General features: G+C 52.9%; 4 protein-coding genes across 5 annotated transcripts in view; all 4 read right to left on the bottom strand.

The window, feature by feature from the left end:
* Positions 1-2,218, bottom strand: part of CSF3 (colony stimulating factor 3) — a 6,550-nt gene extending 4,332 nt beyond the window's left edge. The window contains 4 exon segments of the mRNA XM_074978947.1: positions 1,180-1,349; positions 2,070-2,099; positions 2,102-2,188; positions 2,191-2,218. Coding sequence (XP_074835048.1) covers positions 1,180-1,349; positions 2,070-2,099; positions 2,102-2,188; positions 2,191-2,218 — 315 coding nt within the window.
* An 8,991-nt stretch (positions 2,219-11,209) lies between these two features.
* Positions 11,210-20,855, bottom strand: PSMD3 (proteasome 26S subunit, non-ATPase 3). Its single transcript, XM_074979136.1, has 12 exons — positions 20,636-20,855; positions 19,082-19,272; positions 18,485-18,622; positions 17,784-17,920; positions 17,392-17,582; positions 15,968-16,071; positions 15,666-15,780; positions 13,976-14,095; positions 13,679-13,782; positions 13,006-13,161; positions 12,166-12,216; positions 11,210-11,788 (listed from the first exon to the last, which is right to left on the bottom strand). The coding sequence occupies exons 1-12, from the start codon at positions 20,808-20,810 to the stop codon at positions 11,711-11,713; spliced, it is 1,560 nt and encodes a 519-aa protein (XP_074835237.1). The 5' UTR covers positions 20,811-20,855; the 3' UTR covers positions 11,210-11,710.
* An 868-nt stretch (positions 20,856-21,723) lies between these two features.
* Positions 21,724-33,238, bottom strand: LOC142002691 (gasdermin-A-like). Its single transcript, XM_074979000.1, has 11 exons — positions 33,068-33,238; positions 29,875-30,109; positions 28,668-28,857; positions 27,756-27,921; positions 27,559-27,652; positions 27,300-27,341; positions 26,841-26,870; positions 25,526-25,671; positions 24,885-25,035; positions 24,075-24,148; positions 21,724-22,697 (listed from the first exon to the last, which is right to left on the bottom strand). Exons 2-11 carry the CDS (start codon positions 30,086-30,088, stop codon positions 22,455-22,457), a joined length of 1,350 nt encoding a protein of 449 aa, XP_074835101.1. The 5' UTR covers positions 30,089-30,109; positions 33,068-33,238; the 3' UTR covers positions 21,724-22,454.
* A 2,911-nt stretch (positions 33,239-36,149) lies between these two features.
* ORMDL3 (ORMDL sphingolipid biosynthesis regulator 3) lies at positions 36,150-56,525 on the bottom strand. 2 transcript variants are annotated; one of them, XM_074979118.1, is made up of 5 exons: positions 50,350-50,497; positions 49,535-49,746; positions 47,584-47,789; positions 43,306-43,457; positions 36,150-41,331 (listed from the first exon to the last, which is right to left on the bottom strand). In XM_074979118.1, the coding sequence occupies exons 3-5, from the start codon at positions 47,755-47,757 to the stop codon at positions 41,196-41,198; spliced, it is 462 nt and encodes a 153-aa protein (XP_074835219.1). In that variant the 5' UTR covers positions 47,758-47,789; positions 49,535-49,746; positions 50,350-50,497; the 3' UTR covers positions 36,150-41,195. The 2 variants fall into 2 exon arrangements, with proteins under 2 accessions (XP_074835219.1, XP_074835218.1); XM_074979117.1 differs by lacking the exons at positions 49,535-49,746; positions 50,350-50,497 and adding an exon at positions 56,448-56,525.
* Between the last annotated feature and the right edge of the window lie 12,128 nt (positions 56,526-68,653).

Genomic DNA, 68,653 nt, shown 5'->3' with positions numbered 1-68,653 from the left:
CATGGACGCTCAGGGTCCTGCCCGGAGACCCTTCCAGCCTGACCTGCCTACGGTTCTATTATTCTCCCCTGCCTGTTCCCAAGCAATGCTGTACTATTTCCAGTTTGGCATTGCCCTTTCCTTTGGCCCGGCCTGGAGAATAGCAGGAAAGGACAGGGCCTTGGCTCTGCGCGTTGGCCGGCGTGGTCATGCAAGACCTTGGAAACTGGATGAAAGCAAACAAATCCACTGGCTGCGTGAATAAGACTCTGCCCCACAGGGTTAAAATACTGGAAGGCACCAGTTGTAATCTCCAGGAAACACACCCACCCCAGTCGCATCCCCTGGCCAGTGTCCACTTCCAAATTTAACAGGAGCCGTGTGAAAACCCTTTTGGGGCCAACTCCGAAGGGCCCGATTCTGCAAGTGCCTTGGTGCACTGAACTAATCAAGGCGGCTGGCCTGAGCAGAGAGCTGCAGCAGGGTGAGGTTCAGGCTGGAGGAGCTGCCACCAGGCAGGACAGCTGCTGGTTGCACCAACTGAGTGGACGGACCCTCTGCCTAGTGGGTGCATTGTTAGGCCTGGTTCCTGAGAAGACGCTTGTCCAGCAGGAGCAGCCAGCAACTCCTCGGGGAGGGGAGGGGTCCATGTCTGTGGTTCTTGCTTTGGGAGAGGTGAATATGCACAGTCCCGCTTGCTCCAAGGCACAGCCAAGGGCCCTTAAGCAAGCTCTGGAGCAGGGTGCTGGTGAGGCACCTGTCCCCGGGGGGAGGTTGCCACAACCTCACGCTGCTCTAGGGCAAAGGGCCGACCCCACCAAGTGGTCTCCCACTGTCTCCTCCCCCTGCTGCGTCCTACACCCCAGAAGCTGCTGGAGAAGCCTGACTGGCTCTCCGGCTGGCTGGGAGCCTGGGGCTGAGATCCCAGCAGAGATGAAGCCTCTGGGGGTCAGAATGTCAGGGCCCCACCCAGGATCACTCAGCCTGGGCTGCAGGCACCAGCCCTTGTTACAGTTTAAACTCACTGCACTGCTCCCCACTCCCCGAGTCCCCTCCAGGCTGCAGCCCCCCCAACCCCCAGCATCACCCTAAGTAGCCAGGGAAAGCTGCAGCCTTCCCTTTCGTGCAGCTCCAAAGATGAGCCCCGGGGGGGTGTTGCACCCCTCACCCCCTAGTCAGCCGCTGTGTCGAGCTACTCACCATGAGCTCCTGCAACTTGGCAACGTCCCCTTTGATTTTGCGGATGTACTCCAGGTCCTTCTGCAGGAATTGCTGGAAATCCTGATCCCCAGAGAACTCTGGCAGAGGGGCTGCCTGCAGCATGGTGCACCCCAAGCACAGCACAGCGCTGACTAGCAGTGGCACTGCAGCTGGGGGGTAAAGGAAGGAGCGAGGGGAGCAGAGTCAGATGGAGGAACTCAGTGGTGGCTGGTGCTGCAGAAGGTAGTGGGGGAGCCACACTCTCCCTGGGTTCACAGGTGCAAGTAGGACTAGCACCCAGAGGCCTCAGGTGAGGTTGGGAGCCCTGTCTGTGGGGCCCTGAACATGCACAGGGCGAGAGACCGTTCTCCAAACCTCCCGCTGAAACTCTCCTGTAAGCATCACCCCAAAGTGGGCCACGTTCCCAAGCTCTGCCCCAGGAGCGAGATCACCCAAACCCGACCTGCGTTTAGGCTTTTATCGTTCAAGCTGGAACGAGGCTTTGATGTAAAGGCCCTCTGCTTTGAGATGCGCAGAGCTCACTGCGGTTTGGTGGCAAGGCAAACCCACAAAAAGTGCTAAATAAACCCCACCTGTGTCAAACCTAACCCAGCCTGTAGAAAACACATGCTTTTGGAATGGTATGTGTTCTCACCGCTGTTCTTTTCCCCATTATAAACAGACAGACATAGCAACAAGAAGGGGGAAAAATGTTTTAAACTCAGTTACAAAAACCCACCAAACCTCCCCAAAAGTAAGCACAGAAGGTGCTATTGTCACCCCAAATCACACTTACCAGCCCCTCTCACCTAGAATAAATCCAAGCACCTTGCTACTAGGCAATCAGTGGCTACCGTTTCTGTTGCTGTCAAGCGAAGGCTCATACTTACTTTGAAGTGATCTCATTCTAAAGTTCTGGGTCTTCTCGGTATCTCCTCCCCTTTTGAGTTTCTGACGGTTACCAGGAATGCAAATAAGGCAGATGCAAAAGCTGCACTAGTCCCTTTCGAATGTTGAGCCACTGATCGATACAGGGCATTTATAGTCTTGTGAGGGAAAATTCACTGTGATGAAATGGTGAAACACGGTGACAAATCGTTTGTCAACAGCTCTACATTCCTAGAATTTTTATTTTGATCATTTTGGTTTGGTAAAGGGCTTTCTTAGGTTGCAATGCCTTCAGCGGGCTCTACTTAGGACCGACTCTTAGACCTGTTCGCCAGCCCACTGGGGAAAGAGCAATAGAAACTCCGAAATCTCCTGGGGTTTTAAACCCCAGAATGCCCCCAAATTCAGCCCCTCCCTAAAATTTCAGCTGTTGGTTATTTCTCCTCAGCTGTTGAATGGCGAACCGACGGGACTTTTCAGTCCTGGTCAAACTTGGTTAGCCTTAAACTATGTGGCTGCTTTTGTTCTCTGGCAACTTGAGTGCTGGCGTTTGTTAGTTGGCCCAAGTAATCAGCTCGTGATGAAGAAAGGGGAATCACCCTTGCCGTTCTCTTTCCGAGTGGCTTTGTTTGCTTGTGGTCAAGCAGCACCATTAATGTGCGAACTTGCTGCTAGATCTGCTGCATTAGGGCTGGTGGGGCCCCTCACCATGGTGGAATCATAACATCCCAAGGCTGGAAGAGGCCTCAGGAGGTCATTGAGTCCAGGTATCGGAGCCCCGGACGGTCGTGAAGGACTGGGAACCTCCCAGCACCCCCTCAGGAGAGAGGGAAGGGTCATTAGTCGCACACAGGGAAACCGAGGCACAGCAAAGCTTTAAGCTGGCTTTCAAAAGTGGCTCGTGATGGTAGGCGCCCGATCCAATCCAGGAATTGTCCTTGAAGATGATGGTGTAAGGGATGTGCCTGGGGTCAGGCGGCAAAGACGCAGCTGTCTCCAGTTCCCGCCTGCTCTTGGGCTGCCTTGCCTCGGTAGAGGGGGAGCTGATCGGAGCAGGGCCGAGCTGTGGGTGAAAATCAAGCCGAGGGGGTTTTGTCATTGAGCTCATGGGCCCAGGATTTCCCAGGGCTCATTGCCCTGCTCCCAGCGCTGCTCGGGAACATCCATGCACCGGTCTCCGGGAGAGGGGGGTCATCTCCGCCTCGAGGGCTCTGATGTGGGTGCTGCTTCCTAGCTCTTCGGTGTTTGCTTTTTGGCCGCCTGGTGGGGAGAACGCCGTGCTCGGCTCCGACCAGGCTGCCTGGCACAGTCTGAACCAGCTGCTGGGGGTAGGGATGGTGGCTCGGCCTGTGGGAGCTGGAGCCAGGTGATATAAGCTGAGCTGGCACGGGAGCGCAGGGCGCAGGTTGGAGCCCAGCCCCTGGGCAGAGCGGCTGCATGGGCTGGCCTGGAATGTTTTCGCCTGGCTCCTGTTAACCACAAGCTCCACATTCCACCTGCCTGGGAATGAGGAAATGGGGTTCTGCGCAGGTCCCAAAGAGATGAAAAATCCAATCTGCATGGCCTCCTGGCATGGCGATTTCACGCATTTGTCCAGCATGACCCCCAGAGCAGCAAAGAGGGGGATGGATGTTCCCACTACTTTTTACTGTCCGTGAGTGGAATAAATTTTCTTATGTGCACTGAGGCATGTGTGATGTGCACCACCCACAGACTGCCGACTGTGGGTGCTGGGCTCATCAGCTGGCTGGCACCTAAGCCTCTGCACCCATGCGCTTGGCATGTTCACAGAGCCACAGACGCTGTCTTCACAGCCCCCACCTGGGCTCTGCATGGGCTGCAGATCGCAGCAAGGGGGTCGGGCAACCCAAGGCAACAGCCGGAGCCGATTTACACCCGCTAACCAGCACGGAGAAAGCAGGACATGTGAGCGAAGTGTAAGCTTCTCCAGCTGGCGGCTCTGAGAGGCGCTAATCAGCCCGGCCACGGCGACGGGGTGCTGGTCCTCCACGCTGAGGACAACGGTGACACTTTCAGGGGGGTTCAGGACTTTGCTGGGTAATTTTGGTCCCACCATCTCCCTCTGCGTGTGGTGCGCTCGCTGGAGTTGGGGCACGTGTCAGAACAGTGAGCAGGACACAGTGGCTCAGGGGAAGAACTGGTAATTCTAGGTCTGACCATTAGAGCTGCCCTACTCCAGTGACCCCACTGGCTCCGCAGATGGCGAGCGGACAGAACCAGTCACTGCCTCGGGGAGAACATAAGGCGGTAGCAGCAGTAGGAAGGGCGCTTGTGGGGGTCCCCTCCCCCTGCATCCCCCCCTGGGTCCAGCAGCACAGGCCTAGGGAGGAGCCAGGCCACCTGAGCTGGTGGCACGTTTGGGTTTGTGTTTGAACAATCACCAGCCCCCTGCTGAAAGGGCACACACATGGCCCCTCTTGTGCGGAGGCACGGATGCCTTGGCCAGTGGCTTACTTGAGCGTGGGGAAACTGAGGCACAGGCAGGTCGGCTACTAGGGTTGAGGTCGCTCGGTCACAGGACATGACTGATAATGCCCTACGCTGCCCACTAGGTCCTTTGAGAGGCCGGAGGTTAGAGTCCAAGGGGCTGGGAGTCAGGATTCCTGGGGGCTCTCACTTGTCGGGAGACGCACAGTTCCCCTTCTTTGCCGTTCTGTGGGCCGGAGAAATATGTTCTGAATCCTGGTTGCTGCGAGATGCTGCACACGGGGTGGGTGTGGGTGTGAGAGCGAGAGATCTGCCCCGTTTCCCTCCGCAGCCTGCAGGGCAGACGTCCTGTTGCTCCACACACATTCCTGGCCAACGGTGCCGGCCATGCAAGCAGCCAAAACCGGCTGGTGACAGAGTGGAGGGCTATCGTCTTGGCAGAGCCCGGGCCCCAAGGCCTTTTGCTTCGGGGAGGGCAGAGCCAGCCTCTGATGGGCAGGCATGGTGAAATCCCTGCTGGGCTGTGAGAAAGGAGCACGGGAGTGAAATTTCCCAGTGGGTGTTGTTCCCGAAGGCCTGGGGCAGGGGATCGGCCTGGAGGAGTGGTGTCCCCACCTTGGAAGTGCTGCAGTTAGAAAGTGCTGGCTCAGAGCTGAACCACTGGGCGTGGCCAGCTGCCTCCTTAGGTTTTCAAGAATCAGGGCCATTAAAAAGAAGGTGAGTCAGCAAAATAGGCCCCTGGAGGGGAAGTTACAGCAGCTTCCTATTGCGAGGGCTGGGGGGGGGGGGGGGGGTAGGTAAGCCCCGAGGCTGCAGGGATGGGCGCGCGAGCACTCCAGAGGGAGTTTTGTCATGGTTACCAAGAATGGTGGAGTTTCCACTGGGCTTGGTCAACACCCACAGGACACCCGACCTTCCCTCGCGGAGCTGCAGCTGTCCAGCTCCATTGTAGCTGCCCTGGCCTCACCCAGGCAGGAGGCTCTCCTGGGTGTGTGGGGGCGCCTGAGGCTGAGGCCAGGTGAGGCTCAGTGAGAGCAGAGCCATGGAGCAAGAGCTGCTCTCTGCCCTTTCACTGCCGTGCCCAGCGTGCATGGGGCTCGCTGCGTTTGCAAGTGGGTGCCCAGCCGGCCCCCTATTGCTGACACACCCACGCCACTGTGAGCCCTGCTGTGCACAGACAGGTTGGACCCCGTCTGCCCAAGAATTCTTTCTATCCAAATGCAGAATAAATTTTATCATGTGCACCGAGGCCCATGTGGATGTGCACCACCCATAGAAACGCACAGTGCTGGCTGTGAGTGCTCCGCTAATCAGCTAGGCGGCTCCCCAAGTGCCCAGCTTACAGGGAACACAGGGTGTACCCACAGAGCAGCCCCTCTTGAGCCCTGCCACCTGCGGGGCCCTGGGTATGTCACTGGGGTGGGATGGGACGGTTCTGTCCTCTGCAGCATTCTCTCCAAGGACCCACTTTGGCCAGAGAACTCACTGTGTGGAGTGAGTCCCCCGAGATCTGGCCTGGCCTTGTCTGTGTCTGCTGTGAGGCCTGAGCGCTCCCCACCCCATGCCCCACCCCCCACTTAGCTGCGCTCCAGGTGCTGAGCGGGAATCCCAAGGGAGTGCGCGTTTGCACACCTTCTGGGGGTGAAATGATGTCACCATCCGCAGGCCAAGCTCTTCCGGGTTCCCCTGCTGGCGCCTTGTGCCTGATGTGCCCTGGGGGAACGAGGGCAGGATGTGACCCACCCGGGTTTGGAAATCCTGGATGCTCTTCAATTTCCCAAACGGGAAGCGCAGGGCTGAGCACGAGCGTTGGCTAGTGAAGCTGGCTGTGAAGAAACCACAGATGTGTCCATGGTGCTTGGGCGGGTTAGTGGGCGGGGGGGGAGGGGGGGTGGTCTCCTGCTTCGTCACTGTAAATAGCTCCAGGTGGGCTCACCCTGAGCTCTACCCCAGTCCCTGGGAAGGGAGGCTGGCCAGCGTAGTGGTTAGGGGCCTGGGATGCCAGCTACCCAGTTTGTGCTGGGCCTCGGTGCCCGTGGCTGTCTGACAGTGGCCATGAGAAACCAGGTGCACTACCCAGTACTGACCCTCCCCTCCAGGTTACAGTAGCTCCCTGTTCCCTCAGAAATTGCTGGCATCACTGTGCTGGTCAGCCACCGTGCTCCACCCCAGAGCTGGTTGCCTTCTAGTGGGTGGGGGGTGAGGTGACTCCACTGGGCATGTGAGATTTGTTACATGTCCCACGTCCCTTCGGGTGCTTGTCAGTTTCTGGCCCGCAGGAATCGACTGGTGCCCACCACCAGGGTCCCCAGGCTTCTCGAGGGGGGAGACGCTTGTACCTGCAGCCTGGGAGGGTGGTCCACTCCTGGCTGCATCAGCCTGCTGTAAAGTTGGCCAGTAAAGTCAGCCAGCTAAGGGGAGGGGATGGGAGCCGTCCCACCGGTTCATCAACAGCCTGACTGGGCAGAGCAAATCCACCCACCTGGCGCTCCAGCTAGGCCCTGGGGCAGCTCTGGCCGGGCCATGGCTGAGGCGGGGCTGTAGGCGCTAGGCCCTGGACCTCACTGGTCGGACTCCTGGGAGGTTGGGGTGGGGGTGGGGGGCGTTCAGCCACGTGGAAACCAGCAGCCACCAACTCAGCAGAGCCCAGCTGGCCAGGCCAGGGTGCAGCGGGTCCCTGTCCATGGGATGGACAGTGGGTGGCTCATGGGTGTCCCTGCACCCGGCCAGAGGGTCCCCGGCGGCTCTCCCTTGCCGCAGAGACACCGTGCGTGTGCCCCCTCCGGGCGGGTGCGGCTCTGGTAGCTCACCAGGGCAGGGGCCTGGGAGCCGCATGGGTGCCTGAGAGAGGTGGGGGTGGGTGACCTCCCCCCTCACCCCCTGGCCATGGCTTCCCCGCTCGGCCACGTGTGGCGCAATAAGGAGCAGTTGCCCGTGCGGTGCCGTTGGCAGATGGCTGAGGCTAGTTCGGAGCCCTCAGGCAAAGCCAGGGCTCAGTGCTGGGCGGGGGGTGGGGGGGGCGTGCTGGCTTCTCACTGCCCGGCTGTGGGGCGCTGGGCTTCAGCTCCCCAGCCTAGAAGGGGGTAGCGAGCCAGCCGCAGGGCGCTCCAGGGCTGTGGAGAGGGCATGCTGCTGGCCTCCCTGGCGCCTCTGGGCCTGGCATGGGGCAGCGCAAGCCCCAGCAGCTGCGGCATTGGCCCCACTCGGGGGCTGGTCTGAGAGCAGTAAAGGAAGGGGGTGTGTAATAGCAGAGAGGAAGCCGGGCTAGTCTATACACTAGCAAAACAAAAAGCAGTCAAGTAGCACTTTAAAGACTAGCAAAATAGTTTATTAGGTGATGAGCTTTCGTGGGACAGACCCACTTCTTCAGACCATAGCCAGACCAGAACAGAGACAATATTTAAGGCACAGAGAACCAAAAACAGTGAGCAAGGAGGCCAAATCAGAGAAAGATAATCAAGGTGAGCAAATCAGAGAGTGGAGGGGTGGGGGGGGGGAAGATCAAGAATTAGATTGAGCCAAGTATGCAGACGAGCCCCTATAGTGACTCAGAACGTTCCCACCACGATTTAAACCATGTGTTAATGTGCCGAATTTGAATATAAAAGCCAGTTCATCCACTTCTCTCTCTAAAACGGTGCGATAACGTCTCTTCAGTAACACACGTACCTTGAGGTCATTGACAGAATGCCCCATTCCATTCTGTGTGTGTGTGTGTGTGTGTGTGTGTGTGTGTGTGAGAGAGCGAGAGAGAGAGAGAGAGAGCGAGCGAGCGAGCACATTCAGTGGCCAATGTACCAGCTGCCCTGGCTCACACCCAGGATGAATGGGTGGGGGGACGGGGTGGGAGGGGGCAGGTTTTGGCTGAGATAGTCTCAGTGTTGCCTGAGCCAGAGCTGCAGGACTGAGGGGGGGGCGAGGGGGGGGCCTGGCAGAGCTGTGATGGGGTGAAGGGGAGCCCAGGGCTTGGCTGGCAGGGGCTGGGATGAGGATCACTGGCAGAGCTGGGGGACAGTCAGGGGCTACAGTGGGAGTGAGGGGCACAGGCAGGGCTGTGTGGGGCACCCAGGCCTGGGCTGGCAGGGCTGCAGGCCAGGAGCAGGAGCACTGGCAGAGATGCCCGGGGCCTTTGGGAGATGCACCTGCCCTGTGCCCGGCTCCAGCCAGTGCCGTCCCCCCCTGCCATCCCGGGCTGCAAGGGCTGGGGCCGTGGGTCTGGCCCTTTTCTGCTGGGGAGGTGGGTCGTGCCCTCTGCCTCTAGCAGCACATGTATTGCCTTCCCCCAGCGAACAACGGTCCCACCCAGGCCCATGCCCAGAGGGCTGCTGCTCAGGGCTAAGGGGGATGATGCAGCGCCATGGTCTGCCCACCTGGGCCCCAAGCCCAGCTCAGTGGAGGCTCACTGGGTACCCTTGCGGGAGGTGGGGCCTCGTGGTGCAGTGAGGGCAGGGTATGTGCCTCGCCCCAGCCCAGCGCTGGGCAGTGTGGTGCTCACTAATGGGGCACCACATGCATGGGGGGGTGGGGAACCAGGGCATTGGAGGAGAGCTGGCGGGGCAGCGTGTGAGACACAGGACTGGAATAGTGGCACTTGGGGGGGGGGGTCCCCAGCCTTGTGTCTGAAAGGGGCTCACAGCCAGACTGCCAGTGGCTCTGAAACGAAACAGAAATCATCCCTGGCGCCACAACCAAAGCCCTCCAGCCGGCCCAAGCCATCGCTGGCTTCCTCTGTGGGGAGCAGGGCCCCCTGTTCTCCCATCTGTGGGTGGAATAAATTCTGTTCTGTGCCCCAAGGCCTGTGTGGTGATGTGCACCACTCAGACACTCACCCTGCCAGCCGTGGGCGCTTTGCTAATCGGCTGGGCAGCAGCTGACAGGCTGTGGGCAGCCGTCTTACCGGAAAGCCTGGTGGGGAACGGGGTTTAACTCTCTGACCTGGGCTTTGCTGACCAGTGGGGTCAGCTCATTTTCCCATCCTAGCAGGCCTGTCTCTGCCTCTCCCAGCTCCCCGGGGTGAACCAGGCTCCTGGAGTCAGGGGGCCCATGCTTGGCGCAAACTGAACCCCTGCTTCTGCCAATCCCAAGGCTCTGCCCCCACTGACGTTGAACAAAACAGGGGCTTGTTCTGCCAGGAAAGCTCCCCCCATGCAGGTGCTGGGCCTGACTCGCTCATCCCTGCTGGTGCTCAGTCTGTGCTGCTGGGACCCCATTCCTGTGGCTCCCTGCACCAGAGGGTGAAGTCCCACAGTGTGGTCCCAGGCGTGGTACACAGGGGGGGGAAGTTTGCAGCAGGATCCTCTCCGGGCCTGGTTTAGATTGGTGCAAAACATGCTGCGGCTTCAAGCTAGGCCTGGGCAGCTCGGTGTGTTTTGTTTAGGCAAAGCGTTAAGGAACTCCAGCCTCCTCTCCAAGGCACTTGTTTCCCCAAGGACAGTGCAGAGCTCTGGGTCTCGGTTTGCAGCACCACCTGCTGGCAACAGGCACGATTACCAAGTGCGAGCGCAGAAGGTTCCTGTTAGCGGTAGTGAAGTAACGGACCCCGACACACGCTGCATCGACTGTTCCTGCCCCCAGATTCACAGGCTGGGGAAGCGGGTGGGCGCTGCCCACTGTGTCTGACTAGGATTAATGCTAAGACAACGCACACTACAAGGAAGCGAGTTTGGCACTTGGATGTTAAGCCAGTCGCTCTTTCAGGTCAGGAGGCGAGTTGAGCCTTTGCTCCTGTGCACAAGTTCCCAGGTTATGCCAGATAGCCAGGGCCTAAAGAGCCCTCATCAACAGCTTCATGCCTCTGGCCCCTGGAACTGCACAGCACGGCTAAGACCCAGCTGTGCTGCCAGCAGAACTTTCATGGGGCTGGCTTGTGCGTGGAAGTCTCTGCCTCAAGCCCAGGACCACCACAAACCACCTCACTGTCTGCTCTGAGTGCCGGGTGTATTTGTTTTCCCTGGCAAGCCCTGGAAAAACTCACCAAACCCAGCCAATCTCTAGCGCTTGCTGCTTCTGCCATCGCAGAACAGCTGTGGCCGATGCTAAGCAGCACGCACAGCTGGAAAGCTCTCACCACAGCTCACGGTTCAAGAACCTCTGTGGAATAAACAACCCTGGGCATCGCAGTTGCTAGCTTTGAGGGCTGTCTGCTGCTGAGCCTGAAACACTCATCTAGCCGAGACAAGGCACAGGGGCCAGAAATCCAAGAGGACCAGATCTTGGCCCAGTGTGTGGAAAACAGGAGCTCAGAAAACCACTTGCTGCTCTTGTGGTCACATGCAACACGGAGGTCAGTGGGGCAGGAGCAATTTCCGAGAGAGTTTCCAGGTTCATCGAGTTAGAAGCTCTGAGATTAACCCTGAGCCAGGGTAGTTTTTCAGGCAGCTTCACCAATTCTGCCTCTCTGCTATTATCTATCTGCACAGCTGTGTCTGCCCAAGGCTTAGTAACCACGGTGCTTGTCCTGCAGCACAAAGCTGTTTCACACACCCAAAGAAAGGAGCAGTCGCTACAGTGGGGTAAATGCAGAAGATTCAGTGCTGCTGGCCGCCGCATGGGATCTCTTTATGTCTGATGTCTAATTAGTGGTTGAGGTTCTTAGCCATATGCCGTGCAAGTCAGATTAGATAATCATTGCGGGCCACTGCGGCCTCCAACTCTCTGAAGAAGCCTTTTTTTTTTTTTTCCAACTTTTATTTTAAAAGTCATAATTGAAGCTTAACAAAGTCTTAGCCCGTTATTATTGAAAGCGCTGCGGCCCAGACACGTTCTGCGCAGCAGTAACCACCACCCTCCCAGCAGCAGGCCACACACCCAGAAGCACCCAGAAGTGGTTAAAAGGTTTGGTGACAGAGCTTAGCAGGTTGAATTCACTAACCCCTGGGTGCGCTTCCCATGCTGGGTGCAGCAATGACATCCATCACAAGCAACCTTAAAAGAAGTTGGTTTTATTGGGAATTGGGAGGGTGGATTTCCCTCAATATGCTTCTCTCTCGGGCGCTGGTTCTAGGGGAGCAATCCCTTTGCGAGAGGCAGAGGGTGATATTGAACCTGGGTGTGTTTTCCCTCTTCCCCCTAGTACGTACATGCAGATAGTTTCTAAAAGAAAGGCAGACTCTGGGTTGTGGCCACCAGAACATGGTTTCTGTCACACAGGATATTCCCTGTGGGGAAATAAAAATAGACTGCAGTCCCCAGAGGATCATGGGAAACCATCATCATCATCTTCTGCCATTTCCTTTGCGAATTCCAGGTCCTGCTGCTCCCGCTCCCGGCGCTCCTGAAAGGCAAAGGCGGAGCATTTTCCTCCCAGGTTGACTGCAGCAGTGGGGCTGGGATGACTCAGGGTGCCAGGAGGGGAGCTGCTTCGAGAGGCTCCCAGGAGAGTGGCCGGCAATGGGCCATTTGGGGTCGGTGTGAAATGAGCAATGGGAAGGCCTCGCCCAAACCAGGATCGATTGGGCCCTACACAGAACTCCCAGCTCGCCACACAAAGGGTCCCCCCCAAGCAGGGGTGGGGCTCTCTGCAAAGGCTAGACAACGATACACAGCACTGGTTGAGAGGCAAGTGTCATGCGCAGGGAGGGTTAATAATGGGGTGTTCAACTCTCCTCCCCTCAGTCAGGCAGGAAGCCCAGAACCCAGGTGTGATCTCACCTCTGCAGACTCCAAGTCCTTGTTGTAAGACTTAGGTGGGAACCTCATGGCCTGGAAAAAACAAACCAGAGGGGATCAGTAAGGGACCATCAAACCACGGCCACGTTACAGCTGAGCTAGGGACCTCCTGGTGGCAGCAAAAATCCCCAAGCGCACACTGCAGCTGGGGTCTTGCTCCTTGTTCCAAAGCAATGGGGCAAGTTCCAGTACAACCCACAGATGGCTGCTGGGGCCTGTTATCCCACTGCCAGGACAGCACCCTCTCAGCACCCCTCCCAGGACAGCAGTACTCAGGGCGCGCGCACAAGGGAACGTTCCGAGGCCGTGGGAGCCCACACGGCGAATCAGCTCTTGGGCCCAGCAGCTGCAGCTGGAGTGCCGAGAGATTCGCCAGAGCTCAGGGCCTCCCAGCAGAGGTTTTCACAGGACTTTGGCGAGAAGACGACCTCCCAGCAGCTGCGCGGGGGTAGGGAGGGGCAGAGCTCGCCGCTAGCCCATTTTACAGAGGCAATTCAGTAGCATGACCAAAAGAACCAGGAGTCCTGTCTCCTAACCCCGACTGCAGCGTGCTGCATTAGCAGAGTACAGAACGGGGTGTGTTCAGGTAACAGAGAACATGGTGAGCACCTGGGCAGCAGAGGGACCATGGTTTGGACTGGGGATTGGCCAGTGCATGGGAGAGGAGGAACCGCCAACCCATCACCCCAGAGGGGCCTGGCAGTGCAGCAGGCGCTTCTGAAGGCCTGAGGCTCTTGAGTCAACTCTGCTGCGCTGCCACAGTTCGGGACACCTGACCCAGCACCCGGACTATGGGCAGCGCCTGTGCCGCAGCAAAGCTACCTTGACAGACATGTTGTGGATGTCGAGGCAGAAGGAGATCCTCTGGTGGAAAGCCAGCTGGGGCTCCCGCGTGGAGTAGATGTCAATCATCTCTTTGGACTGGACGTAGCCCTTCTCGTGGTTAATGCTGGCTTCAATCACGCCGTCCCGGATGGCCTGCAGCCCAAAGGCATGTCACGGCCAGGGGCCAGCCTCCAGGGTGGGGGTTTGTGTGTGCAAGCTGCCAGCACTCAGGAAGCCAGGGCTAGCTCCCACAGGGCAGCAAATTGCTCCGTCTGTTCCCTCAGGCCCTGAGCCCGTTTCTTACTCAGCGGAAGCCCCCTGTTTTTTCTTGATGCAACACCCCTTGCTAACGCTTGCTCCAGGAAGTGACGGCTGGGCGAGTTGGTAGGGATAAAGCTATGCTTTGGGTCAGAGCATCCGGCCACCAACGGGTTTGGTGCAGGAACTTGGAGGGGGCTGACGGCCATGACCCCAGTAGAAAGAGGCAGTTAACACACCCTTCTGCAGGAGCAGGGAGCTGGCTTGTGGGGGACCGAAAGATGCAGGATCAACCAAGCCCTGAAGAATCAGAGAGGGTCAGACTGGTGGTCCCTGAGCACTGCAGGGAGGGGGGCAGGTCAAGGGCTAGATTTCCTACGCTGATCCCTGATGCTTCTTCCCAGCGACTCACCTTGGCAACAATGAACTCGGCGTCCTCTGGGCTGTCCAGCTGCAGCTTCTGAGCAATGTCAGCCAGGGCGATGCGAGAATAGGACAAGCTGATCATGCGAACGCCTGGAGGTGAGACGGGTGGGAGAGGAGGAAGAGGCCTTTAAGCCAAGCAGAAAAAGGAGACAAATCCACACTGCTCCTCTTTGCTGCACCAAAGGTTCGGAGCTGGCCACAGGGGCAGCCATGACACCACTGCACTGCGCTGCGTTGGGACAGGACACCCAGGCCCAACAACATGGCAAAAGCAGCTTCTTACCTGTTTTAATCACGTTGTGTCTCAGCCGGATGATCAGGGTATAGGTCCCATCTGCTTGAAATTTGTCCCCAAACTGATCCAGGACCTGGTTGAACTTGGCTAAGTTACCCGTCCGAACAGCTGCAGGAACACATAGATCATTGAGACAAAACAGAGGGGAAAAAATCAGCCGAGGTCGCAAAGAGTGGAAACAAAGCAGGAGCGCTGACTCGCAGATCTGGGCTCTTGTCCTCTCCAAGAGCTGACAGCAGAACCCAGAGTCCTGTGCACCGACCACTCCAGGGCCTTCCCAACAAGCAAAGGTTACAGTAAGTGGAATTTTGAGGTGAGATCTGCCCATGCTGGAAACAACACAGGAAACAGAGCTCTTTACTGTCACAAACATTCTCCTCCTTCAAAGAGCAGCCTATCACCCCAATTTCCAATGATGTGTTGGCTTCAGGAGACAAACGATTTGACGGTTCCAAGGCCAGAGAGGAACACTAGATGATCCCCTGTAGAACAGGGGCCAGAGAACTGCCCCAAAATAATTCCTTTTAAACCTGAGCACGTCTTTAAAAAAATCCCAACTTGATTTAACAGTTGCTGGTGATGCGGAAGCCACCGTAACCCTTGGTAAATTGTTCCAATGGTTAATCCTGCTGTACAAAGTAAATTTCACTGCCCCAGCCCAGGCTCCCTTGAAATTAGAACCCAGGACCACTGGTGCTGGAAGGAAGAGCAATATCGCTTGGACATCAGACCAGTTAACAGAGCACAAAAGTTACTGAAAATTACCTTCCATTTGGAAACAGCTGCCTGCATGGCACTGGCATCAGAAGTAGGCCACAGCAACACTAGCACACTTCTTAAGTGCACTTTCACCTTTTTCACAACTATTTTGCCAGCCTAAAAAAAAACTAACCATGGAAACGACCCGCTCACTAGTGAAGATGCAGTTACGTAAGAACAGTTGCATCCTATGTAATTAAACTAACCACATTCTCTTCTCCATACAATTGACTCATCTTTTTCAAAACTCAACCTTTGCTTTTGGACTCAGTGACACCTTGTGGCCACAAGTGCCAGAGGTTATGACCAGCATTTCCTTGTCACTCCATCTTCCAGTCTGTGCGATTTCTCTTTGTTCTCGCAGTAGGAGACAGCACAAATCAGGTGCGTAATTTACCTGCCGCTGTCGCTATCTTAATTTCTCAGGAAAATTTAAGATGCTGTTGCTTGGCCAGATGATAGGGCTGAGGGGTTCCTGGGTCAGCGAACAACAGACCGTGCAGCTGTGAAGGTTAAAGTAAGTGGAATTTTGAGGTGAGATCCACCCATGCTGGTAACAACACAGGAAACAGAGCCCTCTGCTCTTACAAACATTTTGCTCCTTCAAAGAGCAGCCTATTACCCCAATTTCCAATGATGTGTTGGCTTCAGGAGACAAACGATTTGACAGTTCCAAGGCCAGAGAGGAACACTAGATGATCCCCTGTAGAACAGAGACCAGAGAACTGCCCCAGCTGCTCGGCCACTCTAAATCAGCATAGCAAGAGAGACTGACAGCACTTGGGGTCACGTCACCAACAAGCCGGTCTGTGCTCAGCTGCCAACAACCCCCGGAGCTGTGGTCCTCTGGAGATCACACACTTCTGTACTCTGTAGGGGGAAGGGGTCCTCAGCCAGAGCATTGAGAGAGCCTCCTTACCCTGTGTCAGGAGGAAGTAGGGCATGAGCGATCTCTTGAGGGAAGGCTGTCTGAACTGGAGCCGGTCCGGGATCTCACCCAGCAGCAACTCCACAACGATGAGAAGCTTGTGGACCTAAACCAGACACGAGGGACTGAATCTGCGAGAACTTAAGACACCCCAAAGAAGCAGCTCTTTAGAAAAGACTGGCCAACAAACTGACCGGAGACCCCAGAACCTCCTCTGCATGGCCTGACTATGCCTGGTGCCTGCACGAGTGTCTGCCACACATCCACCCCAGGGGCCCGCCGCACCCACTCACCGTCTGTTTGAAGCCGACAGCTGTGTGCTGTGGTGCTTTCCGCAGCGCGTTCGTCATGGTCCTGCGTGCTTCAGAGTACTCCAGCTGAATGGCTTTGATGCGACCTGAAGGGAAAGAGAGCTGAGGAAAAGGGTTTTATCCACAGAAGCCCACGATCAAATACATTTGTTACGTCTCCCAGGTGCAACCGGACTGCCTGTTCTTTGAGAGGGAGGCACCTTGGCTTAGCTGACAAAGCCCAGCCCAGGCACTGGGACCTTCAAAGCGCTACTCAAGCCAGCTGCTCCATGCCACACCAGCTGCTCGGCCACTCTAAATCGGCATAGCAAGAGAGACTGACAGCACTTGGGGTCACGTCACCAACAAGCCGGTCTGTGCTCAGCTGCCAACAACCCCCGGAGCTGTGGTCCTCTGGAGATCACACACTTCTGTACTCTGTAGGGGGAAGGGGTCCTCAGCAAGGACAGTGGGATGTGAGCAGTTTTCACCTCACCCCAATGCTAACACCTCTGTGCACATCCATAGCCCTTCCACCTGAGCTCAAAGTCTCACCCCCACCTCTGCTCATGAGCACGGTGATGATCGCAAAGGCCTGGTGTACTCCCTGGCAAGAGGAACACGGCCTGTGGCACAGCCCCGGGATTCTCTGGCACCTGGTCTGGAAATTGGGGCAGCTTTATTTAAGTTTTAGAAAAGAGACTTCAGCTTTAATGAATGGGACTATTAACAAGCTCGGCAGGGTGGCCTGTGTTCTGTGGTTTCCATTCAGTTCAGTTCTACTTGCCCCATCACTTTCACATTCTGATTTTTGGGGTGATGCTGAGTGGCACTGCAAGAGTCCAGGGCAAGGCTGGAGGGTCTGGCAGCTGGCAGAGGGGACTGCGGAACTGAGCATATGCCAAGTACATGATAGCAAAGAGCAGTGCTGGCATTTTTGCCATCCCCTTTGTATGCTGTTCTCTCTACCCCCTCAGAGATAAAGGGGGCAGTTCACCCCTCTCAGAGCTACCATTTCAGACCGACTGCAGACAAGACTAACATTTTATGCTTGGTCCATATGGGTCAATGTTTCCTTCCCATTTACTAGGCAGGGAGTGTAGGTGCTGGAATGCAATTCTGTGGCAAAAAGTGGATCCGGTAGCAAATTCCATTGCCAAAGAATTGTAACATACACCCTGGGCTGAGCAGTGGCCCACTGTACCGGGATGGGCAAATGGAGGCAGAAATTAAGTCATTCACTTGATTTTAAAGGGTCAGCGACAGTACCAGAAAACCTCAGAATCCCAACCCTGGCTTTAATTACTTGATCACACTCCTTTCCTGACCCCAGGGACAGAACCCAGGACTCCTAATTCCAGTCTCCTGCTCTAGCCACTAAACAACCTGACACTAAAGCAGCTTGTGGTGGCACCACTGTCTCTCACCTGTGTAGTAGAGGTACCTGGCCCATTCATTGTTATTTGCCTGCTCAGGAAAAACTGATTTGGAGACGAGCTTTTCTGCCTGGTCGTAGAGATTATAGTGAAGATAGTTCCTCAGCAGCAAGTTCAGGAGGGTGGCTTGGCCATCTGCATCGTGGCGGAGGGTTGCCGTCCTCAAACGGGCATGCAGGAAACTTCAAGAGGGTGGAGAGGAAAGGGGGTGTCAGGAGGGGAGAGTGAAAGCAGCAAACTGGGGGAACACAGATGTCCTCAGCAAGGATTTGCTCCTAGCTAAGGGCTGTGGGCCCTCCCACTGCCGTACGGGCAGGCCCCTAGGAGACTGCAGCACACAAGACTGCACCTGACCTATTGGGCACAGCAGCAGCCACTCCTACCTCCTGACCACGTCAAGTTTATTCAGGAACTCGTAAATACGGGAGTGGTAGTAATAACACTTGGCCACCACCAGGTCGAGGGCTCGGCGGTTCTGAGGGCTGATCTTCTGCATAAGGTCATCAGACACTTTCTGGGCCTGGAGAAGGGAGGAGAAAAGTCAAAACAGCCAAGTCTCCAGAGAGCGAGAGCGAGAGCGAGCTCACTCGTGAGGCAAGGCAGGAGGGAAAGCCGCCAGAAGCAATTTGGCTGTGCAGACTCCCATTAATCTAAATCCCCGTGCCTCTCAAGGAGTGGTAGTTTTCAAGGGCTGCGTTTCAGCAAATCCCTTTGAGGTGCCATTAAAAAAAAAAATCCAGGGAGGCTCTCCTAGAAGAGCAGTAAAACATGAGGCAACTAAATGGAGACCGCAGTAACTCCATTGCTGGCTAATTACTAAGCCTCCGCCTGTGCTGCAGGCTAGATGGGGATATGAAGTTTCTCTGCTCTGAAGCTCTCTCCCCTTCTATTAGCACTCTACATGTGCTTTTCAAAGTGCTTTAGCATCCCTAGCTCAGCAGACGGGAAGAGGCAGGCAAAGGGGAGAGAACCCAGGTTTGCCAGTTTATTTCAGTCTGACCCTACAATCTCATGGGCCACACAAACCCAGTACATGGGTTTGGCTCTCCTCAATGCAGCATGCAGGGCCGTGTTGGGGTTTTACCTCTGGGTATCGTTTACTGTTCATCAGGTAGATGACCAGGAGCAGCTGGAGATAGGTTTCCACCTCTGGCAGGAGGGGGGCTGAAGCCGCCTTTCCTGTCCGGGGACGGAACTGCAGCTCTGCTTCTGTGTCCATCGGCTGTAGAAAGAGATCGAGAAGCACTGGGTCCACAGTCCTCTTGTAATTCATAAAGGAAATCCAACATGGATGTACCATACCCATCACCAATGCCCTTACCAGCCTCCCTGCCTGCCCCACAGTGTGCCTCCAGCTTGACCTAAGGGTTTACCACTATAAAAAAAGGAGCCTCAGTGTTTGGTCTCTCTGCTGAGGGCGTCAACATGGGCCAGCAAAGGAGCTTTGTGCTTTTTCTCAGGCAGAGACAAGCCAGCTGGGAACTGGATGGAATCACCACCCCCAAATCACTTCCCGGCACTTGTGAATGGGCAAGTTGTAAGGTCTAAACGCTCTGTTGGTTGTCATTGCCTCCTGGCTCCATTTCAACAACATGCTCTTTAACTAAAACACCCAGCACCTGTCAGAGCACAGTCACTGCCACAACTGCAGCAGCCTCCTCTGCACCCCTCGCTGACTCACCTCCTCGAGAAAGCCCAGCAGAAAGTCTCGCACAGTGCTGTTGGAAGTGAAGAAGCCACTGATGGCTTTGTGGAGCACATTGGGATTGAGTCGGCGGGAGGTGGAGGGCAGAGCCCGTAGGGCACGCAGGACGTAGCGAGGCTCTTTTCCAGACACGGCCTTCTCAAGCTGTTTCACGTGCTCTTTGATGTCTGCAGGAACACATTGAAATGCCACTAGCATTCTGCCTCTGGCAAGTGCCTGCACAGAGGAGGTGCTCACAGCACAAACCCTAATAGCTGTTGATCATACTGGCAGTACTCCTCCTGCCTGTCTGAAGATGGACACCCTGCTCTTACTGGCCTATTTTAACATCAAGGAACCATCCTCTAAGCGATGGGGGCTAGGAAGACCCTTCCCCTGGAGATAAGTGATTCTATATCTATCTACTGAAGGTTTCTTGTATCTTCCTTGCTGTTCCTTGTGCCAGCCCCGCTAAGAGAATGAATACTAGGGTACTATCTATATTACAATAGCACCTAGGAGCCCCAGTGAAGGACAAAGACCCCACTGAGCTGGGTACCGTGCAAACAGAAACTGAACACCCACAAGACGGTCCTTGGGCTGATTCAGTTGGGTACAGCTTCCATCCTAATTACCGAGCAATTATTATAACGACCTGATTACGTAGCTGCTTTCACACTGAAGCATCCCATTACGCTTTACAAACTACACGACCAACGAGCTGAACGCAGGCGTCGCTTTCGGAGCCACCTGGGCTGGAGAAGACAAACGCAGACGGATGCGGCCGAGAATTCATTTCTCCCAGATCAACCACAGACAATATCAGCTTAAGCAAGTCCCGGGGGCTCTGACCTGCAGATGAGCTGAACACCCCAGACCTTGAATGCCTGGGAGCAGAAGCCGCTCGGCACCACTAAAGAACCAACCCCGTATCTCTGCGCTAGCGCCAATGCCGCCTCCTCGCTGCTCCCAGCCTGACAGCGGGCGCCAGGCGCGGCAGCGGGACCTTGGCCATATCGATGCTGTTTGTGCACCAGTTAATCGCCCCGCATCCCTCCCCCGCAAAGGATGCTCCAGGCTCTCAGCAGAGGAAACAGGAGGATGGAGAGGACCACACAGGAGAGAGACTAGAGACAGTTTGTCCCTCTGCTCCCCGGGCACCCCCCACCCGTGCTCCCGTAGGCTCCCCCCGCTCGGGGCGCCCCCACTGTCCCTAAGCCCCCACTCGGGGCGCCCCCATTGTCCTTCAGCCCCCCTCCCCCCAGTCGGGGCTCCCCCATTGTCCCTCAGCCCCCCTCCCCTCCCCCCCACTCGGGGCGCCCCCATTGTCCCTCAGCTCCCCTCCCCCCAACTCGGGGCGCCCCCATTGTCCCTCAGCCCCCAATCGGGGCGCCCCCATTGTCCCTCGGCCCCCAATCGGGGCTCCCCCATTGTCCCTCAGCTCCCCTCCCCCCAACTCGGGGCTCCCCCATTGTCCCTCAGCCCCCCTCCCCCCAACTCGGGGCGCCCCCATTGTCCCTCGGCCCCCCTCCCCCCGCCGCAGCCCCTCACCCTCCAGCGTGACGGCGTCGAGCTCGCGCTGCGGCGGCTTCTCCCCCGCGCCGCCGGCCGCGTCCGCCGCCTCCTCCTGCATCTCCACGTCCGGGGGCCCGGGCGGCGGCTCCTCGGGCGGGGCCTTGGCCTTGTCGGCGGCGGGGCGGCGGCGGGACGCGCCCTCCTGCTTCATGGCGCGGCCGCTGGTGATGGGGGTGGGGGGAGGGACCGGGCCCGGGGCTCGCGCCGCTCGCGGTGACGGGGCAACAATCGCGGGAGGAGGCGGCGCGCTGAGCGCGAGGGCTGCTGGGAGAGGCCGGGCCAGACCCGGCCAGCCGAGCCCAGCGCGCGGCAGGAAGGGGGAGGAGTCAGCAGCAGGCTGGAGAGCCGAGCCCCGAGCGCGATCAGGGCCCGCCTCCCGCCGCGGGGACGTCACAGCTCGGCTACTTCCGGCTCCGCTCGGCGCATGCGCGTCCCGGGCGCTGGCTGCTTCCGGAGGGGTCCCTGGGCCTGGTGTCCCCAGAGTGTCGCCCCCTGGGGGGGGGGCCTGAGCCCCCTCGGCGCCCCTTCCAGTGCCCCCAAGTACCTTCCAGTGCCCCCTTCCAGCGCCCCCCATGTACCTTCCAGTGCCCCCTCCTCTCCAGCGCCCCCTTCCAGTGCCCCCCAAGTACCTTCCAGTGCCCCCTCTTCTCCAGCGCCCCCTTCCAGTGCCCCCCAGGTCCCCAAGTACCTTCAAGGTCCCCCTTCTCACCAGCACCCCCCAAAGCCCCCTCCCCCAGTGTCCTCTCCCAGAGACCTGCTTATCAGCGACCCCTGCCTATGCCCCCGCTTTTCCCAGTATCCCCTCCTCTCAGACCCCTGTCACTCCAGCACCCCCACCCCAAGACCTCTTCCCTAAGGTTCCCCTCCCCTCAGACCCCCAGCCACCCTGTCCCAAGAAACTCCTTCCCTCCAGGGTCCTCTTCTCCCTGGTGGCCCCCTTGCCCCAGCCTCCCTTCCCCTAGTGAGCTGTCCACTCCAGACCCTGTTCCTCAGGGTAAAAGCAGACGTACACGACTGCTTGCTGCCTGCAAGGTAACAGGTAAATAAATAATAAACCAGAGGGATTGTGTTAAGTATAAAAGGTAGGATTTAAGGGGTCATAAGAGACAGCGGACACAACAATGTAGGTTACTAAACAGAATAAAACAGAGTAGGCAAGCTAAGCTTAAAGCACCAAGAAATTGTTATATAGATACCTCCCCCAGGGGTTCCACACAGGTCAGAGCATGTACCCTGTCAAATGCCATGGGCAGGAGGGACAAGGGGCTGGCCAGCAACTTGTGGGGCCAGAGTCTGTGGGTGGCCCAGGGCACTAGTGGGAGTGGGAGTTAGCCTTCCCCACACTCTCCAGCAGCGGTGGGGAAAACAGAGCAATGAGGCTGCAGTTCACGCCACTATCCTGGCTTAGCTGTTGCATAGTGTTTTGAAGGGAAGTCATGTACCGCTGTCGAAGGATGAAATTTGGATCATACAAAATAGGGCAGACAAGAGGCTGACATCCTGGGCCAGCGAGCAGTGTGGTTGGTATTTTGCACTATCTCATGAGAGAACCTGCTTTAATTCTTGGGACTGGTTTCTTTCTTTTGACTGCCTGGCAGCTAGCAGCCATCCTTTCCTACCCACCCACTGCCCCGCTCAACAAGCAGTTTTGAGAAGTGAGTCTCATCCAGATCAAAGTAAGTTGCTACAGAGTGTGGGTGTATATAAAATTGGGAATTCACTTCTTATGAGCCACAGGAAATAGTTTTAAATCTTTCTGTTGACATCCTTTCTAACGTAAGGAAAGGTGTCATGTCTACTCTGAGCTAGACAGAAGATGTAAAGCGTACAAAGCTATGTACAATGCACTGCAGGCTGCAAAAGCAGCTCCGTCCCCAGTCCTAGTGAAATAAAGTTCATTTCTCTGCAGAGTCACTCCAGCCTCCTCTATCATTGCCTTGGTTATGTTCAGTTCCTTCTCTTGTGGGAAGGAGACCAGCTTGGCATCCAGGCTGAAAGCTTTTTTCGGGTGGAAATCTTGCTTCAAGATGCTCTTGACCTGGGGAACAACAAAGCAGCAAAATTAAAATCTGAAGTCTCTGGTTGGTACAGGAATAAGCCTCTGCCAGGTAACACCTGTGGAATTCAACCAGCACCACTGCAGTGGATGATTAAATGATTTCTATCTTCCAGTTTGTAAAGTGCTCTGAGGTCTTTTAAGGTGAAAGATCCTGTGTGTAAATATATATTGTTAGGGTGACCAGTCGTCCCGTATTGGGTGGGATGGTCCCGTATTTGGGATGCCAAAAAGGCGTCCTGACTTATTTTTTCAAAGGGACTAATTGTCCCCTACTTAGGCCCCTGGGGGTTGGGGGTGGGGCTGTGAGCGCCTGCAGCTGCCGTTTCCCCAGGGCTCTGGGTGGGGAGCACCCGCAGCTGCTGCGTCCCTGGGGCTCCATGCAGGGAGTGCCCAGGGCTTCCACTTCCCCAGGGTTCTGGGGCTGGGACTCCCCATGGCTACCACTTCCCTGGGGCTGGCCCAGCTGCTGCTGCTTTCCCCTTCGTATCTCCCTGTCCTGTATGTGGGACAGGGAGATATGGTCATCCTATCATAGAATTGTAGAATACTAGGACTGGAAGGGACCTCGAGAGGCCATCGAGTCCAGCCCCCTGCCCCAATGGCAGGACCAAGTACTGTCTAAACCATCCCTGACAGACATCTATGTAACCTGTTCTTAAATATCTCCAGCGATGGAGATTCCACAACCTCCCTTGGTAATTTATTCCAGCGTTTGACCACCCTGACAGTTAGGAACTTTTTCCTAATGTCCAACCTAAACCTCCCTTGCTGCAGTTTAAGTCCATTGCCTCTTGTTCTATCCTCAGAGGCCAAAAAGAACAAGTTTTCTCCCTCCTCCGGGATGTATTGCTATTAGAACTCTAGGATAATTTTCTGCTAAAATCGTAATAAACACATTGCTTTCCAGTTTTAAGTGGAGTGTTATTCACTAACATTGAGTTCAGGTTGAACCTCTCTAATCCAGAACACTCTTATCCGGCAACATCCGTAATCCAATATGATTTTAGTTAGCCAGATGACCACTTATTGTGGGTGTGGCCAATTTTCCTGGTCCCACCAAAGTTGTTTGCAGTCCTGGCTCTCGGTGTTCTGTGCTGTTACGTAGCTGTAATTTATTCCTGTGTAGTAGGTGCCATGTGGGCCTCAGTGTCAGAAAATATGGGCTGCAGTGTTTTGTAGATGCCCCTGGAAGTGGGCAGTTACGATCCCAGCCTCCTTTGAAGCCTGTGGTAACCTTTCTGCTTGTGTCACATCAAGCTGTGACATTGCTGCTTATGCCCTGGAGTAGTCAGAGCTTTGATTTAAAAGCACAAAAAGGGATGTGTGGCGCTTGGTTACACTGGCATTCTCTCTCACCAGCTCAAGCTGTTGGCCTACAATTTTCTTCTCCACAGACTGTGCGAGACACAGTAACTGCTCCTCAGTTAGCTCTGAAAAAGAAAAAGAAATTGTGTGAGAAAAAGGTTTCTTTCTGGGAAGTACCTGGTGAGCGCAGGGGACAGCAAGCCCAGGTGGATAACCTTCAGTTATCAGCGCTCCCTTCTGATGATTTTGTAACCCAGAGGCAGGGACTACATACAAGGGAGAGTGAAGTCTCTGCTTTACAACCTTGGCTGAGCACCAGCTGGCCTTTAGCTCATGTGATAGAGCCCAGGGCTTTAGTTTCTAAGGTTGCTGGTTCAGTCCCTTCTGCTGATAACTTGGGTCTGTCAGTGTTACTATTTCAGTAATTTAAGATTTAGTATGCCTGTGGGCGGGTGAGTGGCTGAAATATATTATTCCCATTATACAGATGGAGCAATGGAGGCACGGAAACTGGAGGAAGTGCCTTGCTCAAAGTCACAGAACAAGCTGTGGCTAAACTGAAAAGAACCCAAGAGTTCCGATTCCCCCACTCTCGTTCCCTTAACCACCCTGTCTGAGGTGCTGGCTGAGGTTTCCGGTCCTGTGTGTGTGAGATATTCTGGTATGTTTCCAAGAGGTTGCCTCAATATGATGATTCTGCTCGGAGGCCATGGTGGGATGCAAACTCCATCACAATGCTATGTCCGGCAAATGACTCTGCACCTTGCTCTAGCCCAGAGTCTAAGGACTGCCTGACACGTGTGAGTTTACATTCATCTCTCGTTTGTTCTTTGCAGGCAGATGCAGTTCTTCTATTCTTACCGTCGAGTGCATGGAGAGTGTAGAGAACTGGGCCAGTGAGGTCAGGGTTTATGCTTCCTGCGGAATCCTGTAAAATGCTTAGCAAGGGTTCCAAGTCTGGATCCTCACTCTTCAGCTCACATTGATCAGCATCTTCAAAAGCCTCTTCTAGCTGAGGGTTGGAGGGGGAAAAAAAATTCAGGACTGAGGACTGGAGGCTACCGAGAGAAATGAATCCAGCATGGCCATGCAAGGTACTGACGTATGCATCTAACGGTGCAGGGAGCAAAGGGGTATTAGGTGGCCATGTTTTTCCTACTCTCTGCTACCTAATATGGGCACAAATCAGGATTAGGGTAGAGGAATAGTCACTTTTGCTGCTGTAAGATACAAGATACTGGATGAATGGTCCATTGTCCCTGTAGGAATTTCTGTGCTCCTTTACAAAATGATACTCCTAGATGTTAGATGGAAGAGGCATACTGTCCATCTTCGTACCAGAGCAAAGCTGGGGTTGTGTGTTTAGGTTATCTATCTATGTGGTGATAGGAGTAAGACCAGCAGGTGCTGGACTGAGAGATGATCATAGGAAAGAAAGGGACATTGAGGCGGGTGAGGGTATGCATCTTCAACCCCATAATGACTGCAAAAATGAGCTTTACCTTAAGCATGAGTTCTTGCAGGAGGTCGCTGTTTATTATCATGGCTATGATTGATTTTAAGAACATGGCACGCAGCTCTGTGGACAACTGTGCGAGCTCTGCACATTCATGTTCCACTTCCCTCTGCAGGCCTTCTATTCCTCTGTCTGAAAACAGCAGAAGAGAGTTAGAATGCAGGATTCCCTGGTCGTCCCAGGCTGGAAGGGTCACATAGGATTCAACATTTAGATTTGAAGAAGGTTCTGCAAATATTCAGAGACTTGCACATTAGCTAATTAGCAATACTTTGTTCTCAGTTAATGCCTCCTAGCCAGGAATCTTGATGCGTTTTTTTATTCAAGTGAATATTTTTTTCCATATAAAAGAAGTAACTTGTCCAAAGTCACTTGATGAGTTAGTAACAGAGCCCAGAACAGAATACAAGTTTTTTTCGTGCTAATTCCTTCTCTAAAAAAATAGTAGGCCACTAAATTATTTCGAAGACACAGTTTAAGGATAGTCTGTACGAAATGCACAGTAGCATAAACTGTTGCTTTGTCAAGGAATTTTGTGTGATTGTTAGGTTCAAGCTATTTTATGCTAACAAATGCAGTAAGCGATGAAATTGGTTACATAATTATATCAAATCTTTGCTTACGGGTAGTCTGACATTACTTTCTGATCAGTGAGAAATGCCCACATCCCATGAAAGCCAACAAGTTGTCACTGGATTACAGATGACACTTAATATGTGTCAATTTTGATTTTCATGCTGTGGCATTGGGTCAAAAATTTCATATCCAGCATATGAGATTTCTGTGTGAGAGATGATAAGGTTATAATTGGTGAGCATGATTCTCCACTCCTTTGAACTTTGTCACCTGAGCACAGTATGAGCATCACTTACACCTCTGCAAAATGAATGTTAGCATTTTACAGCCATTTTGCACAGGGATTTATGACTTAATGGTGCAAAATCGGGGAGCAGTTAGACCCTGAAACTCAGTTTACAGTCCAGAAACAAATCTTTATAACCTGTATGGTAAAGACACTGACGTCTGGAGTAATATTTTTAGACTGGCCTGTGAATATTTGCATAGTCTGGGGGGGCCATGAAATGTTCTGAGAATCAAGTAGTGGAATGGTGAAAGAGCTGGTGTTTCTGAGAGTGGATTTCTTTGTTATGAAGTGCTCTGCAGTTTGAAAAGGCCAGGAAAAATCTATTTATCTCTAGATGAATTCCCTATGCAATGCCTTATAAGGTTAGAATACCCTGAAATGCTTTGTCTACATTGAATCTTGCTGTCAGGTGAGGATGTTATAAAGAGCTGCCTACCTGGGGAATAATCATATTCCTCTCTTGCATCTGAAATACAAAAGAAAAGAGGTGAATACAAGTAACACAGAAGTTGAACCTTTGTGATTAAGAATTGCTGTCAACACCAATGTGCATGGCTCTTTATTCCACTAACAGGACTGTGTCAGTATAAAGGGTTTGAGGAAATCCATTACTCTTGTTAATACATTTAATTGGTCATTGAACTAAAATAATCACTTAAAAAATCTTAAAAATAGATTAAACTGGTGCCCAGCCTTGCAGTAGTTTAAAAAGGGCTATATCCATTTAATTTGCCCCTATAAACATAGTGAGGCAAGGTACACAGCTCTAAGTCAGGATTAAATTGGCATGAGTGTGCATCCACAAAGTTACACCATTTTAACTAAACTGATTTAAAAAAAATCACACATTAGAAAGAGAGAATTAACACAAATGATAGTAAAGTGTTCTGTTTACCGTCTGCCACTAATGCTTTCTCATATGGACCATAGATAAGGCCTGGAAAGATACAAAAAGAGAAATAACAATTTATAACCTTTGAAGAGTTATTCGGTGCCTCCCTTTTTTTCCAGATGTTCACCAGCAATAATGAAAATATCAGTACGCCATTTCTAAATATCTGTAACATGCAAGTTACACTGTGGGAAATTCCTGTCTAGCATATAGCACTTTTTCCTTATAGAGGATGAGTTGGAGTTTTCTGGAGGATGCTTACCCCATGTTTCACTTTCAATAATAAGTGGAAGGATTCTGAATGCCAGGACGCAGTCCTTAGGGATAACTATGGTTCTCTTGCTGTTTCTGGTGCCCTGATTCATGAAAGATGAATTAGCAAGCTCTCACAGCAGAGAGATGTGCTGAAAGGAGGAGGGCTGGCTCCCCCCAGATCCTGAACCTAGATACAAGTCTCACCTTTAATGAAAAATGGACACAAATCTCATTCAGAATTCCACCTTCCGCGATGTTGGACTGGCAAAATGTGGTTTCCTCCAAAGCTTGTACAGCCTCGTTGATCACATACAAGTTCTCTCTGTTCTTCCTTAACTGCTTAATGAAGGAATGGTCCATGTTGATTTTCCTAAAAGCAGAAGCAGATGCTGCATCACTACTTGTAGAATCATAGACTCCTAGGGCTGGAGGGGACCTCAGCAGGTCACCAAGTCCAGCCCCCTGCCTAAAGCAGAATCAACCCTGTCTAAATCATCCAGCCAGGGTTTTGTCAAGCCAGGAATTAAAAACCTGCAGGGATGAAAATTCCACCACCTCTGTAGGTAACACATTCCAGTGCTTCACCACCCGTTTAGAGAAATAGTTTTCCCTAATATCCAACCTACTGCTCCTGCTCTGTAACTTGAGACCACTGGGCCTTCTTCTGCCTTCTCTCACTACGGAGGACAGCCTCCCTCCAGCCTCTTTAATTCTTGCTGTATGTTATTGTACAGTCTTGGCACTGGCTTCCTATATTCTTGGATTTGCCACTCTGGAGCAGAAAGCAAGAGTAAAGCTGGTTTATCTGCCCACCGCGGAATTCCTCTGATCTCAGCAGAATCCCTGCAGCAGGGCACCAGGAATTGTGGGATAGGTACCCACAGTGCATTGCTGGCAAAGTCAAAGCTGGCGGCACTAATGGAGGCACGCTCCGTCAACTTTGTGTGCCAGGGTGGACTTGCACCCTTGACTTTATAGAATCGTGTGCTAGAAAATTGACCTTAACAAATTCGACCTAATTTCCTAGTGTAGACTTACCCTTAGGCTCAGAAGCTAACGTGGGCCCGTCAGATTCTGTGTAAGTTAAAGCACTTCTCCCTTCTCCACCAGCCTTACCTTTCTCTTTGTAGCAACTCCAGGCCTGCTGAGCTGACACGTGCTGTTTTCACCTTGATGGATTTCTCTTTATTGGTTCTGACAGATCCTCTTGCTTCTATTCTCCCTATATCATCAGGAAACTTAATACTCCCTTCTAATGCACCATCAATGCAGTCCACAACAGTGACTGAGCCTGAGTCCTGAACATCTGCTGGCGGGTAGAAGGAAGGAAGGAAGAAGAGAAGCCTTATAAGAGTTAACGCATTAGCTTTGTACCATGAATAAGAACGGTAATTATAGCCCATAGCTCCTGTTCACACAGGAATGATGTGGCCTGACAGCATTCAGACATAAGCAGCATAATTCCCTAGCCAGTCACTGAAAGAAATCCGTCTCTCGAGCCCTGGATGCTCGAGGCAGTGTTGCCACAATGGACTCGTAAATAGTGTGGGAAGATAATGCATTACATGTTGAACCTCTCTCATCTGGCACCCTTGGGACAGGACCGTTGCCCGGACCACAGGAGGTCAATATTTCCTAGCAGCATTTCCAACACTCCCACTGCTTAGTGGGTTTTTAGAAGACACTTAGGGGTAAATGAGGACTAAATAACAGCCCAGAACACTGAAGCTACATCTACGGTAGAGGGTTTTGTTGACCAAATGCCGGTTTTGTCAACAAAATTCGCAGAGCATCCCCTCTGACAATGCATCTTGTTGACAATAAATTGACAAAATGTAGCACTTTTGTCGACAGCCTTCTGCCTCTGCCCCGTGTGGCAGAATGCCTTTCTCAGCAGAATCTGTTGACCAAAAAAGCCATGTGGATGCTCTCGGGGGCCCTCTGTCAACAGACAAGGCTTTTGGGTTATGGGGCAGTCCTGTCTGCTGTGTTTCCAGTGAGCTGTTCTGTCAAGTGAGTGGCCAGACAGTCCGTCTGCTCTCTGCCGACAGAGCAGATCGCTTTTTCGATTCAATTTGCTGTCTGCCTGCAATCTGTCAACAGAAATTTTGTCAGAAAATACTTTCCGCCAGTAACATCTGTTGACAGATTGCTGTAGTGTAGGCATAGCCTGAGTGCAGGACTGGTGGCTGTAAGCAAATTTTATGGGATCAGGAAACTTGTCTACATCCAGGATAAGTGGTCGTCTGGCTAACTAAAATCATGCTGGCTTACAGATGTTGCCAGATGAGAGAGTTCCAGATTAGAGAGGTTCAACCCGTACCTAGATTTCTGCTGTCCTCTTCAGGTAGCAAAATGTCACAGAGCCTAAATCCTGTTTTGTAGTAGCGGTGAGGCATGCAGAATGCCTTTTTTGGTTTCCTTCGAACTAGCCAGAGAGGTCTGAAGTGATCTTGGTCGCCAAGGTTGCGAACTGGGATCAGATCTCCATCTGGAACCAGCTGCTTTGCTAGGTTTTTGGTGACCTTGTGAAACATCTTGGCTGCAGCCTGACGGACCTGGAACGGAAGCGAAATGTACTTCCAATTTAGGAGGCAAAGGCAAGTGAAACAAACAGACACGTTTACCTGCTCAGGACTTTAAAACAAACAAAATAACATGAGGCCACACCTGGGCGGTGAAATGATGTTGACCGGCTAATGCTCACCTACAGCCACAGCTTGTATGAGAGCACCCGTGGCATCAGCAGTGTGTGTCCTCAACAAGGGCGCTTGGATTGTGCTGTCAGGGCCGAGCACTGGGGGGACTGCTCCTGGAGGCCAGTAACAATTGGTGTAAGTAACACAGTGCCTACACGGACCTTGCGTTGACCCCATTACATTGACTGCAACTCTTCATTGCTTCCCAAAGTGGCCTGTGGGATGGGCCATTGTTATTACACCCACGCAGAGAGACAAGTGATTTGCCCCAGATGGGGTCCGGAGAGCCAGCTGACGAGCTGTGAAAGGGACCGGGCTCTCCCAAAGGAGGTCAGTTTAGTCAGACCCTGTCGAGCTCTGCCATTTCTGATCTTCATGTAGGTTGTTTAGGGCCCGAGAATGGAATTAGTTTGGGCTTGTTTAGTTTGAAAAAAAGAAGATTGAGGGGGGACATGATAGTAATTTTCAGGTATCTAAAAGGGTGTCATAAGGAGGAAGGAGAAAACTTGTTCTTCTGGGCCTCTGAGGATAGAACAAGAAGCAATGGGCTGAAACTGCAGCAAGGGAGATTTAGGTTGGACATTAGGAAAAAGTTCCTAACTGTCAGGGTGGTCAAACAGTGGAATAAATTGCCTGGGGAGGTTGTGGAATCTCCGTCTCTGGAGCTATTTAAGAACGGGTCAGATAAATGTCTATCAGGGATGCTCTAGCCAGTCTTTGGTCCGGCCATGAGGGCCAGGGGCTGGAGTTGATGACCTCTCAAGGTCCCTTCCAGTCCAAGCGTTCTATGATTCTAAAGGAATTTTATCGTTACCCCACCTGTGGTGGGCGGGAGGGACAGATCTGTATAAGGTTGTAATGATTCCAAACCCTCCCCCCATCTGCCTTGTACGCTGATAATTTTTTTTTTTTTGACTAAAGTAAACCTGGACTGGAAACAGCCTCTCTCCCCCTCCCCCCCATATACAACCCGCTACGCTCAGGGCACTTCCCCACCTGGGCGGCTCTGAGGCAGCAGCAGCTGTGTTCTGCTTTCTGTGGGCACCCCTGGGCTGGAAGGGGAAGGAGTGAGCAGCAATGCCAGCTGCTTTGTGTATGCTGGAGGGTCAGTTTCCCCAAGTGGTTGCAGGGGTGTATGTGCAGGAATTAAGGGTGCAGGAGGTGCAAGGGATAGGAGTGAAGGGGCACAGGGCATAGGGCACAGTGCAGGGGTTGGGGCACAGGAGGGAGGGCAAGCATTGGGCCAAAGGGTGCATAGTGCAGGGAGGGAGGTTGTGGGGAGGGGAGTGTGGGAGCCAATGGGGGACCAGGGGTTGAGGGGTGGGGGCAACACAACACAAATTTGTCCAGGGTGCAGTTTTCCCTAAGGCTGGCCCTGTGCCAGACACCCAAGAATTCCCCCCAGGCTGCAGGCAGCTGGGCAGGTGTGAGTCCACCTTCTCTTCTTGCTCAGGAAGCCCCCTTGCCCTCACTCCTCGGGGGGGCTAGAAGCGGGGGAGCTGCTAGTCATGTCACATCCTGCCTCCCTCCCCCCCCAACCCCGAGAAGCCAGGGCTCCCCTGCTGTGAGCCTGCCGCTGCTAGAGCTGCGCAGCTCCTCAGCTCCTCAGCGCTGAGGCTATGTCTATACTGCAGAGCTGTCCCCAAAGAGCTGCTCCGTGGCTCTGAAACACGCCCGTCATTTCGGCATCCCTGGACGCCTCGTTGCAGGAAGAGTGAGGGACGGAAATCACACAGCACGTCCCACTGGTTTGGAGGCACCCTAGCTAATTCCGCCCCCAGCATGGACACGCGGGGCCGGATGCCTTTAGCACAGGTCGGTAAGAGGGGGCATAGAAGCCGAGAGCTGTGCGGGATGTCTTCTCACAGCCCTATCCTCACAGCCAGGAGTTAAACATCTACAACTACTTAACCCTTGTACTGCGCGGAGCACAGGGCATCTGCACGTCTCCTCCACTTCACTCTACCTCAGGACGGACCTAGCTGGCTCCAGTACCCCAGTTGTTCTTTAGTCTCAGTAGATCTTCTCCATGTCGTCCTCTCTTGTGCTTTCCTTGCGGGTTCCCTGGGAGAGCATGGTGGACTCTGCCTAGCCATCGCCACTTCCTTCTCTTGAGTCCAGCGTCAGTTGGTTCTCAAACGTCTGGCAGGCATGAAAAGGAACAAGGTCCCCCATCTGCTTCAGGTCTGTCTCACGAACTCACCACAGCCCTCGTTTTCCTCTGCACTTTGACCATCTGAAGTATTAGGGTGTGGCATGTTTTGTAATGGCGCAGCAATGGCACAGGACATAACAGGCGAGTGATTTTTAACACTAAACCGCGAGCGTGGATCCACATGCTGTTTCTCAGTGTCCAGCTTTCCCCCTCACAGACAGAGCAGGAAACAGGGCGAGGGTGGGTGGTCCTTTTTCTGTTTTGTTTTTTGAGCTCCAGTGGTAAAAGAAAGTGCCCTCTCCCTCAAGACTGCCTCATCCCTACACTACTCAGCACCCAGAGAACCCCTGCATTTATACTTCAGGTTAATACTGTCCACCCCTCCTGCAAAAAGAAACACTGCTCTCTCCTTGCACAGCTCACTTTACTCCTAGCCTGTAAGTGGCTGTTCTTTTCAAAACCAAACACTCCCGTAGCATGGATTGCTTTAAAGAGCAGAAAGGCACTGATCAGAAGTCAGACTAGGAAACAGGGTGCGAGTTTTTGGTTTTTTTTTTTTTTTTTTTTGGGGGGGGTGGAAGTGGTTTGAGCTCTAGTGGAAAAAGAAAGTGCCCTATGGCTCAGGTTGCATCATTGTTACAGTATCTTGCTTAATCACTTACCACAGCGTCTCCAAAGATTGGCAGATAGGAGGGGGCTCAGAAGTAACCAGCTCACGTAACGTGCTACACCAGCAGCGTATCAGGCCTTGGTGTGTTTCTTCTTATCTAGCGTCTGAACTTAGCAGCACATGTGGTGGAAATGTCTGACGGTCCTGTGATCAGCTTTGTCCCTTCTCATCTGAGCATGGTATCTCTTAGTTTCCTGTTTCATCAGTAAAACACCAGAGCCTGCTGTATTCCTGTGATGCAACCGGAAATCCTTGCCAGAACAAGAGACTTGGCCAAGTGTCTCTTTTGTGCTTTCAGTTCTGCTTCTAAGAAACTCATTTTCGTTTTCCATCTCAACCGTTTGTTAAACTCCCCGTGCCTGGAGCAAGCTCCTGTTTGGCACTGCTTATCTGCTGGATAGCCTCCTCTAGAGTTCTGCCACGGCACTTCAGGGTGGCAAGTCCAGGCTCCTGGAGCAAGCCATGTTGAGGGTTGACCCCAGAGGGAGAGGCAAGCGGGAGGCAGTGGAGTTGTGGGGTTCTTTTAAACCACTCCAGTTTTGTGTACAAAGTTACGTGCACAGTTTATACCTTAGGAGGGACATCATACAAGACTTTAGACCGGCTCATCCCCTTTGCAGCCACCATTTGACCCTGTAAATGGGGGGAAAAAAACTCTCCAACTTGGGGCCCATGTTGACAGAAATCCCCCATTACGCAAGTCCTTCCTGAGGAATTTATGAGGAGGGAGCAAAATTGTTCTCCTTGGCCTCTGAGGACAGGACAAGCAGCAACGAGCTTAAACTGCAGCAAGGAGGGGGCGGTTTAGGTTGGACATTACGAACTGCTTCCTAACAGTTGCTGCTGAAGAAGACATCCTAGCCACATGCCTGAGCACCAGCGCGTGTACTGACGAGCTGCTTCTGAACGTTCTTGCCGGCAGGCTGGGCTCTTAGTCCTCGAAAGTGTGGGCAGCATGTGTCATTTTGTGTTTGTCCAGTTCCCAGTTAGTGGCTTTGCTCCCAGCCCTGTCACTGCCGCGCCCCCCTCGGGCCGGCCTCCAGCTGTAAGGGCCAGCACTCACAGCTGGTCCCATGTGTGGCTCTGCAGCTGTTCCTGCCTCCAGCACAACACAGCTTGCCACGTCCTCCTTCACCGCCTGTACCCTGATGCGTCCAGCTGCTCAGGACAGGGATGTGCAGTGGGGTCCCCACCATAGACGCAGCTGTGTTACCCCAAAGCAACAGCCAGACTCAGTCAGCGAGTGAGGCAACTTCATGTGCCAGCTCCACATCACACAACATGTGAGAGGAGCACACAGGTTAGCCTGGGCAGGAGCCTCCAGACACAAAGCAGATAAGCCAGGAAGTCTCTCCATTAACAGGGGCCCAGGCTGAGAGTTATTGTGTCCACTCCACCCCTGAGAAAATAGCGAAGTCAGGGAGCCTGCCCTCCTTCCCTCCTGCACACAGCAACTCAGCCTGGCTGGGCATGGAGTAGGGCTTCCCTCCTCCACATGCTGCCAGAGGATTTTGATCCTCTGAGGCTGCTAACCCCATTCTCCTGGCTCAGATAATCTCTCTCCTGCACCCAGCGTGAGCCAGAGGCTCCAGGCTGCACACTCAGGGAGGAACTGCTAGGGTGCATCCTCCGAGATTTGCTTTCACTCACTAACCCAGTGGCCTGATGCGGTGTAACCCCTTCGCCCCTTCCCAGCTTTGCAGGTGTCAGATCTGCAGGGCGCATCCGTTTCTGATTTGTTCCAAGGTGCTGACTTGTGGCCTGCCCAGCACCTTTGCACAGGTGCATCTTCTCTACGCAGGGACTCCTGCCGCCCTCAGCAAGTCCCCGCCCGGTGTGAATGAAGCATGGCGGCGAACCTCTGTCCTGTGCTTGTTCTCGTGCCCTCTCCTCAGGAGAGAAGCATGTGCAGGGCTGTGTTTGGGTCTTTGGGGGATTGTTCTCAGGACCCTTCTGCAGCCACAAAATACCTCTGCAGCTGGGACTCGAGTTTGTCCCACCTCCCCTGTTCAATGGGAGCAAGCTGGCAGGACTATATCCAACGTGTCTCTGGAGTGCGCGCTCCTCCGTGCCCTGCCACGGCCAGGATTGGGCAACAGAGGCCCTGCTGCCTCAGTTTCTGCACCCAGGCCTTTCCTGGGAGAGCAGGTTGAACACGAGGGGAAGAATTGGGTTCAGCTTTATGGTGAGCTGGTGGTTGCTTTTACAGGTAGGCAGTTGAGCCGAATGCCTGTGAGCCTCTTCTCAGAGTGAATCGGCTGCAAACAAACCAGCCACCCCGTTCACAGGCTGAAGACCGGACTGTTGTCCCAACCAAGACTTTATGCAGTTCTGCCCCTTTTATGTGGGCCTGGGGTGGTGACTATTTCCAGCAGCCCAGATTTTTATGACTATCTGATTGGACCTCCTGAGTAGCACAGGCCAGAGAGTCTTAAGTCCTGTCCAACAACCACTTGAAGACAACCACTCTCCACTGAAACTTGATGCGAAGGAGAATCCATTTGGTCCCTTGTGGACCTGCTCCTCACAGTTAAAATACACATATTTCCAATTTGCATCCTTCATCTCTACCGCTCCTGGACCTTGTTATGCCTTTCCTGCTAGGGCAGGGGTGAGCAAATTCTTTATGTCGGGCCCCACTTTTCGTCCCTGCGATTAGCAGCCCCCCCACCTGTTTAATGAAATCCAAACTGACGGAAAGGTCGGTTATGTTCACATGATTTTAAAAAACCCAAAACTCCTTTTGGCGCATGTAAGAAAAGAAGTTTGTAGAATGCAAAAACTTAACGAATCGGTTTATCAATGTGAACACAGACATAAAAACAGTCACTGATTTCAACATTTTTAATGAGATGGGTGAGCCTGACACAACAGCCAATCATACTGCCCACCCCTGACTTTGCTCACCCCTGTGCTAGGGTATAGGGAAAGCCAGACTAGGCACCACTTAGGTTTGCTGTCAGATACTCACCTGCCATTTAGTTTCTTTTTTCCCCACTCTCGGCAGTGTAGTTTATGACTAAAACGAACTGACTTCACACACCCAAAATGTGAAGAGCCGACGCAGGTTGTTACATGAATACTGACCTTTATTAGTTTCTCTTGAATACTGTACAAAGGAGTAATAAAAATAATATTCACACTTTGTCTTAGAAAGTTTCTCTCGATGAAACTTTTTTGCATACCCAGAAAAAGAGGGAACTGGAACACACAACTAAAATTCTATGTACAATGCAAGAATGTTGTGTACAAAACTGATTTAGCTCACTGAAATTGACCCAAAGAGTGAATGATGCGCGCGCGCACACACACACACACACACACTTAAAAATATATATTTCCTCTACGCACAAAGGTAAATCAAAGCATTATATCTCCCTGTTAGTAAAGAAAATCATGATATGCAGGATGAGATTCTGACTAATGTGTGCTACTACCAAGTGACCCAGCAGTTGTCCCCTCTTTCAGGATCAGTACCATTATTTTAATATTTAAATTATTATTTTGCATCTCCTGCTATTGTTTTCAATGAATCCTTGTGGACTAAACCACCTTAGCTCTCGGGGTAGGGGAGAGAAGAACGCTCTGATCTTGCAGCAGGATCAGGTCAAAGGGCTGGGTGGTGCCAGGCTAAAAATCCAGCTGTACACCTGGAGCCGTAACTCAGCAAGGCCAAGCCAGGAGTGATCTGTTCTGTATCATCTCCAGACGGGAAGTTGCCCTCCAGTGTTATGTGGACGAGCACACAGCCCTCCCACTGGCTGGTGAAAAAGGGCTGGCAGCCCCACCCGCAAGAAGAGCAGGTAACACCAATGGCTTGTGTCAGGCCAGTCCCTGTGGCCTGTTGTTAAAGATTTTAAACCCTCTGCTCCTTTGGACTTTCTTTGCATCCACCGCGGGCAAAACTACAGTGAAAAGCACTGGCGGTGTTGAAATTCACACTGACCACTGGATGGAACCAGCACAAGGCTTATGGGAAGATTTTCCCAAGGACTGAAGTGAGATAGGTGCCTGACTCCCATTGAAAGTCAAAGGGAGTCAAGCGTCTCACTCATTTAGGCCCTTCAAGGTTGAATTTCACCCTGGGATCTCCACCGTGCTGGCTGCAGGCACATTTACATGCTCAAGAGTCTGAGTTCCTGCAAACTTCCCCTCCTCAGGGTGCCCACCAGTCCCTGTGCTCCCAACGGGTGTTTTTTTTAAATCCTCTAGAAGCTTCCTTGGTGCCTTCTTTATTTGCTCCAATTCCACCATGCCAAGAGAGGACTGTGCTCCGTGGTCTGCTTCAGAGCAGCCACCTCTGGTCCATTTCACACCCATCCCTGGGTCACAGAACGGTTTCTAAGCAAAGCTTTCAGGCACTCTAGTGTGGTTTCTTCTGGAATTTTTAAACTAGCGTTTCATTGCTGTGTCTCCCAGGATCACCTACAAGTGTCTGGTGAAGGGGGGCTGTCCCCTCTAGGCACACAGACACCCCCCCTCCACCTCTTTGAATGACATTTCAATGGAAGTTATCCCAGCATGGGACAGCAGATCTCTGAGACATAATTAAACATCGCTCTTATTAAAAGTTAAACCCCTTTAAACGGTTAAGTCCAAGGGCTTGATTTCATGTGACATCACTGTCTTAAGCACATGCTTAAGTGCTTCACTGAAATGCTCATTAACGAGAAGTCATTAATTCTTCTCTATGAATATCACGTCCTTGAAAACCCATTCAGGGAAATGTGGGCTCTGGATTTTCAACTGTCCTATGGAAGGGTTCATGATTTTATTTCCAGTAGCTTTACAGCTCATCGTTAACTCAACAGAACGGATTGAATACCAGCAGTATCACCAAACATCACAGACAGCACAAGTCCAGACCCCAGCTGATGAAAGTCCATCAAGCTTTGTCGCTAGTGCCTGGCTTCAACATTTCCACTACAAAGTCACTCCAGCTTTGCTGGTTTGACATGTACCAACAAGAGAGAGAAAATGCAAGATCTAAAAATATCTGGCAATAATGGTATAAGTAAATAAATGAAAAAAAAGCCCTTTTTATATATGGTGGGGCTGGGTTGTGGGATTTTTTTTGGTTGGTAAAACATAAGAATAAATTTCAGCCCCACTTCTCTGGGCTGAGAGCCCCACCTCTGAAGTAATTATCTTGTCTCGGCTAGTTAAGGCTTCTATTTGCCCCCAAAGCTAGATTAACCACATGTTGCATGTTCGGTCTCTTTCGGTGCTCAAGGCTGTATCTGCAGTGTTTGTTTCTGAATCCACTCGGACCTTCTCATCAGAAAGTAGCACTGGACTAAAACTATGTTTTTCAGAAGTTACAGGCTACTCCTGGGGTAGATAGTACATCAATCAAAGCAGCAATCCACTTTCAGCTACATCAGGGAGAAAGGCAAAAAAAGTGTAATGAGCTTTGTAGCAAATAAAGCAAGCTGCTGCATTTGACAGGCTCCTTTTTTCAAGAACCCAAAGCAGGTTCTCATCTCCTCCTCCATCATCTAATTCTTCTCACCATCTTCCTTTTCACTAATACTTAAAGTAGCATTTCCATCTTCAAAGCGCGTTGGAGACAATATGCCTCACAACAGCCCTTTGAGGTAGGTCAATTGTTTCTCCTCCCTTCTGCAGGGTATGCCTGGGGAAACTGAGGCAGGGAGGCTAATCAGGTCACTCAAAGATCAGTGAGGAGTAAGATACCAGGGCTGAGATTTGAACTTAAATTCCTGTACCTAGTCCTGTGCTTGGACCACTCTATCCAGTCTCACCTTTATCATTTGTGTCCGCCAGACCCCCCCTGCTTGGCTCTTAGGCTACATCTGCCTCACGCAGGAATAACCATATCTTATTGAAAACATTTCTACTGTTAGAAAACTGTAGCTGATTGGAGCACTCACAAGCAAAAATCACCATCAGTCTGCCAGGGTAGCATGAAAAATATAAACAGAGGCGTGTTTCAACCAGCATATTGATCCTCTGGAAAATCCTGCCGTGACAAACCGTGGACAGGGACCCCAGGCTGTAGGGGTCAGTTCTGCTGCTAACCCTTCGCAGTAGCTGGCAATCTGAGGGGTAGGAGCGGGAGAGTCAATGTGGCAAAAGGGCTACATTCTGGGTTATCCAAACCTCCCTGTTACGCTGGAAATTACGCCCCCCTGGATTCCGGTCCACCATTTACATCAACAAGCCCCAGTTACCAAGAGCACTGATTATCAGAACTTGATACAACACTCTTTCTCCACACACAGATTACTGCATTTCTCCTGCCGATCAGAATCTAAAATTAAAAATCCCACATCGCCCTCCACACCAGCTCTGGACCCCGCAAGTAACCAGCTCCTCCGCACAGCTCAAGAGCCCTTCGTGAAAACACACGCCCACTTCCCGGGCAGGGTTTCCACCCACAGCCAATGCAGGGTGCAAAACCAGGATCGCTGCACTCAGCAGCCTGATGTATAAACAAAATTGCCACAAGAGACAGAAACTAAATTGGTTAAGCAGCTCCCCTGGTGGGTTAACTGCCCCCGCAGCATCCCATTGTCCCTCACTCTGTTCGGGCACAAATTCCACACACAGGGCACCCATCTCTGGATCTAGACACAGGTTCGGAGCAGAGTGGCAAGGCTTTGGATTTAAACAAATTACAGCAAATCTGGATAACAAGACGACAGCAAAGCAAGAGTCCCTCATCTCTCTGCTGTGCCAAACACCTTGGCTGTCCAGACACAGGCAGGGAGCCTTCTGCAGCCCTGGCCTGGGCACATGACAGACTGGGCACCATGGATTTTTCTATGCCACTGACAGGAAATTAAAGACTTCAATGACCTGTCAGATCCATTGCCTTCTTCCGAGCCAGCCACATTTGGTTTCTGCTCCTGCCTATGCTCAGCAACACGGCAGTGTTGCAATATTCCTGGTCTACAGCTCCTTTAATCTCACACGTGGCCCATAGGATGCTGCTGCCAGATCTCTAGGCCTAGTTTGAGGAGGGGCTGTTGCACGTCGAGATGTGCCCACCACTGGTATTTGGCAAATGCCAATGAGGTCGATACAGAGATTGAAGTCCTGGACACGGGTAGAAGAACAAGACACATTTAACCCCAATTATGGCTACACCCCAGGCTGTACCAGCACTTCCATTTCTGTACTTAGCCACAATCCCTCCTTTGCTAGGAACAAACCTGTCAGTTTTCAGCTCCCCCTTCCTGCGAATCACCACGTCAGGCAGCTCCGATTGCCCTGATGGGCAGGTTCAACCTTTCCGAATACGCAGCTAACAAGCAGCACCATCACGCCTTCTGCCCTTAATCCTACCGCTGTGTAGGGCTAACACTGCAGGGGCCATGTGAAGGGGAGAACACCTGCCCTTCACACCTGCTTTAAAACAGAACCCCTTCCGCTTTCCAAATAAAACGGCCATTGCTCATCGTTTAAATGACTGGGAAGATCTCGGACTTGGAATCCAATTCCCTCCCCCGAAGGATTCAAACAGTGCCTTAGAAAGTGGGAAAGCTCTGCTAGAAATGCCAGGTCGCACCTTTCTGTTTTCTCAATAGAAAAACCGATTCCCTCCCCAGCGGGAGGAGAGTGCTTTAAGGGGGGGGAAAAAAAAAAAAAAAAAAAAAGAAATCCCCCTTGCAAAATTAAAGCGGCCAATGATGTGTGTCGCACCTGGGAAATGTGGCCACGCCCCCTTTAATTTCCCCATGAGCCCTTCGTGAGCACATCTCGCCTCGACAAGGGTCAACATCTCGTAAAGTGCATTTGCCATCGCTAATGACTCCTCTTAGCTCTGAAAGCTCTCTCCCCCTCCAGGCCTCCGGATGGGAGTCTCCCTAAAGACTGACATACATGTACCTCGACATCTCAGCCTATCTACTCAGGACACTGGAGTACAAGAAGTCCACCCCAGCCTCCTGGCTCCATGCTCAGCTCTACTGAGGATTCTGCTACTCCAGAGCTTGCTTAGATTTATTGGGCACGAGGACCCTGCATGCGGTATACAAGTCTATTGGATACTGCATTTAAACAGCCGTCATGAAATTACATCCCAGGTGCGGGGAAAGGGAAGACTAAGACGACAGGATTTCCCCTCCCACGGCAGCTCACTCCAACCAGTGGACTCAGTATTTGTTGATCCCGAAGATCCGGACTCCGTGGAGCTGGGGCAGCTTGGGGATCAGGACGCTCATCAGGGAGATGGTGTTGATTATGAAGTGTATCCGGTCGTATTTCGTGTAGAAGCTGGTGAGGAAATACCTAGGGGGGAAGAGAAGCCGCAGTTAGATCACAGCTGCCCCCAGCTGCCATCCCTCCCACGGGCCAAGGGTGATCTCAGGAGAGGGCCAGATTGCAAGTGATTCACCCATCTCTTCCGGCTCCAGTCCATCCCGCTCCCAGGGTACACAAGTTCCACCCACTAGCGGACTCCACCTCTGAACGAATGCAGCTGCCCGCTCGGGGCAGGCAGGCGGAGTTTCCAATTAGCACAACACAGCAGAGCTGAGCAAGCCAAAGTAAAACACAAGGAGCAGGTCTCAAGCAGCCAGTGAGACCAATTCCAAACAGAGATTGAGCTTCCCCCAGCCTGGGGCTCAATCTCTCTCCCCCTGGCCACACGTTCTGGTCCCAAAAGTCTTTAAGCAGCTGAGCACCTTTGCAGCAGCTTGTGTGTGTTTAGCAAAGGACATGGATGGGACTGGTCCTTCAGAAATATCTTCAGGAGATGGTGAGGGACCCCACCCGACAGACTTCCTGCGGAGATAGCGGGAAAACAACATTCCCAGGCAGGTCTGCACTACAGGGCAACGTCAACCTCAGCTGCATGGCTGGAGTCAATGTGTTTTAGGTTAAGTTTCCATGGTGTTTCTTGTGCGGGGAGTGTGTGTGGGTTGCCATGGTGTTTCTCCAGTGGGGGGGGTGTGTGAGACAGAGAGGGAGAGAGACGGGAGAAAATCCCGTCAGTTCCCCTCACGCTTGTCCTGGTGGAGAAGCAGTCACTGAGAGAGCGATGCCAGCTGATTTAGCAGGTCTTCGCTAGACCTGCTGAATCAACCCCGGGGCGATTGATCGCCGATGTGGGAAGCGTAGCCCTGCCCCACACAAATAGGCAGAACTGAAAGATAGGTGGTGAGGGAGCTAGGCACCAAGAGTTTTGCTGCACTGGAACTCAACAGACTTGGGAGTAGGGATATTACGGTTAACCCGTAAGCACGAAGCTCTCTGGTATGCTTCCCAGTTAACTGACCCGTGGCAGTAAACTCTGGGGGCACCCGCCCAGAGCAGCCCCAGCCAGGGAGGGGCCAGCAGGCTGGGCAGCAGGACCGTAGGGCCAGATGGAAGGAGCTGAGTCAAAACAGTTAAGCGGTTAAGTGGTCCTGTGTAACCGGCGCACTGTTTCAACATCCGTAGTTTGGCCAGTCGAAAGAATTTCTCCATCCCATTAAACACAAATCACTCGTCTTCACTTTCAGAGCCCTTCAGGGCCTCTCCCAGCCTACTCATCTCTCTCGTTAGCTCCTGAAACGTGGCTGTCCACCTCCTGTAAAGCCAGGGCGCTCGCCGTCACTGCCCAGCTGTTTGATTTTCAGAGGAGCACCTTCATGCTTCTCCCCTTGTTCTGGGGAGGAATTTCCCCATAAAAACCCTCAAAGCCACCTTGCTGTCCTCTGTGAAGCCAGATCCCCTGCCTTGCCTTTTTGCCACTGCTCTGAGGGCTGGATTCAGCAGTGGGGTAGCAAGTGGAGCTGGGCCACAGTCAGGCTGCTGTGCTGGTCCGTACTGACAGAGCTTGCCCCAAGCCATCCCTTGAGTATTCCCTGGTTGTCTCTCGTCTTGTACGTCAATCGCACAGGGCAAGAATAGTCTTTTTGTTCTGTGTCTGTACAGCGCCTGGCCCAAAGCAGTGCTGGGTCGGCGATGGAGGTGCCTCGCTGCTACCATAAGACAAATATTAATCGCTGCCAGCCCTGGTGATTCGTGAGCCAAAGAGACCGTCAAACCTCAGCAGGTCTGCCCCAGTCTCTATCTAGCAGAGTATTGTACGAGCACTGACCCAGCTGCCCAGCACCTCAACACAAGCTGAAAGCAGCTCTCTGAGACATCCCTGCCGTGAGTGGTGGACAGCAACACAGACACAAGTGGGCCCCGGTTATCGTAAACAAATCTGTAATTGCAACGCATGCGGATCTGCTTTTAGGTCCTGCGTGGTGACCAGTGGCCTGCGCTACTCACAGCACGATGGGTGTGATGGTCAGGAACTTGCGCGATGCTGTGAACTGTACCCCGTAGTCCATCTGCTCCCAGTGCGTGAGCAGCCGGGCCTTCCCCTGGTCCGGCGTCTCGAAGGGCGTCCCTTTCACCGTGTGCAGGAAGATGTACATGCTCTGTAGCAGACATGAGCAGACAGTACAATTATTCCAGGCTCACCCTGAGGATTTTGGGTGCTTTACACAGTATTCATAAACCGGTGCCCCTCCGCCTGATTTGCTCTGAGCAAAACAAACAGTTAACAGTATTGAAAAATCTTTCTCCTTGCGCTTTATTAAAACCAGTTTAAACAAATTAAGCGCACTATAATGTTGATGGATTGAGCTGTAACAGGGTTATAGGAAAACCTGTCAAGCTTTTTCGTTTCTCTGATGAAAACTGGCCCACTCCCTCCCAACATCGAACTTGTCACAACCAACCATCCACTTAATCTTCTATTTTTGGCTGAAGCACTGATTGAATTCAACACTTTAGCCAAAAATAGAAAACATCTATATAGATACAGAAATTGGATTTAGGATTGTTAGCAAGCATTTTTTGGCAACTAAACTGTGAAATGACAATCTCACACGATCGCAGTAAAGGTGTTTAAAATGTCACCAAGACGCTGGCCAGAAAAAAGGAGAACTGGTCCATTTCGAACCCTGCACAAAACACATGACTGAAAAAAACAAAAATGGTAAAGACGAGGAGATAACCAGCAATGAAAAACAGCTCTGAGCCAATCATAATGTTTACGGCTAACAACATGTTCATGCACAAAGCTGCCCAATGGCAACAGCGTAACAGGCTCTCAGCCTTGGCTCAGCCTGGCCAGCAGCGGAACCCCAAAATCCACCTCATAGGGTGCAGAGCGGCAAAACCAGCAGCAATCCCTCAGGTCAGGTCACACCACCAGACACCGACACCTGGGATCTTGGGGACGGGGGACCTGGCAGGCCTGCGGCTGTTCCTCCTGCCCCAACCAGCGAGTGGGGAATAGGAGAATGGAGCAGGACAGGAGAATGGGGACACTGGGGGTGTTGAGAGGGGCAGGGGAACAGAAGGACAGTGCAGGGGGCAGCTGGAGCGGGATACACAGTGAGGGTGGCCCCAGCACAGTCGGGAGGCAGGGGACCTATGGGGCCAGGGAAGGGAGTGGTGAGGGGGGAAGAACAGGAGGGCAGAAGAGGGAGGAGGGGCAGTGGAGTGGGTGCAGGGGAACAGGGAGGAATCTCGGGGCAAGGGGAGGCAGTGAGGGGGAAGGAGGATGGGGGGCAGAGGAGGGGGCAGACGAATAGGGTGACAATGGTGGGGCGGTGGCAGGGTGGGAGGCACCAGGAACTGTTTTCCAGGACAACAGTTGGAGCACACGGCAACGACTGGCTGCCGGGGTGAGCCAGCTGAAGACGTCCCGCCCAAGGCCCTGGACCTGGGGCTGGGCCGCACTCAGGGAGGTAGGAAGAGCAGAGGGGGCTCCTTACCCACGCCACGCTCTGCCGCAGCCCCAGCCCAGGGAGCTCTCGCCCACTAGGAGAGGAGGGGCACCCCGGCTGCCCAGGAACGCTTGAAATCTGGCCCTCCACTCCGGCAGCCAGGGCTCTGCCACCAGGAGGAGCTGGTGTCCTCAGAGAGGAGATTTCTTTTTTGGCATTGGCCGTCAGGCTCCGAGATGGTTACAGCCTGGTGAGGAAGGCCCAGCTCTGCAGTGCCCTGGTGTGCTGGCCAGGATGGTGACAATCACATATGTCAGACCCCCAGCATCAGAGCACAATCAAATGTCACCATCTCCCTTCTGCTGTACATGCGAACGCGGCCAGACAATAGCAGGTGCTTCCTGCCCGTCGGCTACGAAGAAGCCTTTGGAATGGAACAGCCCCAGACTGGGTGATGGGGGCACCTCCTGGGTTGTGGTCCCCCTTGTATCCTTGACTGACATGTCATCCCTAGATGCCACAACTCCCTCCGTGGTGAAACAGTGAAAACACTGACCTGCACTAACACAAGACCTGGTGACTCTAATCTGGACAGCACCACAGAAGGCCAAAGGTTAGCAATATTGACTATTTGGAGACAGAAGGGCGCAGTAGCCAACCAGCTCTGACCCTGGGCAAGTTGGTCTCTGTGCCTTGTTTTCCCTACCTGTAAAATGGTGATAATGATGACAACATCCCTTTCTGTGGGCAAAGGGCACTGAGGTCTACCGATACCAAGTGCTACAGAAAAGCTGAGTATTATTGTAACCTGATTTTAACCTCCTGCACGGATTCCACTGACAATCCAGTTCTACACAAGCACCAAACCCTTGGACAAGCCAATGACAAATCTGTTGGTATTGTTGTTGAGTGCTGCTGGCCCTTTGTGGATAGAAGCCAGGGCAAGGAGGTATGCTGGGGGCCAGAGCAGAACCACAGCAGGGCTGATCAACCTTCCCTGTAAGGTGAGCTCTTGGGCAGCCGCCCAGGAGAGATTCAGGTGGTGCCAGCTGATTAGCAGAGCACCCACAGCTGGCAGCATTTTTCTACTGGTGGTGCACGGACGTGCCTTGGTACATATAACATTTATTCTGCACATAGATGGGAGAAGTTAGAGGGCAGAGTGGTGCTGATCTCAGCTCCAGCTGCCGATTGCTAGAGATGGTTTTTATGGGAGAGATCATCAGAGGCCCTGCAAGGGAATCGGTTCCCAGTTTCTGATGAGAGTCACTTTAACGAAAGGGCACAAACAAACCAGCTGCTGTGACTGTGCTAACCTGTCCTGGAATCAGGGAGTGAGCTGCTATATGGAGCCAGGGTCTCATCTCAGGGAGAGGAAACGAGAAGAGATTCCGGAGAGGGGAGAATATATAATCTGTGGAAAGCAGGGGGCGTTTTTCTCAGCCCCAGAGGAAAAGGTTCTGCTGACTGGCCCTGGTTGTGCCATGTCCCAGCAGAGGGCAGCGTGCCTTCTCTCCTGCACACCCCCCAGCTCGCACCCCGCATTCATTGCCACGCATACGGCCCTAAATCAGACCCTGGGCCCCAACTAAGCCCTTCCCTGCGAAAGCAGATGTTCCCTTGTGCTTAAGAGTGCAGAGGGGGCTCCGAGCTCCAGCAGGGTTGGGGAGCGGGGCAGCCCTGTCTCCAGCTGCCTCCCCTTGCTGCAGGATGTGCCGAGACTGGGCAGTGGTCCCAGGAGCTCCTGCAGCTGTGGCATTGCGTCTGATTTCCCTGGTGCTGCTCACGTGGACAGGACAGGCCTGGCTCTTGCCCCGCAGGGCTGCTCCTGGGTATCTCAGCTGGCTGCAGATAGCTCTGCCCTGCTCTGAAGGCAGCGCAGAAGTGAGGGTGGCAATCCCATGAGCCCCCTGCAATAGATTTGCAGCCAGACGGTTCCACCACTGAACTTCCACATTTAACTGTCTAAAACCATGAAGTTTACCAAGGTGCAGACCCCAGGGTCTGCCAGGAAACTGACCAAAATGGGCCACGCATTTGGCAGGGAAAACACGGAAGACGGACGGTCTCATTTCTTTGATTCCCTCGCCCCAGGGACACCTGGGTCATTCTCCACACTGGCCCCAGTTGCAGTCTCATGAGGATCAGAGAACTGGTCAAGCCTCCCAGCCCCTCACTTGGCGTTGCACCCTGGTCCTCTCACCTGGGACCCTCTCTTTAGCTCAGCAACTCGTTAACCACCACCTCGGGGTGCAGGAGCCCACCTGGCCCTTCCTGCCTTTCCCTTTGTCATCGGTAACACCAGAGGACTCCTGGGCAGCAGCCGAGTGAGCACAGCCCGATGGCAGTACGTTCCCTCTGGGCCTGAGCCACAGAGGATGTGAAGCTCTCGCAGCTCCTGGCCCTTGGTCCTTTTGCGGGTGGCTGGTTTAACCTCTGTGTCAGCCAAGAGGGCAGCTGCCCCCACCCATGCATCTGGGGCCAGACACCCCCCAGCCTGTGCCCTCTCTGGCAGGGCCTGTTCAGGTGGCTTTGGTGAAGCACCCGTTAGACTGAGACCAAAAATGAGCTCATGCGGTGGACAGTGAGCACCAAAGGTTTGGCTGTTGCCCGCAGGGCTGGATTTGAACCCACGACCTTGAGGCGAAAGAGGCCTGGGACGTGGCTGTTCAGTCGGCCAGACTGCGTCTTGTAGGAGCTCAAGACTTGGGGGTTGATTTCACCGTAGGGTCCCTCAGCTGGCTCCCTAGTAGGCTAACCACCCATGCGACCAGCCAGCCCAGATGGGGGTTCCCCGTGGGGCCAGTTAGCCGTGGCGCCCCCTTACCATGTTGTGGATGATGTTGGTGAGAGTCCAGACCACGGGGACGCTGAAGAAGGGAATGCTGAGGAGCACCACATGCAGGAGGCCAATCCCCAGCACGTAGGAGAGCCAGATGCCCCGGCTGTTCATGACGCGGGTGTTGGGATTCACCTCGCTGTGAGCCGTCCCCACGTTCATGCTGGCTGAGGCGCTGGACAAGCAGACCTGATCTGAAACAAGGAGAGCAAGAGGCCACTCAGCCCAGGGAGGCAGCAGCCTCTGCCACTCCACTCGGCTAGAAGCTAACCAGAACCCTCCATGCAATGGCTCTGTCCTTCCCTGCCCCTGCTGAGTCAGCCAAGCCCAGCACAGGACAGTGCCCTGTCTTTCAGGAAGTCAGGACCAGCGGTCCCTGTAAGCTGAGCGCTTGGCCGGCCACCCAGCTGATTAGCAGAGCACCCACAGCCAGCAGCCTTTGTTTCTATTCGTGTTGCGCATCCGCACCTGCCTCGGTGCATGTAACAAAACTTATTCTACCTGTGGATGGAAAAAGTCAAGAGGGAACATTGGTTAAGACACCAGGTACTGTCCCAAATTCTGCCAGCTGCTTGCCACAAAACCCCAGACACGTCACTTCACTGCCCTCTGCCTTGTCTCCCTTTTACGACCAGGCCAATGACACTCTTTCTTGGGAGCTAAATCCACAGAAGTCGGAGATGCAAATGGAAGGTGCCAGGGAAAAGCGCAGCATCTCTGCCCTGGGCTGTGTGTAACTCTGGCAGTATCGTCTGACGGGACCAGGACACCCGGATGATTTCAGCCCTTGGACTCCACCAGTGAAGAGCCGAATGGGCAGTTTCACAGCATAACACGGGCCCCATTTTCTCCCCCACGATACACTAAGGTCACAGTCCCACAAAATCTGGAGCATAAGGTCCCCCGTGGGGTTAAGTGTTTGCAGGAGCCAGGCCATAACTCGTCCTGAGAGAACTTCAGTCCCCCATTCTGCAGTCTGAGGCATGTGTAACCTTACACCTCAGATTAGCCCCACCGACTGCCACAGGGCTCTGTGTGGCTATGGGGGCCTCTCCCAACAGCCCCAGGTCACAGAACTGGGCTCGTATGTCACCAGCAGTATAAAAAAGGAAGTCTCCCAATTAAAGGCTTTGCGGCGCTCTCAACGAGAGAGCCGGTGATGGCAGAAGAGCACCGATGCGGTGGGGCGGGACAGGGGTCACTTCAGCAAACAAGTGTCTAACAAGAGAAGGCCCCCACCCAGCCAGAGGGCCCTCAGTGCTGCCTGGAAAGAGGCATTTTCAAAGCAATTCTGACAAGGCCAGAAAGACACGCTCACTCAAGGAGAACATTGTCCAGGACTGGAGAGGGGCCACACACTGAAATCTCAGAGAGGCTGGGGCTGCTATCCTCATTTGCCAGTAGAATAATCACGTCACAACAGCAAACCCCGGTCCTGGGATTCAAGGCAGCGCACGCTTACCGAACTGCCCTTTAATGCTGAAACACAGCGAGAGCAGAACGCTTGCACCAGTGTACAGGGATAAAAATCACCCTGGCCAAGCAAGCAGGAGACGAGGCCTTTCGCTCACTCCTCCCCAGCCGGCCCCATCGGAAGGCGGATTGTGATGTCATTCAGCCGGCGCGAGATCACAACCCAAACCAGATTGCAGGTTCCAGAGACGTTACTTGTATCCGCACAACAGATCAGGCGAGGATGCGCAGGGAAGATGCAGGCAGCAAAAAACTAGGGACCCAGGGGGTAAGGGACAGCAGGAAGCAGGGGTTGGAGGTCCACAAGTCAGTGCTCACCAGATGGGGCTGGGCAGAGCCAGCGCTCGTCCCCTCCTGCAGGGAGATTTGGGACACAGCTTCTTGCGTCCTTCCGAGCTGGCAGTGCAGAGGCCTGCCCTAGCACCCCTGCTCCGCCTGGCGGGGGCAGAGAGCCCTGTGAAGCTACCTGAGGATTTGCAGGGCTCTGCTCGTCGCTGTGTGTCCACCAGAGACGCCTCCACACTTTCAACGGCGCATCTATCCACTGCTCTGTCACCTGAGGCCTTGCTAAGGGACTCGCCACAGCTCCACCGCCACTTCCGTGTTTGGCTCACCCCTTCTTGGGTGGACTTTGGATAGCTGCTTGGTCAGCGCATGGTCTGTTGCTCTCTACGTGAACTGCAGAGACAGAGTGGGTCTCTATGGCTCCTGAGCTATGACCAGGCCCATTCAGCACCTGGATCCCCCCCAACAGCCCAGCCTCCTTTGACCTCTCGTGCCCTTGGACTAATCAGGGGGCATCCTCTGTGTAAATTGTGAAAGGGGGGGGCACCCCAGGGAAGCACAACACCGCTGCTCACAAGCAGTTACATCTCTTCCATCTCTTAATGCAATTTGTTGACTACACCGCTGCTCTAGGGAGGTGAGCTGGGTGTGTGTCCCCTGCAAGCATGTCACCCCCGCAGACCCCGCATGGGGCACAGATCACAGGTGGCAGAAAGATCTGGGGCGCTATACACAGCCGGCACAACTGCCCACGGTCGCCGCATCCCAAAATTCACTGGGGTCACAAGCTCTGCTCCTCCCCACACAGAGTCAGATGCCGCTCTGGCCCAGACCGAGCGTTCTGCCAGAAAGACAGAGCTGCTTTGTACTGGCAAAGAGCAGAGAAACGATTCCCAGGAAGAGCCCAAGAGCGGCCGTACTAGGGCAGACCATGGTCCATCTATCCCAGAACCCCGTCGCTGACCCTGTTTGGTAGCCGAACATCAGGAAGCGTACCTGGCAGGGCAGCTGGAGAGACCCAATTTTGTCGTCTTCTCTTGGCTCCTGGCAGGCAGTGTAGAGTCGCCCTGACAATGGGGCTGCACCCCCGACCATCCTGGCTACAGCAACTGGCGGACCTATCCTCCAGCAACTTATCGACACCTCTTTTGAGCCCAGTTACGCTTCTGGTCTTCACAACACCCCCTGGCAACGGCAGCGTGAGGAAACACTTCCTTGCTCGTATTAATCCTGCTGCCTCTTAATTTCAGCAGGTGGCCCCCAACTTTCGTGTTGTGGTGAAGAGTAGATAACACGACTCCATTCACCTTTTCCACACCATTCATGATTTCATAGACCGCTACCACCTTAGTTGTCTCTCTTCTAAGCCCTAAACTTTTGTCTCTCTCTTTGGATGGAAGCTGCTCCATATTCTTCAATAACTGTGTTGCTCCGCTCTGAACCTCCTCTAGGTCCACCACGTGTTTTCTGAGACGGGCTCACTCAGAACTGCTCACATCATGGATCGAGAGACTGACATCATATTTTCTGTCTGATGGCCTATCCCTTTCCTCACCCACCTTTATTCCGCTCTCTGCTTTTGTTGCCTAACTCCCCACAGCACAACATGATCACCATCACGGTCCGGTGGTTAAGAGTCTGCTCCAATGGCAATACTCTTTTCATTCCAGCACAAAATTTTTGCCCCTGGAGATTCCATGGTATAGTTTGTTTCATGCAGAAACCGCCTATGTTTCCCTTACCTTACAATACCACTCCCCCGCCCGCAGCCTGCGCTGTCACTCCTATATATTTTACACCCTGGCACTAGTGTGTCCCTTCATTACCCTCATTCCACCAGGGTTCCAGGATGCCTATTAGGTTCGTATCCTCCTTTAAGGCCAGGCACTCCAGTTCACCCATCCTCGCACTGTATCGAGATCTCTAGCACCTGTATATAAGCACTTGGACATTGCACCAATATGCAGCTGCTTGTTATAGTTCAATGACACTTCAAATGAGCCAGATTAAACCCTGTGACTCTGGCCGAGGCCAACAGGAGTTGCATGTGCTCAGCTCAAGGACTCCAAAAGGCCCTTGGAGCCAACACAGAGAAACAACACGTTACGCAAGCCAGCGTCTGGGAGATCAGGCTGTTAATAGACAGATGAAGCCATGAGTCACTTTGAGGGCACAAAGGCACACCCAAGGCCTTCAATATGTGTGGACTGGCCACTGGGGGGGGGGACATAAACTACCCCTCCCTCCTTGATGGGGATGGTCACAGGTGGTCTCCAAAAACCTGCTCTTCGCAGTGCCCCACTTGGAGGGTGTCCCTTCCAAACACGCTGCGAGCCGCCAAGCGGTTGGAAGATGAGGACTATCCTAGAGGAAAGCAGACAGCGCACAGTGCCTGCTCGCTGCCGTGTTATATGGGGAAGGGCGTATGCCAAGAGAAGTCCCAGCATCTCCACCCCTTGCCAGCTCGACTCACTAGCTCTGGGAGCATTTAATAAGTCCTTTTACACCAGTATCCCATTTGTTTTCAAAGCACTTAATACTAACTCATTAGTGGCAGGGTAAGTCTAATTTAGGCAACAGGACACTACTACAAACCCCAGGAGATCATTTGGGCTGCATCATCCACCGTCTCTCTACGCCTCCTTTGAGCGTAGACGAGGGGAATGCCATGAGGAAATCAGCAAGGGTGTGCGCTGTGAGCAGCTTCCCAGACAGGCTGGGAGAGAACACAAGAGATCAGGGGTGCAGGCCCCCTTGGGGTGGGTGAAATTTCATCGGGGGGGGTGCGGCATGATCAGCCATGGGGTCTCCAGTTCATCTATCATTAAAAATGTTGAATTCTGTTCCTGTTTTTGTACGTGTAGTCACATTTGCGTACCAATTAATGTTTTTACACGCTATGGAGTTATGTTCTCACACGTGCCGAAAGGCTTTCCCCCCCGCCCCCCCCGCCATATAAACATAACCAACGTTTCTGTCAGTTTGGATTACATTAGATGGGTTGCAGGGGAGGGGCTGCTAATTGCTGGGGTGAAAAGTGGGGCTTGATCTAAGAAATTTGCTCACCCCGACCTGCATTCCAACTCCTGCGCTCCTAGGGAAACCCACAGTGACTCCCAGGAAGAGGAGCCAAGGGAACGGGGCACCCCAAAGCATGGCAGCCTCCTTTTACAGATGAAGTCCAGGAACTTGCTCCTACTCACACTGCAATCAAAGGCGGAGCTGGACTAAGCTTTCAGGCCATTCCCAGTCCCATGTTCAGCCCGCATTTAACCTCTCACCCGAGTTCTGCTTCTGCTGGGAGCTTGCTAACTAGAGCAAAGGGCCTGAACTAAGATACACAAGCAGGATCGAATGTGGATCCATAATTTGCAACTTCCAAGTCCCTTTTCCGGGATCATCTGAACAGTCCTGAGCACTGGGCAATGTCCGGATCCCTAGTTCTGGCAGAGGGGCGATGCAGGGAGGAGGGCAGCCATCCGGGGTGCTGCCTCTTGAACATAGTTTGCCGTTATCAAAGCAAACAGCACAGAAGCTTCTCAAGGGAATTCCCTGCTGCCGGGGATTGCTCAGATCATCCTGTTTTATTGGGAAGGGTGGCAAGTGCTTGGAGGACAGGCTTATAATTCGAAGTCATCTGGGCAAATTGGAGAAATGGCCTGAGGTACATAGGATGAAATTCAGTAAGGACAACTGTAAAGTACTCCACTTGGGAAGGCCCACTCAGTTTCACGTGTACATAATGGAACCGACTGCCTAGGAGGGAGTACTGCGGAAAGGGACCTAGGGGTCATTGTGGACCATAAGCTAAACATGAGTCAACTGTGTAACACATGCAAAAAAAAAAAAAAAAAAAGCAAACGTAATTCTGGGATGTATTAACTGAGCAAGACACCAGAAGTAATTTTTCTGCTCTGATGAGGCCTCAGCTGGAGTACTGTGTCCTGTTCTGGGCACCGCATTTCAGGGAAGATGTGGATGGAGAAATTGGAGAGGGTCTAGAGAAGAGCAATAAAAATTATACAGGTCTAGAAAACGACCTCTGAGGGAAGACTGAAAGATTCGGGTTTGTTCAGTTAGGAAAAGAGAAGACAGACAGGGGACACGATAGCAGCTTTCAAGTATCTAAGAAGGAAGGAGAAAACTATCCTCAAACTCTGAGGATAGGACAAGAAGCAATGGGCTTAAATTGCTGCAAGGGAGATTTAGGTTGGACATTAGGAAAAACTTCCTGTGGAGGTAATTAAGCACTGGAATAAATTCCCTTTGAGGGTTGTGGAATCCCTCTCCATCTGTGGAGACATTTAATTGTTGGTTAGAGAAACATCTGTCAGAGATGATTTAGATCAGGGGTAGGCAATCATTTTTGAGGGGAGACACTCCACGATTTGGCAAGTGGTCAAGGGCCACGCTTTTCTATGGGGAGTGCAGGGTCTGGGATGGAGTTTGGGCACAGAAGGGAGTTTGCGGTGGGAAATTGCGGTACAGGAAACAGTGGGGAGCCTGAGAGGGAGTTTGGCTGCAGGAGGGGGTTGTTGCCTGGGACGAGAGCTTGGGGTGCAGAGTGGAGGAGTAAGGAAGGGTGCAGGGGTAGATTCTGACCTGGGGAGGGGCGTACAGGATGGGCTGCAGAGTCTAGGAGGAAGTGGGTGTATGCCAGAAGCAGCCTCCAGCCAGGTGGTGCTTACTGACACAGCCCCGGCCAGCAGCACTCTCAAGCGAGCTCCCAGGCTTGCCAGCAGCCTTAGACCACTCCACGTGGCTCTGAGCTGGGCAGGAGTCTGCATTCTGCCCCCACCCCCAGCAAAATCTCACAGTTCCCATTAGCAAGAAACCAGCCAGTGGGCACTGAGAAACTGTGCTGGGGTAGGGTGGGGAAGCACACAAAGCCCCCCACTGCTCCTTCACAGCACACAGGGAGCCGTCAGTCACTTCGAGCGGTGCCGCTCTGTGCATAGGGGAGGGCCAGATAAAAAGTTCCCTTCCAGTTGGGGTATTTAAAGATTGAGTCTACTGCCTGAGCCACCTAAGGGATGTTCCTGGAGCCCAGAATCACTTTTGGGGCCTGGCACTTTTCAGCACAGAATGATCTCATCTCTTTGGAGCAAGAGGGACTTCCACAGCATATGGTGAAACTACCAGTTGCTTGGGTTTCCCCTTGGAAGCAGATATATGGCTGCTGAACAGCATTATTTGTCTGTATCGCAGTAGCGCCTAGGAGCCCCAGGCCTGCATCAGCCCCCGGTGGTGTTCGGAGCTGTACACGCACAGAATAAAACCCAGTCCCTGTCCGAAAGAGTGGGCAATCTAAGCAAAGCGAAGGTGGCAGCTGTCCTGAGGCCTCTCCAGTGTTTCTTGAGACGCAAGAGGAGGGGAAAGGGCAAGTACCTACCCAAGCCAGAACTGAGCATGTCACAGGGAACCAGTGCCCCAGACGCATTCAGCCTAGAGACTGGCTGAGAGTCCCACCCACAAAGCACGGCTGTGCTGGGGATTTCCCGCTGCTGCTTGGCGGAGACTATTGAGGGCTGTTTTGTCTATGAACTGTGGAAGGCCTCTGCTCCACCCCCCTCCCCAGTTCCAGCTCTCCCCCCTCCTCACCCCTCTGCTTGCACAGCAGAATTTGTTTCTCTGCCCTTTTCCCATCATTAGCCACTTTGTGGCAACTTACGGGCCCAGTTCATGCCTATGGGTTCCACCACACTGTATTGTAGGAAAGGGCTGCAGGAGCAGAGGGCCTGCTCGGGTGGCACCTTTTGATTTTGTCTGACTGCTCAGCTGGGAGGCTTTGAGAGAGCCACTGAGAGGAGGACAAAGGGGGACAGGACACTGAGCCTTTCCCCGGAGGTCAGCATTCAAATCCAGCACAGGCTGGCAGGGCCCCTCCCTCCATCCCTATCCCCCACACTGATATCCTGAGATCTGCCGCTGACCACACACAGAATGCTCTTAAATCTCCAGGAGTCCATCTCCCTTTCGGAAATCACAGCCGTACTGAGCACTCGCTTGTTACTTTCCCGGCTCACCCAAAGATCAGTTGTTCCCCTGGGCCCCTCCTTGCGCTCCCTGCCTCATTTGGTTAAAGGCAGCCTGGAAGCTGTAAGTCCTGGCAACCCTAAAAAACCAGCCTGACGGCAGCAACATGCCCTGAACCGCTATGAAATGGTACCAAGGCCTAACTCCAGACACACACACACAAAAAGTAGCCAAAGGTTGCCAACATGCCTGAGCAGGCTCCCAGCCCTTCCCGCCGCTGCCATGGAAGTAGGCACTGCCTTCCCAACTGGCTTTCCAACTTCTCATGCCCCTAGGCAGCAGATTTCTCCACTCCACCTCCATCACCAAAAATCGGGCACCCCACCCTCCCTCAGTCCACTGCTCGGCCCACCACTGAGGCTCTGGTGCTTGGTCCTACCAAGAGGGCAGGGGACTGGACTCCACGACCTCCTGAGGTCCCTTCCAGCTCTAGGAGAGGTGTGAATCTTCCCAAGCCTTCCCCTCTCTACACCTCTGCCCTTTCTCAGGTCTCTGCTTCCCTCCAGGTCTATGCTGGTCTTCTCCAGGGTCCCCCCCGACAAGTCCCTGCACCCCTTTGTCCTCTTGCTCCAGGCCCCCTAACAGAGGTTCTTTCCCCTCCCAGTTGCCCTTCCCCAGGCCCCAGCACCCCCTTGCTCCCAGCTGTCCCCCTCCCAGGTCCCAGCCCCCTTCCCCCAGCCTCCAGCACCCCCCTGCTCCCAGTTGTCTCCCCCAGACCCCAGCACCCCCTTGCTCGCAGCACTCCTCCCCCAGCACCCCCCTGCTCCCAGCCCCCCCCTGCTCCCAGCACTCCTCCCCTAGCCCCCCTTGCTCCCAGCCCCCCCGCCCCCAGCACCCCCCTGCTCCCAGTTGTCTCCCCCAGGCCCCAGCACCCCCTTCCTCCCAGAACTCCTCCCCGCCCGCCCCCAGCCCCCCCTGCTCCCAGCCCCCCTCCAGCACCCCCCTACTCCCAGTTGTCTCCCCCAGGCCCCCCTTGCTCCCAGCCCCCCCTACTCCCAGTTGTCTCCCCCAGGCCCCAGGCCCCGCTCCTTGGCCCCGCCCCCCGGCCCGGCGCTCACCGGGCTTGGCGTGGGGGCCTCTCCCCGCAGCCCGGCTGCGCTCCCCGCCGCCGCGGAGGACAACACAGCAGCTGTGAGCCCCGCCCGCTCGCCCCAGCAGCCCCCACGGCCGCGGGGCGCGCTGGGAAATGTAGTCCCACCCCCGGAGAGCGCGGGACTCCCACATGTCCCATGGCCCCAGGTTCCCGTTCCCAGGCTCTCAGCCCGCGGCCGGGTCGTCACCACGAGGCTTTCGCGTCGTTCATCTTGGGGTATTTCTGTGCCCTGGTTCCCACCCTCTGAGTTTGTATTAAAGCAACCAGGAGTCCCGTGGGCCCTTAAAGCTAACGCATTTATTTGGTCATCGGCTTCCCTGGGCTGATTGCTCGTCCGATCTGACAAAGTGGGATATTGCCCGGAAAGTGCAGGACAAATATAAGCAGGCCGAGCAGCACCTTAAAACTCTGCCATGAAGCCTCTAGCGGTTCCACGCCAGTCCCAAGCTTGGATGAAGGAGGAGAGTTGGTCAGATGAGTGACGATGCACTGACCGTGAAACAATACAAAAGAAATTTGATGCCAGTACAACTAAATGATAAAAGAGGCTGGCTCGGATGTTGCCCGGATAAACAACGTCCATGACATCAATCGAGCGATCGGGATTGAGTTGATAAGTTGGCTATGGAAAGAAAATTACAGTGCGGAATGAACAATGAATGAAAAATCAAGACCCGGGTATTTGGCGTAATGGATGGTTCAAACAGGAGAGGCAGACCCCGCAGAAAATGAGTAGATGATATAGTACATTGGTGCGGAGCTGCTCTACAGAAACTAAGTTGGCCCACACTGGACAGGGAAAGATGGAAGGAAATAGAGAGGCATCAGCTACCAAAGGGCGCCGAGCCCATGGTTGTTGTTGAGGATGATGATGAGCACCTTAAAGACGAATATATATAGATTTGTTGGGACTGCTTGTTTTTTGTGAAGCCTACAGACTAACACGGCTACCCCTCTGAGCCCAAATAAATCTGTGTTGTTTGTATGAAGAGCCATCCCCCCTTTGGGCTGCTTGGCACAATGTGCAGCCCACATTAGCAAAGGAAGACACTCATTAAACAATTCTCAGCTTTTCTTCACTTTCCCGCAAAAGGCTCTCCTGCTCCCATTCCCTTCAATCCTTACTTTCTCCCCCAAATTTTATTTATTTATTTATTTATATGTATTATTATGGTAATAACTACAGGCCCCAGGTGAGATGAGGGCCCTGTTCGGTGCTCTACACGAACAAAGCAGGAGGCAAAGAACTTACAGTCTTACTAGACAATACTGACAAAGGAAGGACAGTGACCAGCTTCACACAAAGGGAGAAGCTGAGAGTCAAGATGATTTTGCCCAGGTCACTCAAAGGATCTGTAGTAGAACTGAACTCAAATTGTCTGAATCTTAGCCCACATAGAGTGAGAGAACACTAGAACTGGAACGGACCTCAAGAGGTCATCAAGTCCAGCCCCTTGCCCTCACGACAGGACCAGCCACCACCTATATAATCTCTGTTAGATATCTATCGAATACGTTTTCAAATATCTCCAATGACAGAGATTCTACAACCACCACAGTACCAGCTTTCCCCAAATGTCTGAGTTTCTAGTGTCCAGATTCTAGCAGAAATATGCAGTGGGGAGGAGGGATATTTGGTCCATGACACAGGGACAAGCTCTTGATCTTATAAAACGTGCCTCCTGGGGTCTTTCATGTCTGCAGAGAGCAGAGCCTGGATTTTTAAGGCTGATTGAAACAACACCCTTACTCCACCCACTGCTTAACTTGTGTGTCCCAGACAGATTTCTAGCTGAGTGTCTCTGATGAAACCTTGAAAACTGGAGCCCAGTACTCTCTGTATTGATATTAAAGAACCCATTGCCCTTCTTTGAAGAGTAGGGGATTGGCCTTGTGGCATTTGGCCAAAATTCCCCTTCCCTTCCCACAGTTGTATTGTGTGCTAGTTGGCTGTCGGCCTCCACCCCAGAGGTGGCTGCATTTTAGCAGTGCCATGTACAGCAAACTCTCTTTTAACTGGTATTCAATCAACTGGTACTCTCAAATAACCAGCACTACTACCAGGCAGTATCCTGGCGCCTAGGTTGGGGGCTGCTGAGCACCAGTGGCGAGTGTGGTGGGACGGGTGGCTGGAACATGAGGAGCCAGCCCCCTGGCCCCGCGCGGCAGCCTGAGCTTGGGGCTGCTGGATATGAAAGAGTTTACTGTACATACATCTGTGCAGCACTTTGATGAATCTTGTGGGATTAGCTGTGCTATAATAACACAAAATGATTAATACGAGCTGTTAATAGCAATAATAATTGCATATATGTAGCATACTCTGGAGTACAAGTATAACACTACAGTGTAGGCATAATATGTTCATAGCCATCTACAAACTGAGGCTTTGAGCCAGCAAGTGCCTCATTTTTAAACCCCTGCACCCTGTTGCCTTCCTTTGAATTACTCACATGCATAAAGTTAAGAAAGTACTGAAGTTCTTTACAGGATCTAACCCACAGCCACAGTCTATAGCGCAGGAATACTAGTCCTGGGACTCTTCCTTGCAACAAAGCCTGCTGCCAGCTTCGTCTACATATCTATTCTGGTGATACCATCACTGGACCTAACCAGGTTATTAAAAAATCACAGGCACATTCTCATGCTCCTCAGCTAACATCATATATGTCTTCATATGCCAACAATGCCCAGATGCTTTGTGTATTGGACAGACTTCAAACTCTCTCAGACAAAGAGTTAATGGGCACAAAACAGACATCAAAACATGCCTGATCCACAAACCAGTGAGTCTACATTTCAATGGAGTGGGCCATTCTGTTAATGACTTAAGAGTTTGCGTTTTATTGAAGAAGAATTTTGTCGGCTTTAGAAAGAGAAGCTGCTGAACTCTCTTTCATATTCAAATTCAACACATTCACGCATGGTTTGAACTGGGATGCAAATCTTCTGGGACATTATAGGGACTCTTTGGCACACGTGGTTTAATCTAATTCTTGAGTCCCCCCACCCGCCCCTCTGCTCTCTGATTTGCTCACCTTGATCATTTTTTTCTGATTTGTCAACTTTGATTACTGTGTTTGGTTCTCTGTGCCTTAAATACGGAGTCTGTTCTGGTCTGGCTGTGGTCTGAAGAAGTGGGTCTGTCCCACGAAAGCTCACCTAATAAACTATTGTGTTAGTCTTTAAAGTGCTACTTGACTGCTTTTTGTTTTGATAGTGTATAGACTAGCACGTCTCCCTCTCTGTTACTGTGTCTGTGGAGTAACTATTAGCTACGCTGTGCCACCAGTGTCAAATAATTCTGTAATTTACAGTTGTCCACATTATAACATCTGTGGCCCAAAGTCAGGATATTGTCTCCACACTGAATTCTTTGGCTTGTGCTCTGGGGCCCACATTAGTTTGCCGAATAGTCAATGCTAAGCCTCCTGCTGCGACAGCCCCTCGTTAGGCATGGCCTATTTGAATGTTTTGTGCAGCTTGCGAGCTTTTCCCACCCAGCAGCAGCAGAGGGTGCCATGCTGCTATTTGGAAACCAGCTCTCATGATGCGCTGCTTCTCTGTCAGACATCTGGGCTCACTGGTTTGGGCTAATTTACTGTAGTACCCACCTTAACTGACCAGGATCTGAGTGGGAGGTAAGGAAAACTGAAGACATTATTACCCTGTATATGCACCATAGAAAAGGGCAGCAAAAATGATTAGGAGCTTGGAACAGGTGCCCTATGAAGAGAGATTGAAAAGACTAGAAGTCCTGTGGCACCTAATAGACTAACAGATATTTTGGAGCATGAGCTTTCATGGGCAAAGACCCACTTTGTCAGATGCGTGAGTGGGGGGGGGGCTTTCAGAGGAGGATTTAACCCTCCCTGCCACTCATGCATCTGACGAAGCGGGTCTTTGCCCACAAAAGCTCATGCTCCAAAATGTCTGTTAGTCTATAAGGTGCCACAGGACTTCTTGTTGTTCTCAAAGCTACAGACTAGCTTGGCTACCCCGCTGATACCTGTCAGTAAAAGACTGGCACTTTTCAGCTCAGAAAAGAGGAGACTAAAGTGGGTGGGATATGATAGAGGTCTGCACAATCATGATCGGCATGGAGAAAGTGAAAAAGAAAAAATTAGTTACTTGTTCCCATAACATAAGGACTAGGGGCCAACAAATGATACTAACGGATAGCAGATTTAAAACAAACAGGAAGCATTTCCTCATGCAGCGCAGTCAGCCTGTGGAGGGTGCTGTGAAGAGCAGGACTGTAGCAGGGTTTGGAAAAGAGCTAGATAAATTCATGGAGGTTAGGTCCATCAATACTTACTAGGCAGGGTGGGCAGGAATGGTGTGCCTCGTCTTTGTAGGAGGCTGGGACTGGGCAGCAGGAGAGGGATCACAAGATGATTCCCTGGTCTGTTCACTACCTCTGGGGTATTTGTACTGGCCGCTGTCAGAAGGCAGGATACAGCGCTACAGTGTTCCCTCTTATTTTTAACATCTGTGGGCAGAATAAATTTTGTTATGTGCACCAAGGCATGTGGAAATGTGCACCACCAACAGACACACACAGTGCTGGATGTGGGCCACTCCGCACATCCCCATATGCCTTGGTGCACCTAACCAAATTTATTCTGCACACGGATGGGAAAAAAAAGAGAGGAAACCCTGCATGTGAGCCAGACTCACTGCAGCTTAGCCTTTCTTTCTCATTACCACGGGGTAGCTCCCTCAGACCCTGCAGAGAGATGGTCAAAGGCGTGGGAACTGGGAGCTTAACTGCCAGATGTGCCTTGGAAAACTACACCCTAAATCCACATTTAGGCACCCTAAGAAAGTGACTTGATTTTCAAAAGTGCTGAGTGCTCAGCAGCCCCCACCCCCAAAACTCATACGCTACAGTTCTGGGGGAGGGGGTGTAATTCTCTTATCTGCGGGTCCCCCTAATTAGAGCTCAGGCAGGCTGTGATGGGCTTGAGGAGTTAATGCGCCTGTGCGTGGATTGCTATTTTAACCACTCTCCAGGAGCTGGGGAAAGCATTCAGACCCTCCTACCTGCTTTGCTTTGAGAACTAACTCAGCAGAACAGGGAATTGGGGCTGCTGTGAATATTCCTTTCCTTTGCCTTAGTATAAACACAGGTTGCGGTCAGAGGACTGTAGTGAAGGTACGTATCCCAGACACCTAGGTGTGGTTCACTGTCCCATGTCCAGCATCTGATGAAGTGAGTCTGTGCTCACGAAAGCTCATGCTCAAAACTTTTCTGTTAGTCTATAAGGTGCCACAGGACCCTTCGTTGCTGTTACAGATCCAGACTAACATGGCTACCCCTCCGATACTTGTCCCATGTAGTGGCACCTAGATCACTTGCACTGAGAAAAAAACGAATCTCCTCTGCACCCTTAGCTGAGAGCCAGCTGGCTTGTAGTTTAAACTGTAGCACAGGGGTCAGCAACCCCTGGCACAGGTGCCACAAGTGACATGAGGCCGATTTTCACTGGCGTGCAAGACAGGAGTTCAGTCCTGTGCCTCCTCCCCCATGCAGCACGGAGCTTGCTCAAAGCCATTGTTTTTTAAACTGTGTAGCTACACTTATCTCACAGAACCGGAAGGGACCTTCAGAGGTCATTGAGTCCCATCCCCTGCCCTCACAGCAGGACTTATCACCATCCCTGCCAGACCAGGCTGCCTGTGAATTAACAAAAGACCAGCTAATCCTACCAACCACTAGCTGAAAGGTAAAATTCTTCCTCTTCATTTATTTATTACTGAAGCTGTTGTGAGTGGGGCTATTAGGGATCAGCGGCACAGGGACAGGAAGTAGAATTCCAAAGGTGAGCCTTCAGCACTCTGCCTTGGAAAGGTTGCCAGTCCCTGCTGGAGATGCTCCTGCATTAAACTTCAGAGGTTGCAAGTTCAAGTCTATGGGTGGGTGGTTACAACAGCAACTTGAGAGAGAGATGATGTGTTGGTAACAGGTGTTCCTGGAGAGATGCCCCAGGGTGCTGTGCTAGGGTCTTGCATATGCCTCTGTAAGTCCACCTCAGCCCTGATTCCCCTGCTGTTCTGACTGGGGAAGGCTCTGCTAACTCACCTTCAAGCTGACTGGTCAGCCTATGAGATAGGCTGGGGCTCAGGTCTTGGGTTCCCCACAATCCTGGCTTGTTGTACTGTTAATCCCCCTACAAGCCCAACCTGATGAATTTCATTTCAAGCTAAATTTTCATCTGTTTTTTTTTTTTCAGCCCCGCTGTGCAATCATTAGCCAGAGAAACCTCGTTTTCTTTGATCGGAATTCGAGCAGCAAGAGTAGAAACATGGCGAGCTTTCTGGCGGTGATCTGAATAGAATTAATTGAGGTTTCCCTGTGCTGTTGCCAGAAATCAATGCACCTCAGCACTGACAACCCAGCTGCTCTCTGCTGTGTTACAGCCCTTCAACTGCTGAGTGTGAGCTCCCAGGAACACACGTAAGGAGTCCGTTGGTCGCAGAGATGGGGAGTTCCTCATCTTTTGTCTCCAGCTAGAGTAATTGCAGCTACCTGAGCCAAAAAACCCTGGCTGCTGGCAGGGAGCAAGGGTTAATTTAGGGTGTGAGTGTGAAGAGTGTGTGTGACTATGTAAGCGTGCAAGTACACGAGACAATGCAATTTGTGGTTGTGCAAGACAGAGTCAGTTTAATAGCTAGGAGAGCAAATGTGTGTGCATGTAAGGGCACAGCAGCTACAGCACTGCAGCGGGAGAGGGAATTCCCAGCCTGATTCTGCTTGAGTTAGCAGCCTGGCTTGGGCTGGCCATCCAAGCACATATTTATGGGGCCAGTGAGTTTGAGAATGCGTGTGTGTGTGTGTGCGTGTGTGTGTGTGTGTGCAAGACTTGAGTGTGCGCAAATGAGCCTGTGTGAATGTGCACTTGTGTTTTACCACATTAATTACTCATCATGACCATTTTGACTTAGATTTATTTTTAACAATTGCCTAATTAACCCGCCGGTGTGATTAATCTGTTATAGCATCCAGTTTACCACCACTTAGCGCTGCCTGAGCCGGTTTTTTGCGTGCTGTGAATAACTCTCTACTGAGATCTGTACTGAGCACCAGAAAGCTCTTGAAGCTATTTCATGGAAGTGCCATGCAGTAGAAATGCTGCGTTGGCTGCTGCTGATGTGGGCTGGATTCAGACTGGTGACCCAGGAGCGGTTTTCCCTCTAATTCTTTTTCATCCATGAGCAGAATAAATTTTGTTATGTGCACCGAGGCATGTGGAGATGTGCACCATCAGTAGAAACACCCGCTGTTGGCTGTGGGCGCTCTGCTAATAGCTCGCTCAGACAACTGTCCAAATGCTCCGCCTATAGGGAACACTACCGAGAGGTAGCAGCATTTTATGGCACACGATAATGGAACGCTCCATGACAGCATCTAGCTGTGCACTACAGATATGTTATGTTGCCCCCTCAAGCAACTGCTCTCATTGGGCTACCCTAGAGCTATGCAACCTCCCTCTTTATTATTAATTGTATTACAGTAGCATCTGCAGCAGGGCTCAGCAACCTGCAGCTCCAGAGCCACAAGCGGCTCTTCAAAGAGCCACTCGTGGCTCCCAGTGTTGCCGCCACTGACTCCACATATGGCTCTGGTGGCTGAGCAGCCGGCTGCAATGGGGAAGAGGGGAAGCTGGCTGGGCTCCATGTCAGGGAAGTCAGCCTGCAGAAGAGCTGTGGGGAGGGGCAGCCAAGCCTCCCCCCTGCCGGAGCTGCGCAGCTGCATGGAGAAGGAGGCAGTCGGGGGAAGCAGCAGCAGTGTGCAGAGCTCATCAGCTGAGGCAGGTAAATCCCAAAGTGACCATCCATCCCGTTTTCCCAGGACAGTCCCTTATTGAAGCTGTCTCACAGGCATTGCGACGGTTTTAAGAAAATAGGTAAATTGCCCCTTATTTTGCAGGGCTCTTGTTCCCTGGCACCCTGTGCCTGGGGGTGGCAGCCTCTCCTGCTAGCGAGCTCCTGCTTTGGGTAGCTGCCCTGTTCTCCAGAGCTCTGCACCTTGTGGCAGCAGCTTCTGCTGCAGAAGAGCTCCTCTGTGGGGCAGCTGCCCCATTTCCCAGCACCCCACGGTGGCTGCACCCTCTGCCAGTGAACTCCACAACAGGGCGGCTGTCCTGTTCGCTGATGCTTTACACTTAGGGGAGGCAGCTTCTGCTGCCAGGGAGCCCCTCCACCGGTCAGGTGCCTTGTTCCCTGGCTTCCCACGCCTCAGGGAGGCAGCTCCTGCTTCATTCCCTGGCCCCTCCGCCGAGAGGCTGAGAAACAGCCCCCAACCAGGGGATTATAGAGCCCCCATCCGCCACTCTCCTTCATCCCTGGTGCCTCCTTATTGGAGGCTGCAGAGCCCCCATCCATGGTGTCTCACCATGGAGCAGCAGCCCCTCCGCCATCCCCGGAGGCTGGTGTCCTGTATTTGCTGTAGGGAAACACGGTCACTCTAGTAAATCCTGGAGATGGCCGGGGGTGGGGTGGGGGCAGTTGGGGATGAAGGGGTTAAACGTGGGTTTGGGGAGGTGCAAATTTGCTGACCCCCGAGTTAGCTGCGGCAGGAGCAGGCCCAAGCTGCAGTGACCCGGATGCAATGCCCATCAGAGCCAGCTTCTGCCGTGGGGGGTTCGGAGCCCCCTTCCACAGGCTCAGCACCTCCTGGCTGGGTGGGTGGGGGGCTGCCCCTTCCTGGGGGGAGCATGAGATGCATTTGCAAAGCAGTTTCCCTCCCCCTCCACCCAGGCCAGGCCCTTTGTTTAACATGATGGTTCATCGGGGTATTTGGGGTTTTATTTTTTGCTCAGTTGTGAAATAAATAGTCCAACCCCCTGATCAATGCTCCTTGAAGGGACCTGGGGCAAAATTGGCCTAGTTCCCTTGAAGTCAGTAATGCACCTGCCCCAAGCCTGGCTTGCCTCAAAGTACCAGACTCGTCTGGTCTCTGGGATTCCCAGATGATACTAACAGGATCAGACTGAGTTAAAGCATCATCCTCCCTGAGAGACACAGAGGTAGGCCCACTTCCCAGCTGGGCTTCAGCTGCCCTCAGATCCAGCTCTGGGATCTTGGCCCCATCTCCAGCCCCCACAGGCTCAGACAAAGGATTCACTTCCCTAGAAGCAGAAGCACCCCTCCTTGCACCAAGGACCACCGTCCTTACTGCTGCTACTTTCTCAGGGATCACCAATAGATGGCAATACAGCCCACACGCACGGCCAGGCTGAGCTCTGAGGAGGGGGCTCGGAATTGCTGGGGCATGCAGCCCTTGAGTTTGGCTGTTTTATCCAAACATCAGAGCGGCAGCCGTGTTAGTCTGTATCTCCAGAAACAAGAAGTCCTCTGGCACCTTATAGACTGACAGATATTTGGTGCATAAGCTTTCGTGGGCAACATATCTGTTAGTCTATAAGGTGCCACAGGACTTCTGGCTGTTTTAATCCAAGAGAGGCGACTTCCTGGAGGCAGCTGTTTCCTCCCAGCCGTGGCTTCTTTATGCCCTGACCAGTGGATGTGCCTGGCTCTCGTGTAAGTATTTTTGAGGGAAGCGGAGCTGGCACGAGTCACAGGCGGGATGCATGGAAGGAGCTGGGACATGCTGCAGTGCAGGGGGGCTGGAACAATGTTTGCCATGCGGGTGCTGAGAGCCATTGAAACAAACTGGACATAGCGCCATCATGTCAAGCCAGGGGGTGTGGAAGCCACATCCTTCCCCCCACCCCATCTTATTTGCAGTATCTGTGCTGCAGCTACCTCCAGGTGGGACTCACCACTGAGTGGAGAAACTTCCCAAGTCCTCCGCCTGGCTTTCGGTGCAATATTATCGACCGACCACAGCACCGTCATGGCAGGGGCAGCGGTACCAGCAATGCTTCCAGTGAATCTTTAATGAAAGAGAATGCCGTGCGATGAAACCTCCAGGAATTTATCCAGCCAAAGTCGCCAACCTGACAACGCAGCATTTTCCAAACCGTTCTGCAGAGCACAATGGGCGCGGGTGTCCTGTAAAAGAGGCGCGAGGTGATATTTTTCCTTCTCATATATTAAATATGAAATGATGTGTCCAGAAGAATATGAAGGGATTTGCATAATACTTAGATTGGCGGCATATTCGTATTTATAAAGCATTCGGGCTGAAACAATCAGAGTTGATTCGGGATTGTTTCGGCACGAGTCGAGTTCAAAGAAATCACGTGATGCTGCACCTGAGAGGAGTCTTCTGTAAAAATAACAACCCCCTGCCCCAGCCGACCAGCGCATCTGTGTTCCATTAATATATCCCAAGCCCACAAGTGTTCCGTGGTCAAATATGTCTGGGAAATGGGGCTCTGTAGCGTAGGCACAGTCCTGTCACCATTCCTCCGGCAGGGGTCTCTTTGCAATGGGCAGCATTAGCTTTCTGGCACACCTCAGCCTCTCTTCGTTTACGTGTCTTACACAACCCTCACTCTCCCCCCAAGGGATTTTTCCTCACATGCCCCTGGAGGCAGGGTTGGGTGATACCCTTCCGTGCAGAGGGGAGCTGACGCCCAGGCAGCCTGATGCAAGGTCACACCGAGCAGGGAACTCCCGGCAGGCCTTGGGAGTCCCAGGACAGCAGCCTGAGCCCTGGACTCTCCCCTCCTTTCTTTCAATGTGCTTTGGTTAGACCCTCTGCAGGGGAAGCTGGGGGAAGCGCACTGATTTACCGAGCTAAGGAGCTGGTTCCTTTTCTTTCCGGGCTGAGATTTTGGGCTCAGTTTCCTTTGTGGGATTTTCTTTAATTCCTGCCATTGCCATGTGCACACAGGGGCAAGATCGCTGCCTTGCAGAGCTGCGGGGGGGGGACAATTGTGTCACTGTTTACTCAAGCACCGTTTTTTGGAGGCCAGCGGTAGCTGGTAAAATAGGAGCATGCAGACCAGGAGGTCAGACACACACTGCAGCTTGATTAAAAAAAGAAAGGGGAGTGGGATTTTACTTCCAATAACAATTTTCTTATATGGTAATAGGACCCCACCAAATTCACAGCACATCTCGGTCATTTTCAGGGTTAGAAGATTTTTAAAATAATAAATCTTATGCTCTCAGCTACTCTGAAGGCAGTGCAGATTCAATGGTGGCAATAGCATGACCCCCCCCTAAAACAACCAGGTGACCCCATGCACCTCTTGTGACCCCAGTTTGAGAAATGCATGCCCCTCACACCCTGGGAAAGCTGTATAGCGCAGCCAAAGGCACAGGTGGTCCGTGTTGTGTTGTTATGGCTGTGAGTTCGGTACAGCCCTACGCCTGTCTATTAAAGCTTGGTCCAGTTTCAGGCTTCAGTACATCAGCTGGTCACTGCAGTGGGCAGGAAGGAATCTTTCTCCTTTGTGCAGGTTTGCAAAGCTGGCCAGACTTGCAAGGCTCGGCTTGGGAACAAATGGAACCATGGGCTAACCTAGTCTCAGCTTGTCTCCTCTCACCATGGTGTTACCCCAGAGAATCCAGAGTCTTACCGGAGTTATTTCTGAGTTACACCAACATGAGAGAGAGCAGACTCGTGCTACCTGTTCATGTGTCTTTCTAGGGTATGAGATTGTCTGAACCCTTCCTCCAACCTTTGCAAACTCCTGTTTCGGGCATGGTACATCCCTAGCAGTGCCTGAGCTGCTCAACCGTTCAGGGGAGAAAGCTGGAAACCGCACGAGCTCAGCTTCCATCCCCAGGGAAGATTCTGGTTAGGACAGGGAACCGGGATGCCTGGGTTCACTTGCTGGTTTTGAGAGAAGACGGGTCTGGTGGGTTACAGCAAGGCCTGAGGAGTAGGATTCCTGGGTTTGGGCTCTAGCTCCAGGAGGACAATGGGGTCTTATGGATACTGCTGGGGACTGGGCATTAGGCTTTCTAAGTTCTATTCCTACCTATGAGGAGAGGTGTGAGGGCTAGTGGTTAGACCAGGAGGCTGGGTGTCAGGGCTGATTTGGGGCAGAGAGTGCCGTTAGTACAGGCTGAACCTCCCTTATCTGGTGTAACATCGACAGACCCAGGCTGTCAGTCCTCCACCACATGAGCTAAATGCCAGCTGGTTCTCAGCCAAGGCTGTAGAGCAGAGACTCCACACACCCTCGTGCAGGGTCTCACTGCCTCTGGGGTTACACCGGCACCCTCTGGACCTGAGCATTGCGGGAC

This window comes from Carettochelys insculpta, chromosome 28 (assembly GCF_033958435.1).
Source record: "Carettochelys insculpta isolate YL-2023 chromosome 28, ASM3395843v1, whole genome shotgun sequence".
Lineage (NCBI taxonomy): Eukaryota > Metazoa > Chordata > Testudines > Carettochelyidae > Carettochelys > Carettochelys insculpta.
Note: the sequence above shows the minus strand (reverse complement) of the source record. Positions and strands in the feature narration are given on the sequence as shown.

Excerpts from the sequence above, each read along its gene's own strand:
- LOC142002691 (XM_074979000.1), bottom strand. The coding sequence starts at position 30,088 with ATGTTTCACAAGGTCACCAAAAACCTAGCAAAGCAGCTGGTTCCAGAT. Across the intron at positions 27,342-27,558 it reads TATTGAAAGTGAAACATGGG|GCCTTATCTATGGTCCATAT; the intron begins GTAAGCATCCTC and ends GTATCTTTCCAG. Across the intron at positions 25,672-26,840 it reads GGAATATGATTATTCCCCAG|ACAGAGGAATAGAAGGCCTG; the intron begins GTAGGCAGCTCT and ends TGCTGTTTTCAG.
- PSMD3 (XM_074979136.1), bottom strand. The coding sequence starts at position 20,810 with ATGAAGCAGGAGGGCGCGTCCCGCCGCCGCCCCGCCGCCGACAAGGCC. Across the intron at positions 19,273-20,635 it reads CGACGCCGTCACGCTGGAGG|ACATCAAAGAGCACGTGAAA; the intron begins GTGAGGGGCTGC and ends GTGTTCCTGCAG. Across the intron at positions 15,781-15,967 it reads CTGTCGGCTTCAAACAGACG|GTCCACAAGCTTCTCATCGT; the intron begins GTGAGTGGGTGC and ends TGTCTGGTTTAG.
- ORMDL3 (XM_074979117.1), bottom strand. The coding sequence starts at position 47,757 with ATGAACGTGGGGACGGCTCACAGCGAGGTGAATCCCAACACCCGCGTC. Across the intron at positions 43,458-47,583 it reads CCAACATCATCCACAACATG|AGCATGTACATCTTCCTGCA; the intron begins GTAAGGGGGCGC and ends TGTCTGCTACAG. Across the intron at positions 41,332-43,305 it reads ACCATCACACCCATCGTGCT|GTATTTCCTCACCAGCTTCT; the intron begins GTGAGTAGCGCA and ends CTTCCCCCCTAG.